The sequence below is a fragment of the Hyaena hyaena genome, unplaced genomic scaffold, assembly GCF_003009895.1.
Source record: "Hyaena hyaena isolate Hyena2069 unplaced genomic scaffold, ASM300989v1 scaffold_118, whole genome shotgun sequence".
Classification (NCBI taxonomy): Eukaryota; Metazoa; Chordata; class Mammalia; order Carnivora; family Hyaenidae; genus Hyaena; species Hyaena hyaena.
Window position 1 is genome coordinate 580,816 of NW_024080751.1, and position 65,564 is coordinate 646,379.

A 65,564-nucleotide genomic window follows, 5' to 3' on the forward strand; every position below is an offset into this window, starting at 1 on the left:
AGATCCCCAAGCAGGTGCACTTCTTCATCCAGCACATGACCATGGAGAAGGTTCCAGAAGAGGTGCTGAGGCCTGGCACCCGATTCACCATTGAGGTGCTGCCCAGGCAGCTTCCTGACATGTGAGTGGCTCCATGGGGAGAAGCGAGCGGATAGGGTGGGTGGAGCACTCCCTGGGTTCCCTCGTCTGGCAGGGGGTGGCTTGTGAGGCCGTGGCCCCTCCCCCGGTGCAGTCCCGTTGATGTTCCGGTGTCCCTCCTCACTGCCACCTGCCCCCAGCCGCAAGGAGGAAGCCGTGTATGGGCTGAAGAACGCGTCCCCGCTGGTCATCAGCATCGCCCTGGGCCAGGCCATCCCTCCGCGCTGCCCACAGGCCCTCTGCCGGGGTAGGTCCCTCCAGCTTGCCCGTGCCCGTCAGCGTGCCTGCGCTCTGCCCCGGGCCCCTGCTCAGGAAGGCCTACCTTTCTTTAGGGACCTACAGCAGGTTCCTGAAGAAGCAGACATTCGACCTGCCTGGAGGCCGCCACACGCTGAACCCCAGCCAGAACGAGGCTGTCCGGGCAGCTCTGAAGAAGCCGTTTACAGTGATCCAGGGCCCTCCAGGTGGGCTCACGCCGGTGCCGGTGCCGCCGTGGGCCGCCCGGGTGGGTGGGTGGGACCCCCCGTTCACGGCATCCTCTGCCCGCAGGCGCAGGGAAGACGGTGGTGGGCTTCCACATTGTGTTCTGGTTTCACAAGTCAAACGAGGAGCAGGTGCGGGCCTCCGGCCCCCCCAGTGGGGAGGAGCAGCCGGAGGGCCCCTGCATCCTGTACTGCGGCCCCTCTAACAAGTCGGTGGACGTGCTGGCAGGTGCGCCGGGTCGGTTGTGTGGGGGCTCTGCCCCGGGGTGCTGGCCCCGGGGGGACAGCCCCTCACGCCCTGCTGCCCCCAGGACTGCTCCTGAGCAGGAGAACGGAGCTGAAGCCCCTCCGAGTGTACAGTGAGCAGGTGGAGGCCGTGGAGCTCCCGATGCCGGGTGTGGGCGGCAGGGGCCTGCCCAAGAAGACCCCTCGGGAGGGGCGTCCCAACCAGGCCCTCAGGTGCCGTCTCTCCACTGTCTGTCTGTGGGTGGAGGCATAAGGCCCCCCGTCCTGTCTCGGACAGGGGCTCACACAGGCCTTCGTGTATGTCCCCCCCCCCCCCCGCACCCCAGGAGCATCACCCTGCACCACAGGATCCGGCAGTCTTCCAACCCCTATGCACCAAGCATCAGGGCGTTTGACGCCCGGCTGCAGAAAGGGGAGGTCTTTTCCAAGGAGGATCTCAGCTTGTAAGCAGTTAGGGCCGTGGAGCTGTCTTCTGCCATGGAGGTGGGGGGGGGGGGGGATGGTGTCCCTGGATGACCACACGGTGACCCCACGCAGGTACAGGATGGTCCTGGGGAAGGCACGGAAGTTCGAGCTGGACCGGCACACGGTCATCCTCTGCACCTGCTCGTGTGCAGCCCTAGCCAGTCTCAAGAAGCTGGATGTCCGGCAGATCCTCATCGATGAGGCGGGCATGGCCACGGAGCCCGAGACCCTCATCCCTCTGGTGAAGTTCTCGCAGGCCGAGAAGGTGCGTGAGGCGGGCGGGAGCTGGGAGCCCCAGGCAGGTGTCCCTGGGCCTGGTCTGTCACCTAGGAGGGCAGTGCTGCTGTTTCGGCCAAGCGGCGATGGCCATGGAGCTGGGTCCCTCTGGGTCCGGGGGTGTCGGGACCATGCCTGCCTCCCCCTCCAGGTGGTTCTCCTTGGGGACCACAAGCAGCTGCGGCCTGTGGTCAAGAATGAGCAGCTGCAAAATCTGGGGCTGGATCGGTCTCTCTTCGAGCGGCACCACGCGGAGGCCTACATGCTGGACATACAGTACCGCATGGTAAGCCGCCAGCTCCTCCTCCTCCTGCCCGAGGCGCGGTCTGAGGCCAGGGCGCCAGCAGTGCTGCTGCCCACGCCCCACCTCCTGTGTCAGCCCTGGCCTTGTCATGGGGCCGCGGCAGACCCCCAAGACCCCAGCTCTTGGCCCCAGGACAGGTGGACAGGTGACCTGCTCTGGCTTACGCCCTGCCTTGCAGCACAAGGGCATCTGTGCCTTCCCGTCCATGGAGTTCTACAAGGGGGCGCTGAAGACCTGGCAAGGCCTGAGGCGGCCGCCTAGCATCCTGGGCCACGTCGGCAAGGAGAGCTGCCCTGTCATTTTCGGCCACGTGCAAGGCCATGAACAGAGTCTACTGGTGTCCACAGATGAAGGGAATGAAAACTCCAAGGCCAACCTGGAGGAGGTAGCAGAGGTGGTGAGTGTCTTGGTCAGGGAGAGCTTCCTGGAGGAGGAGGCCGAGGAACAGGTGAGGCTCCGGTGCCCAGGGTTAGCTTTAACAACACCCTCTTGGCCCCTCAGGTCCGCATTGCCAAGCAGCTGACCCTGGGCAAGACAGTGGACCCCAAGGACATTGCAATCCTCACTCCCTACAACGCTCAGGTTGCGGAGATCAGCAAGAGTCTTGTGCGCCAGGGCGTCGCCGGAGTGACCGTGTGCTCCATCACCAAGAGCCAGGGTGAGGGTGGCTCTGGGGCGGGGGGCGCTGGGCCAGCGGGTCCCGAGGGTGGATGCAAGCGGCACGGTCAGCGACGGCTGACAGGGGCCTCAGCATGCCTGCCCAACCGCGCAGGAAGCGAGTGGCGCTACGTGCTGGTGAGCACAGTCCGCACGTGCCAGGAGAGTGACCTGGACCAGCGGCCGACTAAGAGCTGGCTTAAGAAGTTCCTGGGCTTTGTTGTGGACCCCAACCAAGTGAACGTGGCCATCACCCGGGCCCAAGAGGGGCTCTGCATCATCGGTGGGACAGGGGGCTGGAGGCGGGCTGGGGCGGGGCTCCTCCCGAGGGGCGTGGCTACCTGGCCCAGGGTGGGGGTGGGGTTGCTTGGCTGGGGCGGGGGCGGGGTGTACCATGGACTCCTCTCCTCTCTCCCCACCCGGGCAGGAGACCACCGCCTGCTGCGTTGCTGCCCTCTCTGGAGCAGATTCCTGGACTTCTGTGAGGCCCGGCAGAGCCTTGTGGCCGCCAACCAGGTGCGGGTTCGGCGGAGGCCGGCCGTGTGTCCCTGAAGAGGCGTGTCCACCTGCCCACTGTTCTCAGGCTGCCTCTCGGGCCCCACCCAGGGGCATCCGTGAGCCTTCAGTGGCCACTGCCGGCCACCCCGCCCACGGACTGGGTTTCCGAGGCCAACTTCTGAGCAATAATCTCCTTCCAGAGTCTTGGCCTCACCCCAGGGCGGAGAGCAGCCAGGCCCCACCCTGCAGTGGGGGGTAGAGTCCTCTCCCTGCTGAGCCTTTCTTCCGGAAATTTGGTGACAGGGCACATCTCAGGGGTCAGGGGCTGGGGGAGGTCCTCTGGGAAGGCTTGGGGTCAGAAGGAAATCCCGCTGAAGTTCCTCTTTGGTCTTTGAACACCATCCCTGAGCACACGGGGGCGCTGGCTGCGGAGCTCAGCTTTGTCCTTCTTCCCTTTTTGTCTTTCCTCCTTTGTCTTTCTTTTTCTTTCTTTCTTTTTCTTCCTCCCTCCCTCCCTCCCTTCCTCCCTTCCTTCCTTCCCTCCTCTCTCTCTCTCTCTGGCTCTGTACCCAGTGTGGGGGTTGAACTCATGACCCTGAGATTAAGAGTTGTGTGTTCCACCAACTGAGTCAGCCAGGTGCCACTATTTTCTATTTTTAAATAAACCAAAAGCCAGTGTCTCTGTTACTGGAACAGGGTCCTTAGCCCAAACCTAGGGCCAAGAGGCCTCCCTGGAAGAGAGGGCCTTTTCTCTATCATCCCTGCCCCACCTGACTGAGACTCACAGCCCTGCGTCCTGGCGGGAGGAAGGGCAGAGCCGACCAGATGCCCGCCAGCCCCGCCTGGACCAGGCAGTACTCCTGTGGCGTGGGGGTGGGGGCTGGGACTGAGGTGCCCCCCGGATGGGTGGCCTTGGGCCTTCACCCTGAGCTCTGCCTGCTCCCAGTCAGGGCCTTTGGGACAGCCTGTGCTCTGTGTCTACCTTTGCAAGGTTGAGGACCTTCACCTGCCCCTAGGGTGCATTTATGTCCTGCTTTCTCTGGAAACCCCTTGCCTCAACATCAGGCCTCACCTCAGGCCACCCCAGTCCCTACCCGCCCCCCCCCCCCACCATGCCAGCAGCTCTGCCTCAGAGCCTCTGCCCTTCCAGTGTCCCCACGGCCTGGGGGTTGCTGCAAACAAGCCGCTTCCTCTAGGGGGGCCTTGCCCACCTCTCTGCGGGCGGTGGGGGAAGGGGGATGTGTCTTTGTGTTCCGTTCTGATGTTTTCTACAAATCAAAGTCTACATTCCAATTTTTATATCTTTTCTTTGACTCTGTGTTATATGATTGAATAATAATTTTATTATAAAGACCAAGCTAAGAGTTCTCACTTCTGGGTGTTTGAGGTTTTACTGGGGGGTAAGGAGACGGCGGCCCCCTCGCGTCTTGGGTCACAGGGTGGTTCCCTGGTCTGTCAAGAGTCATGAACCCATTACATCCAGACACTGGACACGCGAGCTCGGAGGGGCTGGTGTCTCCGGTCACAGCTGACGACACAGCTTGCCGGGGGGCATCTGTGCCGGAACAAAGGAGGCTGGGTGGGGGGCTGACGTGGTGAAGATGGGCTACCGCCCTGGGCTGGTCCGGGTGATGCAGGCAGGCCCCCGGCAGGGCTGGCTTCAAGTCCAAGTCCAGAGTCTGCACGGCTGCCGGCGCTGCCGGGGTCCTGCCTGGTCCAGGTTCTGACCCTGGAACAGCACCCGCCTCCTCCGGGCCAACGGGGGCCACTCAGGACGCGGCACGCTTGTGGCAGAGCCCCCAGTGCCTCTGGCAGTGGCAGCCGCGCGCCAGGGCCCTGGCTTCCCCAAGTGCCGGCATGGGTGATCGGCCGGGATCGGGAGTCACAGAGAATCAGAGGAGCCGGTGAGGCCTGTGTGTGCCGTGTGGTCACCGTGAGGCTGCAAAGGGGCCGGACGGCCTTACCCGGAAGAGCAGCCGTGCAGGCTCCGGGAAGTTCTGCTCTCTGGTGAAAAGCAGTTGAAAGGGGGACCACAGGCACCCTGAGGCAGGAAGTCGGAACCTCTCAGCCTGGAGTCTGGGAGGGCTTCTCGGAGGAGGGGGCGTTGACAACCCGAGGGGGCAGGCTGCGGTGAAGCAGGGTGGTCAGACAGCTGTGCCCAGAGGTGGTGCTTGCAAGCCCAGGGGCTGGCAGGGGGCCGGCCTCAGCGCAAGGAGAGTCGCGGTTTCAAGTTAGGAGTGGTCTTGTTGGAAGCAGCGAACCAGGCGGGCCGAGCAGAGAAAAGACTCAGGAACCCCAGGCCGGCGGAGTGCGGAGGTCTCACAGTGGGGACCTGCCGCGGGGCGGGCCTCTGGGTAGCAGCCTTCCTTGGGGAGGGCTGGAGGCATCCCCCGCACCCCCAGCCTGCCCCTTCTCGTTCGGACGGTGCGACCCTGCGCAAACCCTGATCTCTGATCCCTGCCCCGCCCTCTCTACCCTGTGCCCTGCCTCTACCTCTGGCCATTTGCTAGCAGCACCCTGGCTCTGCCTGGGACACCCCTGAGACCCCACTCGGGATGACTAGACCCTGAGTAACCTCCAGGAGCGTCTGGCCCACAGCCACATGGTGCCACAGGGTGTGTGACAGTCTGACTTGACCCCCGAATGACATGGGTCAGCACAGCCATGCTGCGGGAGCACACGGTGGGCCAGCCGCTGCAGAGTCCTGGGGGGACCCTACCCCGCCTCTCAGAGAGCACGGTCTCTGGCTGGGGGTAGGTCCCGGGGCCCGTCCCACCGAGTCGGGGGCCTACTCTCTCTGTCCAAACCACTCCTCTGCCAGTGGGGGGGAGAGCCCCTATTCCTGGTCACCCTGCCCTATGTTCTCCGAGGGCCTGCTGTCCTCGTGACCCCCACGGTGTGCAGGGCAGTGCACGCGGTGTCAGGGTCCTGATAGTCCCGCCGGCGGTGACCCAGCCACCTGTCCCCAGCAGTGACCGGGAGGGAGCGGGCTGCTGGCCACTCTCAGATGACCACACCGGAGGGCGAGGACAGACTGTCGAGGCAACAATCTCATGCTTCGTGAGTTCGAGCCCCACATTGGGCTCCATACTGTCAGTGTGAAGCCTACTTGGGATTCTCTCTCCCTCTCTCTCTGCCTCCCCCATCTCAAAATAAATAAATAAAACTTAAAATATTTTTAATAATAAAATAAAATTTAAAAAATGTCCTCTTGGCCTTGATGCCCTGACTCCAGTCGAGCTAGGAGCTCATCGAGATTACAGTCCCCCCGGAGACCCCAGCCAAGGACACAGGAGAAGAGACGCAGGGCTAAGCCCGTGCCAACGCCACATGGCGGGCTGCTGTGACAGAACGGGAAGGAGGGATGTGGGAGCGGCTGGGGCCCACGCGGGAGAGCCCCTCGGAGAAGCTCTCTTCACTGCTAATGGCAGCCAGTTGCCAGGGCGATGCTCCTTTCTCCAGGGGTCCGCTCCCCTGGAAGGTCCAGCCCAGGGTTCCCCTGGGAAAGGCGGCCGGAGCCTGGGGGGCCCGGGGCTTGTGGGGAGACTGGGTGGAGTCGGAAGAAGCACTCACACAGCTGCTGCCGCCGCCCCTAAAACGTAAGCGGTGCGTGTGCTTATACTCCTCTTTATTAGTGGATAAATATTAGAAAATCATCTCTCGGAAAGTGTGGTCAGGGACAGGCCTGGCTTGCCCGGCCGACGGGGGGTGGGCCCTTCGGGGGGCCCCGGCCGGGTCTGCAGAGTGAGGCTGTCCCGCCAGGGCTCGTACACCAGCGTGTAGCTCTCGGCTCTCTTGATGGTGAACTTGTAGGAGCGGTTGGGCAGCAGGTTGTGGATGTCAAAGGTGCAGGCGGCCACGGGGACGACGCCACGCTGCAGGCTCTCCTGCTGGGTCTGTGGGTCCAGCAGCTTGAAGCGGAGCTCAAACTGCTCGGGCGCCACCGGCTGGGTGGTGACGCACCAGCGCAGGCTGACCCAGTCATGGTGGGCCACCGACTCCTTCCGGTCGAACATGACGGGCATCTTGGTGCTCAGCATGAGCCGGATGTGTGGGATCTTGGCGGCGCCGATGTCGGACACCAGGCGGTGCTTGACGTGCAGACGCCCAGGCACCATCATGGCCAGGAAGCTGTCCATGACAGCCGACAGGTCCGCCAGCCTCTGCTCCACCAGCCCCCAGCCCGCCAGGAAGGGCCGCGGGTCGGGCGACTCCAGCAGGGCGCCCAGCTCGGCGTGGCCGCGGCCCAGCTGCTGCAGCAGGTCCCCGAGCAGGAGCAGCTGGATCTTGGTCTGGGCCGCGCCCACCTTCTTCATGCGCTGGAACTTCCACGGGTCGATGAGCTGGAACATGGTGGTGGGCAGCACCAGCGGGTTCTGATCGCCCAGGGCCAGGTGCTTGGGGAGGACCTCGATGTAGTAGGAGCATTTCCTGAGCAGCTCCATGCGGGCGTGGTGGCGCTTGAGCAGGTGCGGGCTCAGGTCCGAGGTCAGGAACTCGCGCAGGGTGGTGCGGTGCTCCATGTAGGTCCTCCAGGCCTCCGGCTCCAGCAGCTGCTGATCGTCCGCCTCCTCCGCCTCCTCCTGGTCCAGGAAGGACTGGGGACTGTCCAGCTTCATCTTGTCCAGGCCCAGGCCTGTCACCTGGAAGTTCATTGTCTGGGAGCAGGGGTAGAGGGTGGGGTGTGAGCTGAAAGTCAGTTGGCCTTTGCCACCTGCCCAGGGGCTCGCTCAGGGCAGGGGGGTGGCTCCGGGTCCTCTGTCCTCCCCCCGGGGGAGGGGCTGGAGGGGGAGGGCATGGTCTCTCTGGAAAGAGGCTGCTGGAGGGAAGGCTGTGGATCTGCATAAAACTGGACACGGGGGGGGGGCGGGGGCAGCACTCCACTGACGGTGTCAGTTGTGTGACACAGGGAAGAGCTGATACAATGGGCGCTGGGGCAGGAACCCCAGCCTCTGACCAGCTGAGTGGCCCGGCCTAGGTCTCAGTTCCTCGTCTGGGTGGGGTGAGGGTGCTCTCTCGGGACAGTGCCGTGGAGAGGATTCGGCGTGACCCTGTGCGCACAGCACCAGACCCTCCTCGGGGACACCACCGCCCTGCAGACTTCCCGTGCCTGGCTGCAGGTGCGGAGCCGAGGGCAGGGCTCACCCAGAGACAAGGCCAGCTGGTGGCTGGAGGCCAGCGAGGGTGGCAGGGGGGCCCCAGCCTCAGCTCTGAGGGATAGTCGTGCCGGCTTCTAGTTACCAAGTCCACGCTCTCATCCTTAATGAGCTCACCGCACACCGGACCCCGTAGAGTGGTGAGGTCGCCTGACCTCATCTCACAGATGGGGGCCTGAGGCTAAAATGCTTCGTAGCTTGTTCTCAGTTCAGAGTTTGAGCGCAGCCGTCACCTCCAGAGCCCGACTGTCCTGAGCTATCCCTGCCTTGGTTCCCAGCTCTGGGCGGGGGTGGGGGGGGGTTGCGGCTGATTGCAGCCGCGGTTCCAGGACTGGACACGAGGGTTGGCCCCTGCAAGCTGGGGCTCCTTGGAGAAGGCGCCAGCAATCGGGGTCCCAGCCACCCCCAGGGCAGTGAGACAGCCGAGATCCCAGGTTGTCCCAGCAACACCAGGGCTGGATGAGCTACAAAGAAAGCTCGCAGGGTGAGCGACCTAAGGCCACACTGCTAAGGGACAGTGAGGTTGGGACCCAAGTCAGTCTCCCTCCACAAAGGCCACCTCCCTGGGGCGCAGAAACCGAGAAGGCCCTGGGCCCCACAGAAAGGGCACTGGGTGCAGTGAAGCGGGACTCCGGGGATCCCAGCCTTGTCCTGCTCTGGCCCCTGGGTCTGGGGGTACAGGGGTGCCCCCTAGTCCCTCGGGAGGAAAACCGCCGAGGCGCTGGTGTGAGCTCCGGGGAAGGGGCCGCTCTGCACCCGGACCGACACCCTCCTGGGCCTTCCAGAAGCCCCCAGGCCCACCCGCTCGCCCCCGCCCGCGCCCAGCCCACCTGCCCGGCCTCCGGAGCGGAGAGAGCCTCGCGGCGGACTGTGCGCCCAGCGCGCCACCGCCGCGTCCAGCGAGTTGCCATGGGGACCGCGGGCCTTTGTGACGCCCCGCCCATCTCACAGGGTGGGGCGGGAGCCCGGGACCCTGGGGTGCGGGGAGGGAGCTCTCTGGTCCCAACACTCCAAAAGGAGCCACTGGTGCCTCGGGCCCCGCCCCCACCCCGGCTCAGGCGCAGGGAGTTACGGGGGAGGGGGAGGGGGGGCGGGGCTTCGCTCCCTCCCGGAGGAAACTGCGGTGACGCCCCGCGCCCCGGCTTGGGGGAAAGCCAAGCCCAAAGGAGGGTTCCCCAGAGAGGAGTAAACTGAGCCGGCCGCCCCTCTGCAGGGAACCCGGCCCAGAGTCCTGTGGACACGCTGCCCACCCGGGGCTGGGGGTGCTTGTCCCAGCCTCAGCGCTGCCCCGGGGGGACCCGGGGGGACCCGGGGGGAGCAGTGGTGACCTCGTGAGTGAGCACTTGTCACCGCAGGGGGCGGTGTAGGGACAGCCCTCCCTGAGGCAGCATCCTGCCTGGGGGGGAGGGGGGTGCTGCCGCTGGTCACCTGTCTGGTCTGGACACATGGCATCTCCGCAGGTCCAGGGAGACTGTCAGAGGGCTTCTCGGCCCCTCGGTGACCCCCTCTGCGGCCCCCGCCGGGCTCAGGACCTCTGGGCTCTCTCAGCACGGCTGGGGCCTCCCGCAGGCACTAGTCAGCGTCAGACACCCAGGACACTAGCTGTCCCCGCTTGGGGAGGATGGGGAGGGAGGGGTGCTCTGCGCGTGTCTGTCCCCAGGGCAAGACAGCGGTGGGTCCTTTTCAGGACAGGGCACCTGCCCCCCAGCTCCCTGCCAGTCTGTTCTGTGTCCAGAGCCTCCCTCCACTGCACCCCTCCCCTCCGGGTGACCCCACTCTTGGGGTAGGCTTCCCTGGCTAGGCGCCCATCAGTGTACCCCCAGGTCCAGGCCTGGGCGGGGAGCCCCCGGGCGTGGGACCTGGAGAGGGAGCCGGTGGGTATGTTCCTGCCCACCTCTCTCTCTCCTGGGCTTTCGGTCAATGCGAGCTGTTGGTGTTGTTTTTCAGGGGTCTGAAGGTTGAGCGGGAGGCTGGCACTTGGAAAGGGGGGCGGGGGAGGAAGGCGCCCCACCCCCGCAGGCTGCCCCCCGAGAGGGACAGAGGCAACCCCGTCCCCACCCCGTTCTCTTTTGGGCCAGGCATGCTTGGGGCTTCTGCCACCTCCTTGGGCCCGGCCCCTTTTTTCTGTTTAACTTTAAAAAATTAACCTCTTTTTTTTCTTTTCAAATTTTTATTTAAATTCTAGTAAAAAAATTAAACTCTTAATTTTGAGAGAATTATAGATTCACATGCAACTGCAGAAATAACACAGGGCCCATGTATTCTTGCCCCGTTTCCCCCAGTGGAAACATCTTTCAGAACATCTTGTCACGAAAGGTCACCCAGGATAGTGACTGTGATGCAGAAAGACGCAGGACTGGTCCATCCCAGGGGCCTTCAGCAACCACCCCAAGCCCCCCTTTCCTCCAGCACCTGCTGACATCATCTCCATGTCTATAGCTGTGTCCTTCCCAAATGCACACCTTTGGGGACCAGCTCCTTCGCTGGACATCGCTGAGTGACAGTGCCTGGCATGGATGGACCAGTCTGCCCAGCCCTGTCTCCAGCCACCAGCCTGTGCTGCCCCTGGGCTGTAGGACCCATGAGGGTGGGGGGCCTGGTGGTGGAGGAGAGTTCGCCTCCGCCACAGGCCCCCACCTTGTGTCCTCCAGAAGATGAACCCGTGGTGTGGGGCTCTGGGCTGCCGGCCTCAGCCTGAGCACCCAGGAAGGCCCCTCCTCACCCCAGCAGGTCTGTTCTGAACCCTCACTCGGCCCCTGCAAGCGCAATGCTCTTCGAGACCAGGAAATGGAGGCAGAGAGGTCTAGCACCTTACCTGAGATCATAGGGCTAGTGAGTCTACAGCAGGGTTGGAACCCTGTCATCTGAGCGCATCCAGGGTTCGGGGTCCTCTCCCCCATTCACGCCCTCTACACCCCCAGCCCCATCCAGCACCGTCAGTGGTGAGGGCTGATAAAGGGGGTGAGTGACAGCGTCAGGACAGGGGCCATCCTGGGGGCCTGGACGCTGCTGCTCAGGTGGATGAGGGGAGGAAGGGAGCGGCGGGTCCCCGAACCTGGAGGCAGGCGGGTGGGCGGGCAGGCAGCCCTGAGGGCCGCCCACGGCAAGGTGGGCACAGGTGGCTCTCATCACTGGGTGCCTGATGCCGGGTGTGTGTGGTGCCAGGGCCGCAGGCAGTCTGGGGGTCTGTGGGGTGAGGGGACGGAGGAGGGCCCGGGCAGGGCTGGGGTGTTCTCTGCAGAGCCCACTGCATCGGGCGGACGAGGAGGACCGGTCCCTGGTCACCAGGAGGTGGGCCACGTGAGCCCGGTCCCCACCTCCCAGCACGGGTCCCTGCTCTGACTTGACGTGGTGGACAGAACCTCGTTTCCTCATCTGTAGGGTGCCCGGGGGGGTCTCTGTAGCAGGGGCAGGGTGGACAGCCCACTGGGCGCTTTCCTGTGGGCACCAGGCCAGGGGCTGCCTGCCCTCACGGCCAGACGGGATGTGCTGGGTCCAGGAGGCTGGGGCTCGGAGGGACTGGGAGTGCCCAGGAGGGATCTGTGTCCAGTGCTCTGAGTGTCTGACCCCCAGCACGGTCAGCACAAGCAGGACCCTCCCAGGCCCTGAAGAGGCCTCCCTGCGGCCAAATGGCTCAGAGACACGAAGCGTGGCTTCCCAGGAGGAGAGCGGCGTAGGCATAAAGGGTTTGGGAGGGTCCGTGTACAGACGCAGCCGTGCGTGGACGGGAGGGCACGGGTGTGGCGGCCGACTCACCAAGAGGCTGGTGGAGGAGAAGCTCAGGCCCTTCCAGGGCCTTCCCGAGTTGTGTAAGTAGCCTACCTTCTTCCCGTGACCACCGTCCAGCGCGACGAGTCTCAGTCCCACAGAGCCTGCCCCCAGGGCCCCAGGCCGCCCCCGGCTCCCTGCGCTCCTTCAGAAGACAGCGGGGCTGGTGGCCCAGGCAGCTCATGGTATCACCGCCCCTGACTGCAGCCTGTAAGCTGTTCATCCAGATCTGTGGCCCCAGGGTGGGCTCAGAGCAGTGTCTGCTGCAGGCCGGCCCGGGGAGGCGGCTTGGCTTCTCCGTGACCACTCATCACACCTGTTTGTCGGCCCTGTTCAACCACAGAACATGAACACCCAGGTGTCCATCCCGTGTGGGACCAGGGAGGGTCTGTGGCTATCACAAGAGAGGTGTGGGCTCAGTAATGACCACCGGGGGCTGCGCCGGGGAGAGGCCAGTCCGGCAGGGGTCGGGGGGAGCACGCAGCTGCCTGCGGCCAGGACTCCCCCCACCCCTCAGAAACAGAGGCCAGCCAGGGCAGTGGGCAGGGTGATTTGTGTGCAGGGAGCTGGGTAAGGGGGGAGGTGCAGGCCCTGGCCAGGCCTCTCTGTCACTGGCACCCCAGTTCACATCCCTGAGGTGGGGGGTCAGACGTTAGAGCCTCCCCCTCCCTGTGGTGGCCGTTGGGGTCTCCTGGCCCTGAGGGGCTCAAAAGATACATCACCCCATCATCTGGGCAGAACCTACTCTGCTCACTGAGCCCCTGAGGTCACCGCCAACTCCCACGTGAGGAGGGAGAAAAAGCACAGTGCAAGGAGACTGCCCCCTTGCCTGAGGTCCCAGGCTGCCCCCCAACCCGCCCAACGGACTCAGACTTGGCTGCAGACGCTACTGGCCAAGCACGTGAGGCTGCCCTGCGTTCGGTTTTTATGCTGAGATTTGGCCAACATGAACCAGGCAGTTGTTGACGCAAATCCAGGTCACTGCCAGGCGCTGTGCAGCGGCTGCCTCCTCTGAGGGCAAGGCTCGGTCCGGCACCGGCGTGTGCTCACTTGAGCGCGACCTCTGGGTGCCACCGCCCCGGCCCCGCCCCCCGCGGCCCCGCCCCAGCGCGGGAGAGCCTCCGTGAGCTGTTGGGCACGAGCAGTTGGGGAGCGGCCCTGTGTGGCGACCCTGACCGCCCCCCCCCCCCCCCCACCCCGGGTCTGAACCCCAGCCCGGGAGGCGGAGTCTTGTTGNGGCCATCCTGGGGGCCTGGACGCTGCTGCTCAGGTGGATGAGGGGAGGAAGGGAGCGGCGGGTCCCCGAACCTGGAGGCAGGCGGGTGGGCGGGCCCCGCCGGCCCTTCCAGTTTCTGTGGGTCGGAGCCCTAAGTCCTGCCTCTGCGGCCCCTTCGCTGCAGGGCCCCGGGTCCAGCGCGGGACGCCCTGGGAGCATGGAGCCCTTCCTCAGAAAGCGGCTGACCTTCCTGTCCTTCTTCTGGGACAAGACCTGGCCGGTGAGCGCGCCGGACGACGACAACGGCACCCCAGGGCTCCCCGGTCCTGGGGCCCGCGCGGAGCCAGCGCCCCCCGCCGCGGAGCCCTGCGGCTCCCCCGCGCCCGCGCAGCCCTTCAGGGCGCTCCACGACTTCACCGCGCGGTGCGCCGAGGAGCGGAGTGTCAGCCGTGGGGACAGGCTCTATGGCCTCAAGGAGGAGGGCGACGACATCTCTGCCCGCAGGCTCTCGGGCCGGCCCAGTGCTGCGCTGGTGCCCATCACCCACCTGGCCAAGGCCACCCCGGAGACGCTGTCCGACCAGCCGTGAGTATCACCCTGCTCTGCAGCGTCAGGATTGAGTCCTAGGATCACATGTCCCCATCACGTCAGGTGTGGGGCAGACATGACCCCAGCCTTTGGAATTGCTCCCAAAGAAGCTTGTTTTGAGAGGGGGACACAGGTGGAGGGGGGCTCACCCCCCAACCCCCCAGCATGCCCAAGGCCCCCAGGCCCAGGCAGGGATTGGCCCCCATGGACACCTGGCGGTTCACATGCCCATCTGCAATCGTGGAGGGAGGGAGACAGACAGTGGGGGCTTCCCCACTGGGCCTAGGGGAGGAGGTGACCTCTCAGCCCAGACTCAGGGTCTGAACGATAGGGTGGCCTCCAGACACAGCTGTGTGCCAGCTCTGACTGGGCCCCGCTTTGGTGCACATCGTGCATGGGCCTCAAACATTTTATCCAAAGTCTGGTTGTGGCCCCTGCCCGTTTTCCCCTTAATGCAGTGGGTCAGCCGGCGCAATGCCTGACGACGTCTAGACAGATGCGGCCCTGGCTAGGGGGGCGGAGACGCCACCCCCGGCCCCAGCATGCGTGGAGGTGATGTGCTGGGTGAGAAGAGGCCAGAGGCCAGCCGGTGAACAGGCCCGGCTGCCCAGACTCGCACGGACACTGGTTTCTTATCCTGTGCCCACCTGGGCTAGGGCTGCAAGCCAGCACGGGTCTCAGTTCCGCACAGGTCATCTCCAGTGTCCTGGGGGTCTTGCGTGTGGCATGGAAAGCCCGAGTCCTAGGAAGCCGTCCTCTGAGGCGACTCCCACCCAGTAACCAGCCTATTGAGAGCGATGGGAGGGACCCCGTTCTGATGGGGAGGGGGCCCACGGTCACTCCAGGTGTGGAGCACGGATCCCAGGAGCCAGGCGGCTGGCAGCGCTGGGAGGCCGGGGGGGCGGTGCCGGGAGGAAGCGGTAATGACTGTTTGCCTGGGCCCGGGATGAAAGGGCTGACCACACTCCTGGTGTCATTAGCCCCAGACACCTGGCGCTCTGTCCTCAGGGCCACACTGGCTGCGCAGGGGGAGGAGCCTCGTTCTCAGGGTTGAGGGTTGACCTGAGAACGAGGCTCCTCCAACCTTAGCTCAGCCACTGCCCGCCCCACCCCAGGGAGAGACTCCGGAGAACGTCCCTGACGCTCAGGGGTGCACAGGGCCTCAGCCTCCCCTCGGCCCTTGATGGGGGCTGGGGACTCTTCTGCGTCTCCTCTCCCCCATAGCCGTGCTGTCCTGCGAAGGGCCTCCTGGCTGGCGGGCCTCGGAAGGCAGGGTCTGGCTGCGGGAGGCCCTTGCTGAGGGTTCCGGCAGCCTCCGGAGGCTGTGCCTTCCGCTCCAAAATCGGTGTGTTGAAAAATGAGGCCGAAGGAGGGTTTGGTTGGCTTTCCCGGAGGCTGCTGCCCACTAAGTCTGGTCCCAGGGATCCGTGTCCAAGTGTCCTTGACCGTTCTCTGCCCTGTGTGTGATGGTCTTCCCCCCAGTATCTCTGGGGCCTCGGCCTCTGTCTGCCATCACCCCCGCTTCCTGTCTCCATCTGTTCCCTCTCACAGCCCCCAGCCCAGCCCCAGGGTAGGCTCTGGCCATGTTAGTTCCCAGCTCCCCTCCCGAAGCTCCCGGGTGCCCACAGCTCCTCTGTGCCAGGCGCAAGCCTGCCTCTGTCTCCCTCCTGCCAGGCTCTGGCCTCACCCTGGCCTCCAGCAGCATCTGCCTGTGCGGGATGGCACAACTTTGACCACCCAGGCCCCCTTTTCAGGCCACCCCCGACTGTGTCGACTCACTTCGAGTCATGCCTTGGGTCCCCTGGGTTAGCTGTGGGCCTGCATGCGCGGGTGGTCCCCCCACACTGGTGGGCGTTTTATGAGCAGGGCTGGGGGCCGGCCCCAGGGGTCCCCCTGTCCCCTCCCCAGCAGCTCCAGAGGCTGGGCACGGAGGGCTGGAGCAGATGCAGGCCCTGGGCCGGGTCCTGCACTGTGCCCTGGGCGCACCCTGTGCCCGAGAAGACGGTGGGAGTCGGGCATCGGGGCCCCTGACCGGTGTGGGGGCAGGGGCCGCTTGGCCTGGGCCCGCTGGTGACAGCCCTGCCTGCCTTCGCAGCTGGTTCTTCAGCGGCATCAGCCGCGCGCGGGCCCAGCAGATGCTCCTGTCTGCGGCCAACGCGCCGGGGGCCTTCCTCATCCGGCCGAGCGAGAGCAGCCGTGGCGACTACTCGCTATCAGGTAATGCGGTGGCCGCCTGCACCTCTGTCCCCGGGCTGAGGCTGCGCCAGAACGCCCCTGACCTTGGGACAGCTGCTCCCAGGCCTTGCTGGCCGCACATCGAGCTTGAAGGCACCCACAGCTGGTCATCTCGCAGCTCACCAAGCTGCTGGTTATCTTCCCTCCCGTGCTGCTGGCCTGCCCGGCCTGCACAGCCGCTCACCCGTCACTCGCCCTCCCCTCCTTCACCCACTCACTCTCAGACTCGTCCGTGTGTCCACTGAGCACCCCCCCGGGCTCTGTGCGCCCTGTGGCCAGAAGCCCCCCGGTCCCTCTTGCTGTGCCTCTGGCTTGCGGCTGCCCACACTCCCTCCTTTCCATGAGGCCCGTGAGGCCGGATCCGCGCCCGGCCTGGGAAGGTTTTGGCAGCCATCTGGTTGGGGTGGTGGGAGGCCGTGGGGCAGGCAGCAGGCAGAAGGCCTTCAGCTCTGCACACCCGCAGTCCGGTCCCAGGCCAGAGTGCGCCACTACCGCATCTCCGCCGCGGCCGACGGTCTCTACCTGCAGAAGGGCCGGCTCTTCCCCAGCCTGGAGTTGCTGCTCGCCTACTACAAGGCCAACTGGAAGCTGATCCACCACCCGCTGCTGCAGCCCTGTGTGCCCCAGGTGGGTGGGCTGCCCTGCACATGCAGGGGTGTGAGCCAGGCGCCAGGCCCGGGCCTGTCTCCGAGGGTGGCTGGGGGGCCTGACACGGCCTGGGGGCACTGGGTCTGCCCCTCCAAGCTCCGGCGGGGCCCTGCCTGGGGTCAGGTTTGCTCTCACACGTGTCGCATCTCTATCTCCAGGGGCTTCTGGCCGCCACCCCTCACCTGAACCCAGCTCTGCGGGTGGCAGGGGGCGAGGGGTGGGGGGTGAGGGCCGGGACAGGGGTGGGGGGCGTCTGGGGAAGATGCCCACCTGCAGGCCCCAGGCAGAAGCTGTAGGAGACGCCGGTCCCGGCCGAGCACGTCTGTGCCAGAAGCGGGAGCCCCCAGGCCACCACGCACGAGCCGTCCTGCCCAGGGGCCGCGCAGCCATCCAGTTGCTCTGGTTTCTAATGACAGTCTGTCCAGGCACTGTAATGAGTGCGTGTGGGAGGACATCCACCTCCAGCAAGGGGGCCACTTAGATCCCAGAGCAGCCGGGCCCGCATTCCGGAGCGCGACCAGGCGGGTGCTGGGCGTGTGCCGCAGCAGAGGTGCCGCAGGCCGGCGCTCCAGGAGGAACGGTCCCCTCTGTCCAGGCAGCAGCAGGCAGAGGCGCCGAGTGCCCCCCACCCCCGCAGCAGCACCCCCCGCTGGACGAGTGGGAGCGGCCTCGCTCCGGAGTTTGCCCTGCACAGGAAGCTGGGAGAAGGCCACTTCGGGGAGGTGTGGGAAGGCCTGTGGCTCGGCTCCACTCCGGTGGCAGTCAAGGTCATCAAGTCAGGTGGGTGAGGCCTGCCCCCGCCCCACCCTCTGACCCCTCGAGCCCCCCCCCCCCCCCCCCCCCGCCCCGGGTCAGGGTGGCTTGGGCGGGACCTGGAGCGGTGCCTCTCCCGCAGCCTACGTGCAGCTCACAGACCTCGCCAAGGAGATCCAGACCCTCAAGAGCCTGAGGCACGAGCGTCTCATCCGGCTGCACGCAGTGTGCTCGGCCGGCGAGCCCGTGTACATCGTCACCGAGCTCATGCGCAAGGGCAATCTGCAGGCCTTCCTGGGCAGTGAGTCCCTGCCCCCAACCCCCGGGGCCCGGCCATGACCGGCAGCCCCCTTTTTGGCTTGGGCCTTTCACGGTGCGCCGGTCGGGCCTGGGCTCTGGCCCACAGTGGGTTCGGGCTCGGCCCGTGCTGTGCCTGCTGGAGGGCACTCAGCATGTGGTTCCAGGCTGGGGGGTGTACGTGGGCGTGCGGCCTGTCCGCGTCAGCAGCCCCGAGCGCCTTCCCTGCCTTGGCCCCTCTCGGTGTCCGGTCTCTCCCTGGGGCCCAGGGGGGCCGCCTCGATGAGTGGTCCCGGCACAGCACCGTGACCCGACAGCCTTGGCGGGGGGCCCTGCTCTCAGCCCCTCTTAGGGGTAGGGACACCGAGGCACCGAGAGAAGTGAGCGGTGCAGACGCGTGCCCCCCTGACCGTCGGCCTTGCCCTGCAGGCCCCGAGGGGCGGGCCCTGGGCCTGCCTCTCCTTCTGAGCTTTGCCTGCCAGGTAGCCGAGGGCATGAGCTACCTGGAGGAGAGGCGCATTGTGCACCGCGGCCTGGCCGCCAGGAACGTGCTTGTGGGTGATGACCTGGCGTGCAAGGTGGCCGACTTTGGCCTGGCCCGGCTGCTCAAGGTCAGTTCAGCCTGGGACCACCGACCCCGCCGTGGCCGGGAGGGGAGGGCGCCCCACCCACCACCGGTCTCCCCTCACCCAGGAGGACATCTACTCCCCAGGCAGAGGCTCCAAGATCCCTGTCAAGTGGACGGCGCCCGAGGCAGCCAACTACCGTGTCTACTCCCAGAAGTCGGACGTCTGGTCCTTCGGAGTCCTGCTCTATGAGGTCCTCACCTACGGCCAGTGTCCCTACGAAGGTGGGCCCAGGGGGCCTGGGGGAGGGGTCAGGCACCAAGCTCGGCAGGGTCTTGCCGGGAGCCGGAGGGAGGCGCCCACACCGAGCCCTCGGCCTCGCCCAGCCCTCTCGTTGCCCCTCGCCGGGACTGAGCAACCACGAGACCCTGCAGCAGGTCACTCGGGGGTAGCGGCTGCCACGCCCGGCGCCCCGCCCGGCTGAGGTCTACGCCCTCATGCTGGGGTGCTGGGGGAGGGGCCCCGAGGAGCGGCCCGCCTTCGCCACGCTGCAAGAGCCGCTGAGTGCAGCCCGCAGGCGCCTCCACTCCGCCCTCACGTGACCTGGGGCACTGGATGGGGGGCTTGGGCCGCTCCTCCCTGCCCGGCGCGTCCCTGCAGGATGGCACTGGCCACCAACACACACAGGGGTGCCGGCGGCCTGGAACCACCTCTGGCCGAGCACCTCACGGCCTGACGCGCGCTGACCCGTCCCGTGCTGTGGGCGGCAGACCCGTGCAGGCACCTTCTCTGACAGGAGGGTGTGATGGCCTTGGCGCCGCGTGGCCTGGTGTCCCCGCCAAGGGAAGAACTCGGGATGGAAGTCCAGGTGGGGCGCTCGGCCGGACGGAGGAGCCGCGAGCCGGGCCCCTGCCCGTCCACGCTGCGCCGGACGCCTCCTCTCCCTCCCAGGGTCCAGAGCCAGAGGCCCGGCTCCCCAGTGTTCTGCAAGGTCCCCCTGTGGCCGACGGCTGGGCTCGCGGGCAGACCCCAGGCACTGGGCGCACATGGCACACGCACAGACCCGTGCACACGGGAAGGCAGCATCCACGCAATAAATACACGCTGACTGACTCAGATACACGCACAGACATGTGTCACCCGCGGGCCTCAGCTCCCAGACCCAGATCAGACCTGGATGGGATAGGATGGTCCACCAGCTGATTCATCGTGGCAGATAGAGAGCTGGCCCCCGTGCGGCCCAGGCACCCCCCCGCCCGGGGCATCCTAGGGCCCAGACTGGGGCCCCGGAGGAAGCGTGACTTTTGGGCCACGGGCATGACCCCGTGCCGGCCTGGGGAGCTGTGTGGTAGCCCATTCCATCTCCCTGGGGCTGGAATTGAAGGGCGGGAGGGAGGAGGGACAGGGTCAGGCCATGGGAAGGTCAGGCTGGCTCTTTCTGGGGGCAGGGCGAAGGTCAGGGAGGCAGAGGCTGGGCCTCAGTGGCTCAGGGTCCTAGGTGCTGACCTGCCCGTGCAGGGTCAGGCAGGGGTGGGTTGGATGCCACAGTGTTCAGACAACTGGGTCACAACGCAGTCTCTGGGGGAAAAGGAAGCAAGCGGTTTCCAGGGTGTGACTGCTCCCCCGGCGGCTGATTTCAAGTCACCGTTGTTGTCACTGAATGAGGAGCGGGGGTGGGGGGGAGCTTCTCAGTCTCCCTGCCCAGCTCCCGTCACCAGCGCCACCAGGAGACAGACAAATGGAGGGCAGGGGCCGGGCAGGGTGGTCTGTGCTCAGGGTCCTCATCTCCCACTCCTGTGACCCCCATGATGACAGCTGTGTCCCAATGGCCTGTGGGACAGAAGGACAGAGGCAAGCTGCTCCCTGCTTACCGTCCCCTGGAGAGAACAGCCTACATGCACAGCTTAGGGAGGGGCACGTGTGCACCTGCGGAGCCCAGCCGGCCCCGCCCCACTTGAGGTGGGTGGTGGTGGGGCTCGGAGCCAACGGCTAAGAAAGAATTCTTGAGATGTTTTTGGTGCAAAAAGGTGGTTTTATTAAAGAGTGAGGACAGGACCCGTGGGCAGAAAGTGCACTTGGGTCGTGAGGGGTGGCGGGTCATATAAGATGTTCTGTCCTATGGGGAGAAGGTGGTGTTGGGGCTTCAGGAAATGGAATCTGTAGGTTCCCGGGAGTTTGGCTATTGACAAAATTGCTCTTTTCCTTGTAAATCACGAAGACGGTTGTAGACTGATATTCGTGTCCTGCATGATGTGATCTCTACCAGTTAACCATTTGTTTTCCCCCTTTCCTTTGGTCTTGGGACACCAGGAGAGGGTGAGGAGGGTCACCCCCCCCCCGGGGGGAGGGCTCCGAGGCGGGGGAGGGGGCTGCTAGCTTGTGCTTGGCCCTCAGCTGGCCTCTGTTTCCCACATCACCACTGGTCACAGGCCCTGCCCACGGCTGTGCAGGGCTGAATGGGGGGGCGCTTCCCAGAGGGGAGGGTGCTGAGGTCACCAAGGCGAGGGCAGCACAGGGGGAGGCGGGAGGAAAGGGCAGGGCCTGAGCAGCCCGGGTGTGAGTCAGGGCCGAGCAGGGAGAGGCGGGGGACTCCTTGCATCGGGTGCCAGGCGTGGGCACCCCCGGGTGCCCCCGGGAACTCTGGGAGCCCACAGCTTTGGCTGCAGCCCCTGGCCCCCCTCGGTCCTGCCTGTGAGAGGGTGTGGCGTGGGGCCGGACGGCAGCCTCTGAGGGAAGGAAGGGAAGCAGTGTGCTGAGCTGGGGCCAGAGGCGGGCGTGCATGGGGGTCACCGGTGCATTCCTGGCGTGTGTCATCAGCCACAGGCCCAACAGGTTTGGTGCTCGGGGCCTCCAGGGGCTTCCTGCTGTGGCTTAGGCAGAACCGGGCGTCTGCGCCCAGGAGCGGACGGCGCGTGTGGCCCAGCAATGAGGGAGGGGCGGCGGGGGGCGCCTTAAGAGCCCTGGGTCCGGCAGAGGCTGCGCAGCCCCCGCCCAGCCGCGCCCCCCTCCACCCTGGTCTGCCAGTATGACTGTGACCTGCCGCGTAACCACATTCCTGCTCTTGACCTCACAAGGGAGGAGTCCTGCCTTTACTCCCTTTTCCAAAAGAGGGACGTGGCGAGAGGCCAGGCTTAGCATCAGGTTTCCCCTGGTCAGTGTCCGCCTGGACCCCCATCCAGGGGGCAGGGTCCCCGGCTCTCGTCTCGGTCGTGAGGCTGGGGCAGGCCGACACGGACACACAGCCCACCCTGAGCCTTCTCCCCGCCCTGGCCCCCAGCTCCCCTTCAGGGCTGGGCCTCCCCCACCCCCGCCCTGAGGCCCCCGTGCTGCTCCCTCTTTCAGGGTCCTGCCCACCCTTTCCCGTCTCTTGGAGGCCAGCGCAGGTCCCCCCGGGGCAGGGGTCTGGGGAAGGGAGTGTGTGGTAGCCCGAGGGGGACAGCCTCCAGGGAGGGGACAGAAGCCTGCACCCCCCCCCCGGGGCGTCCAGAGGAGACTCTGGGAAGAGACAGCCGGGAAGTGGGCGGGGCTGACTTGCCCACAGGCCTCCAGCCTTCCTGCTCCTCACTCCCACCCGGGGTCTACTTGCGCCTGAGCCCCAGCCACTAAACTGGACCCCAGGGAGGCCCTGTCTGATCCGTTACTTGTTCCCCCCCGGGGGGCTCAGGTCGGGCCACGTGGCTGGGCGGTGGGCACACTCCCTAGAGCAGGTGGGCGGGAGCCGTGCCCAGACTGCCCCGGCCCAGGTGGGCAGGAGGCCGGCGGGGGGGGGGCTGCTGGGCCCTCGGGGTTCAGCCCAGGGCAAAGGCCCGGGGGCACAGGTGTGGCCGGCCTGGCTTCGCCCCCGCAGCGCAGGGCAGTGGGCTGGCTCCTCGGCCCGTGGAGGCGGCCTGTCAGGGCCGGCCCCACCCGCCTGCTGCTGCCAGCCCCGGCTGGAGCGGCCGCCGCCCGGTGACAGGTGTCAAGGCCAGGAGGCCAGTCGTGCCGCCGCACCCGCCATGGTGTCCCGCGGCCAGCCTCAGCCAGGCCCCCGGTACGTGGGCCTGTGGGACTTCGAGGCCCGGACGGACAAGGAGCTGAGCTTCCGGGCAGGGGACCTGCTCCACGTGGCCCGGAAGGGGGAGGAGTGGTGCTGGGCTGTGCGGCTGGATGAGGCGGGCAGGGCCCTGGCCGAGGGCTACGTGCCGCACAACTACCTGGCCGAGAAGGAGACGGTGGAATCTGAGCCGTGAGTGTCCCCGTGGCCCTGTGGGTCACCCCGAGGCACCCCCCCCCCCACCAGGCCCTGTGGCCACCTACGGAGCTCGGGGCAGGGTGGCCCTCGGGACAGAGCTCCAGCACTGCTGTGGCCGGGCCCTGGGGCGGGCCAGGAGGGTAGGGTCACGTGACTCCGCCTCCCTGTGGCCCCTGGTTGTGGCCGGGCCCCGCCATCCTGGTCCCCGGAGAGGTGACGAGGCTTTCTCTGTGTGACATCTGGGGCTACGGAGCCGCACAGGCTGGTGGCCCCTTCCCTGGGCTCCCCCACGGTCACTTGGCGGTGCCAGGACCCAGACAGGACAGAAGGGGCCGCAGTGGGTCCCTGGGTGGCCGGCCAACAGGGATGTGGTCTGCAGAGGAGTCCCAGGCAGGGACTGGGCCTTTTGGGGAGCAAAGCTTCGCTCACCTTCCAAACAACCGAAACCAGATGCATGACCTAGTTAGAGGGAGCAGGAAGGTCATTGCGACATGCCTGTCTGGGCGTTGGCCACGGGCCTTCCCGTCACCGGCGGGGAGGCTCCTGGAGGTGGGGGTTGCTCCCAAGGGGCTCCCCAGGAAGCTTGGGCCACAAGGGCAGCCTGCAGTGGGCGTTCGCACAGCTCCCTGAGCTGGGTCTTTTGAGCTCTGGGCTCGGAGGGTGGGGCCCCAGACGCCCCAGGAGCCGCTGTGAGCTGGAGCTGCCGCACAGCGGATGGGAACGGGGTCTCCTCCTGCTGATGAGGGACAAGCAGTGGGGTCGTAATCGGCACAGTTTGGGAAGGCAGGGTCCAACCACAGGGATGGTGCAGAGGTGGGAGTGGCTCGTGCAAAGGTCCTGAGAACCTAGTGTATTTGTGAAGCGGGAAGGAAGCAGCGTGGTTGGAGGGCTGAGCCAATGAGAGGTTCACCTCCGTCAGGGCGGGGCGCGGCCCTCCTGTGGGGGCTTCCTGTTTAGGGACCCCTGAAGGAATGGGGGGAATCAAGGGCAGAGCAGCTGGTGGCAAAAGTCACCTGGGTGATTCTGCAGACCCCACCCCACAGCCCAGAGTCCGGGGCTCGCCTGTGCCCGGGCACTGGTGTGCGTGAGCAGGCACAAGCGTGGGCGTGCGTGTGTGAGGACACACGTGCAGAGCCTTGGCGCTCAGATGCCGACCCCAGGCCCCACAGTCCTACAGCAGAGCGTCTGTGGCCCGGCTCACAGAACAACGTGGTCCCACTCATGGGACGGGACAGTGTGTTTCTGGGACAGGAGTGGCTCTGACCCCGCAGATAGGGGACGCCCCGGGCGGGCCCTCCCTGGTGTCCCGACTGGCCATTTGGGGGCTGGGATTCGGGGTGGGCAGGCTGGGAGGAGGCAAGGTCAGAGAGGGCAGGGGACGAAGGTCAGTGCCCCGGCCCCCCCCCCCCCCCACAGGTGGTTTTTTGGCCACATCTCCCGCTCCGAAGCCCTGCACAGGCTGCAGGCGGAGGGCAACGCGGAAGGGGCCTTCCTGGTCAGGGTCAGCGAAAAGCCGGGCGCCGACTACGTTCTCTCAGGTATGGCCTCCCCGGCCCTTCTCCCCACTCTGTGGTCCCCATGCACTTGACTCTGGGGCTCCTTGCCCCCAAACCCAGCCCCACTGGACTGCGCCTCTCTGCCTGCCACGTCCAGGACCTCCCCCCGGTGGGCGGACACTCGGCCGTCCAGGGCGGCTTGTCCCTGCGGTCCTGGGGCGGGGTTTTCTCACGTCGCTGCTGGGAGTGCCGGGGCCAGGGTGCCCAGCCCGCGAGAGCCTCTGGGGAGGGGCCCGAGGTGGCGGGCGCTCGCTCACACGCGCCCCCGCCTGCGCCCGCCCTCCCCACGCCCCAGTGCGGGACGGCCAGGGGGTGCGACACTACCGGATCTGGAGCCGTGCTGGCCGGCTGCACCTCAGCGAGGCCGCGTCCTTCCCCAGCCTGTCCAAGCTCCTGGACCACCACAAAGCCCAGAGCCTGTCCCATGGCCTGCGGCTCACCGTGCCCTGCTGGAAGGTAGGGCTGCCCGCACCTGCCGCCCCCGCCCCCCGCCCTCTCTCCTCACTGACGTGCGTGGAGGGGGCGCAGAGGACCCGGCCCCAGGGACTCGCCTCTCAGAAGCCGCGTTCCTGCAGAGCAGCGTGTGGGGGCAGGGCCGTGCCTTCCTTTGCTGGGTCGCCCTCACCCCCAGGCCAGCGGGAGGCCTGTGCTCCTGAGAGCCTCTCTGGGCCCGTGGGAGCCTGGGGACAAGAGCTCTGTGTGACTGGCACTCAGGCCAACGTCACTGGCTTCGAGTGGGCAGGTGAGGGTGTCTGCAGCTCAGGGCGGGGGGCGACCACTCTGAGGACAGCTCCTGGGAAAGCCTGGCCACGTGCTGGGCCTTAGGGCATTGCCCTGTGTCCGAGGATAGATCAGGAGCTCCCCATCCTGGGGTCAGCGTTGGCGGATTAGGTGATGGGGACGCACCCCTGCCCGTCCCTCCAGCATGAGCCCAAGCCCCTGCCCCACTGCGACGACTGGGAGAGGCCACGGGAGGAGTTCACGCTCTGCAGGAAGCTGGGGTCCGGCTACTTCGGGGAGGTCTTCGAGGGGCTCTGGAAAGACCAGGTCCGCGTGGCTATGAAGGTGATTGCTCGAGGTGAGTGGGCCTCAGGCCAGGCCCCCAACAGGGAGTTCGGGCCTTGCTCCTGGGGGCGAATGGGACGGGAAAGCCAGCCGGCCTGTCACGTCCCCCCGAGGCCCCCGCGCTACCTGCTGCACCGCGTGTGCCGTCTCCACCAGCGTCCGTGTGGTAACTGTTTTCCTGTCTATGCATGTTTTTACCTAAGTGCGTTTTACGAGAAACTGTTTTTATGTACATTAGTTTTTGAGAAAAAGACAGAGACAGGGCACAGATAGGGGAGGGGCAGCGAGAGGGAGACAGAATCTGAAGCAGCCCCAGGTTCCAGCTGTCAGCACAGAGCACAACGCGGGGGTTGAACTTGTGAACCGCGAGATCATGACCTGAGCCAAAGTCAGACACTTGACTGACTGAGCCACCCAGGCGTCCCTAAAGGCATTTATTTTAAAAGAGAATTTTAAATTCTTTTTTTTTAAGTTTAATTTATTTTGATAGAGATCTAGAGAGCAAGCAGGGAGGTGCAGAGAGTGAGGGAGACTGAGAATCCCAAGCAGGCTCTGTGCTATCAGCGCAGGGCCCAATGCGGGGCTCAAACTCCTGAATCGTGAGATCATGACCTGAGCCAAAATCAAGAGTCAGACACTTAACCAACCGAGCCCCCCAGGGAATTTTAAATTCGTAACACACGTGGAAAGCCATTAAAATAAACAGATCACTAGAAATTTGAAAAGGTTCATCTAAAATCTCCTGTAAGCCCACTAGAGGTTTCCACCCCCCACTTCAGGACTCCGGGCCAGGGGCACGGGAGGACGCCTGGTGGGTGATCCACTCCACATCAGGCTGGGGACAGGGTGTAAACATGGAGCCTGGCGTGTGGCAAGCAGGTGGTGGGTACGACACAGCCTTCACTGGACGCCTGGGTGTGGTGCTGGGGCGCCCCGGGGAGGGCACCCAAATGTCCTGAGCAGCTGGTGGGGGGTGGGGCCGGCACTCACCCACGCCCATGGAGGCCACCTGCCCCCACAGATGACCTTCTGCACCAGCACGCCTTCCAGGCGGAGATTCGGGCCATGAAGCAGCTTCGGCACAAGCACATCCTGCCACTGTACGCGGTGGTGTCCGTGGGGGACCCCGTGTACATCATCACGGAGCTCATGCCCAAGGGGAGCCTGCTGGAGCTACTGCGCGGTGAGCAGGCCGCTGGCGGCATTGGGGCCCCTTCCTGGGGATAAACGTGACATGTGCTTGGGGGGCACGGGAAACTTGCACAGAAGAGAAAACCCAAGTGGCCTCAGTCCGTTGGGCGTCTGACTTCAGAACCATGATCTCATGGTTCATGGGTTCGAGCCCCACATCGGGCTCTGTGCTGACAGCTCAGAGCCTGGAGTCCGCTTCGGATTCTGTCTCTCTCTTTCTCTCTGCCCCTCCCCCCCTCATACTCTTCTTCCCTCCCTCTCTCTCTCTCCTTTAAAAATAAAACATTAACAAGAATTTTAATGAAAAGAAAAAAATAAAAGAAAACCCAAATTGCCCCCACACCAGAGACAGGACAGCCAGGGAGTTGTCAACCTCACCTGCTTAAGAAATGATTTAAAATATCCTGCGGTAAATGTACCATCGGGCAAGTACACGAGACAAGAACGGCGGCCCCTACGGCCTCCATCCAGTTAGCTGAGACCCCCGCGTCCAAATGCCGGCGTGGCTGGTCCACCCCTCCAGCTTCTGAACATGCAGGCCCGGTTCTCACTGCTTTTCCTTCTGTAAGGTGCTGACCCTTCCTCTGGTGCCCGAGTGTGCACGTACACTTGCACACACATGTACACAGCCTCACGCGCTACACACACACACACACCCTACACGACTGTCCCACGGACTCACACACCTCATCACCTGTAACAAGATGTTACCTCATTTAACACTCGAAGTGAACACGGCCCACTGGCTGCGGCGCCGTGGCAGGTGGCCTCCCCGGTCAGGAACCCTTCTCCAGGCTGGCGGCCCCGCTGGCGCACGACCGCACCGTTGAGCTGCGCCCGTTTCGCGAGTCCCCTTGTTGAAACTTTCGGAGGTTTTCCGTTGTGTGAATAACGTCACGATGAGCTCCTCTGCGCTGACCCGTCTGCGTTCCTATCCCTTTAGTGTAGATTCCCAGAAAGGAAACCGGGGAGTGGGGCAGAGGGTATGTGCGCAGCACATTTGGCCTTCCAGAAGGGCCGTGACAGGTGCACTGTTCCAGTTTCAAGTCAGGCAGCTGCCCTCTGTCCCAGCAGCTCGCAGGGCCCGTGGCAGGCAGGGCTTGGCCCCAGCCCTCTGACCATGGCCTCCCGTGGCCTCTGCAGACTCTGATGAGAAAACCCTGCCCATCTCGGAGCTGGTGGACCTTGCGTCACAAGTGGCCGAGGGCATGTGCTACCTGGAATCACAGAACTACATCCACCGGGACCTGGCCGCCAGGAACATCCTTGTGGGGGAAAACAACCTCTGCAAAGTCGGGGATTTTGGGCTAGCCAGGCTCATCAAGGTAGGGCCCGGGGGGCTGCAGGGCTCCCTCTGTGCGGAGCAGGCCGGGGGCAGGACGCTGGGGCCCAGAGCGGCGCCCTGATGGGCCGGGCAGGCGCCTCCAGGGGCTGGGAGCTGGAAGGGCAGGGAGAGACGCTGGTGAGAGCGCACGGGGGGCCCGGAGGGAAGAGAAGCCACACGGGGGGCCCGGGGGGGGGGCTCCTGAGTGGGTGGGCCACCTGCTCTTGTTCATGGTGTCGTGTTCAGCGAGGCGAGAGGCTGGGAGTGGTTTGTGAGCTCAGGGCCAGCACCTCCCCCACCTGCCCCCACACAGAAGACACGTTTATCGTGGAGGATTCTGGAGACAAATGTGGACAGGACGGTGTTAACGAGCCCCCGAAGCCTCCCCAGCCCCGTCGTGTCCCCTTCCACGTTTAGACCCAGGTCCACACACACACACACACAGCATCTCAACGGCTCCACACAGAAATAGACAGTCATGCTTCTGACAGTTAATGAGACTCCTTAAGGTGATCACATGCCCCCTCGGAGGTAAGTTTCCAAATTCCGGAAAGCCAAGAATTCACGTTTGCTCCCGGAGCGGACCCTACGTCACCACTGCTTGACTTTGGTCTGTGTCCCCTGCGGCTCCTTCTGTGCTGGGCCCGGCTCTCTGGCTCCCTTTGCCCAGAACCCCCGTTGTGGGGGGAGCCCTCTGCTCAGGGCGGGTCGAGCCTCAGTACCCCTGGCCTTGCGGAGCACTGATGGCCAGAGTTCAGGGCCCTTCACTCAGGGGACGATATCCTGATGCTGTAGTCCTTGATAGTGAGCTGGATGCTTCTAGAAAAGCATCTCCCTCATTCACTTGGTGGCCAGGTGGTCTGGGCTGTCTCTAGGAGCCCACGGTTTGAACATACCCACGGGCTCTGCGGTGACAGTCCCCGTCCCCGCATGGGCTCACGCTGGCCGACCTCTGGGACAGGGACACCACCCGGGAGGGCCACATGTATCCTGTCCCTTCCTGATCCCTCACCCACCCCTCATCCCCAGAATCTGGGGAAAAGCGGTGCTGCCGGTGGCCCAGGGCCTGCCTGTCTCCAAGCGTCAGCACCACCTCCCTCGAGCGGCAACCATGGCGGCGTCGGCGTCAGGACGGCCGTCCCCCGTGCCCAGTCTGCTCGGGCGCACCACGAGCCCTAGCACCCATGTCCGTGCTGCGGGGTCCGAAGGTGCAGGCAGCCCGGGACCCCAGCACATCTCTGCTTACAGGAGGACATCTACCTTTCCCACGACCGCAACATCCCCTACAAGTGGACCGCCCCCGAGGCCCTCTCGCGAGGGCTCTACTCCATCAAGTCGGACATCTGGTCCTTTGGGATTCTCCTCCACGAGATTTTCAGCAGGGGTCAGATACCCTATGCAGGTACTGGCCCCCAACAATGTCCCCAACTGTGGGCAGAGTGGGAGGCTGCCTCCCTGGAGCAGCCTCCAGACAGTGTCCGGAAGGTGCAGGGGATGCAGTCTTCTGGGAGGGTGGCTGCCAGGGGAGGGTGGGGGGGTGAGGGGTGAGGGGATAGCGCCTCCAGCCCCTCCTGCTGCTCCGCCACAGGCATGTCCAACCATGAGGCCTTCCTAAGGGTGGACTCGGGCTACCGCATGCCCTGTCCCCCCGAGAGCCCACCCACTGCCTACAAGCTGATGCTGTCGTGCTGGCACAGGGACCCCGAACAGAGGCCCTGCTTCAAAGCCTTGCGGGAGAAGCTCTCCAGCGTCACCAGGTACGAGAACCCGCTCTGAATGGGACACCCCCTCTGATGCTGCCTCTGAGGCCGCCAGACCAGGCCCTGTGAAGGGGGGCCTGCGTGCCATCCTGGACCTCAGATCATGGATACAGGCAGACCGAAGGTGCAGACAAGTTCCCAGAACTGGGCTGAACAGTTGGGGGATGGAACTCCCCAGCCAGGGGCCCACTGTGCCCTGGGGCGGGGGAAGCAGGCCCCCTGCAGTCTGGGCGCCAAGGCTGCCCACTCCTCCCGTCTGTTCCTTCTAAGACTCCCAGACCCTCCACGGCCAACTCCAACCCTCCAGCAGTCTGGCCATTCTCCTCTCTAAAGGGAGTGGGCCTGTCCCTGGTCCTGACCCAAAGCCCACCAGCTGAGCCAGGACCCGGGGCTCAGCTTCCCCGGGTGGGGCAAGGGCCTGGATTTTGGCTGGACTCACCCTGGGTCACCTGACCTGTGCGCAGCTCCTGACTTGGGGGACACGGCCTTCCTAGTACTCTGTGAAAACACGCTGTTTGGTGGTAGGGCACTGCTGTCTGCTACCCAGGGCTATGGCCGTCAGCAGCTGCCACGAGGAGCCCTCAGGGCCTCATCTGGACACTAGCCTCAGAGTCTGGGTAGCACTCAGGCTACCCTCTGGGACACCTCCCCCCACTCTGGGTCCGTCTAAGGAGGTGGGAACGAAGGCCTCCCCTACAGGCCACAGCACTGGCTGTGGGACGACAGGGGAGCCTGGGGAAGGCTGCCTGGACATGAGGGCAGACAGGACAGAGGCCCCAGAGAGCCATCAGCATCGCTGGATGTCCTGGATTCGACTGAACCATTTATAGCACAGAGCGGGGGCAGAGTGGCCAAAGAGGCAGGTGGGCTCCCTCAGAGGCCCGTGGAGCCCCTAACTTCATACTAAGCCCACATCCACGCCCTCACTAAGCTGCCCGCTCCTGACCAACAGACCTGGGCCAATCTCTGCTGGCCACTGACGGTGTGTGGACACACAGTTCACCAATCATGCCTGCCCACGGAGGCTGGCAGAGGATGACAAGCCACACCCTCCTAAGGTCCCGGGCTGGAGTTTATCCAAACCCTGGTTACCTGCGGTGGGAAGGCCCCTCGGAAATGCCCCCACACCACTTACGACTCAGTCTTGGTTTTGGGTTCCCGCCCCCAGAGCCGGGGGACCCTACCCAGGTGTCCTACAGGAAGAGACAACACCCTCACGGGAAGGCCCCTGGAGGCAGCAGGGCCCCATGAGCTGCACCACCCAGCTGGGACAGCTCTGCTACTGGCCCCTCACCGCCCTCCAGGGTGTCAGGGGCAGGGGGGCCTTGCCAAGTTCCTTCCAGGGGCACCAGGTCCCTCCAGCTGATGGCCCCCAAACCCACAGGCAGAGCCCGGACCCCAGTGGCTGCCCTGGAGGCTTCCTGTCCAAGTCCTGAACTGCCTGCTCTTCCAGGCACCCCGCCCCTTCTCAGGTCCAAGGTGCCACATTTGCTGTAGCGGCTTGCCCGTGTGAACCTGGGCCAGACCCGAGAGGTGGCTCCCCAGCGAGGGAACCCAGGAAGGCCCAGGGAACAGGCCCAACTCTCCACCCCTGCAGGAAGTGAGGTTGAGCAGTGTTCAGTGGCTTCTCCCACAGGCCCCAGGGGCACCCAGTTCACACACACCCTCAGGGTTACTGGCTGCTTGGAGTTTATTTTCCACTTGGTGCAAGGCACACTGTTACAGGGTGTCGGGAAGGCTTGCGTGTGGCTTGGATAGTAAAGAGTGGGGTTCTCTTAACTTCCTTTTTGGTGTTTTGTTATTTTGATATAAAAGAACCCAAGTGCTTCTGCTTGGCTGCAGCCTACCTAGTCTATAAGGGGAGAGGAGGGGTGAGGAGGAGAGAGAAGGGGAGGGGAGGAGAAGGGAGGGGGAGAGAAGAGAGAAGAGGAGGGGCTCTAATGAGCCCAGCGCCTCCTGAAGCCTGGCAGGGGCCACTCAGGACTGGGGCCCGGTGTTGGCTGTGCCAGGCTGGCCATCAGGCTGCTTCCTCATGGCTTCCAGAGCCGGGTCACAGGGGATCGAGCCGCTGGAGGCCTGGGGAGATTCCGAGCTGGGGGAGAGCTTGGGGTCAGAGGGGGGTTCCACCTGTCCCCGCCTCCCAAGCTGGCCCGCAGGAATGTGGACTCACCGTTCTGGGGACTCCAACACTGTAGCCATGAACGGGAGAATGGACTTCCCGAAAAAGAAGCTTGCCCACCAATGACCTGGGTCAGCCTTGGGGAGACCTGAGAGAAGCAAAGTAGGGTGGTGGTGCCCCTGCCTACTCCCGGTGGGATCCCTTCCGATGGGGTCCCCCACCGAAGGGGAGTGGCGCTGCGCTCAGCTCACCGGGGTGGTGAGGGATGGCTTCCCCAGGATACTCAGCACTTCCGCAGGAGCTGTTACTGGAAGTGGAACCCAGGCGGCCTGGAGAAGAGAGGCCTGGTCAGCTCTGCAGGGCACCGAGTCCCCTGCCCTGTCCACCAGGCCAAGCGCTGGCTTTGCGGGCCGCACAGCGGCCGAGCCAGAGCCCCGCCCCCCCGCCCCTCCCACCAGCAGGGCAGAGGGCGAGGGGGCTTACTCACGCCGGTAATAGTCGTGGGTGGCCACGAGCGAGCCGCTGGAGGGGATGGCTGCCATGCTGTCGCTTGTGGGCTGGTGGAAACCTGCGCACGCAGGGGTCGGGGAGCCCCCCTGGTCACCCACCGGCCTTCGGGAGGGGCCGGCCGGGCGGGGCCCACTGGGGAGACCCGCCCCCACACAGACTCCCGGGTCGGGGACGCAGAGTTTATTTACCGAGCGGAGGCGGGGCCCGGAACTCCCGACCGCCTTTCGCCGCGCAGGGCGCGGGCGGCTCCAACCGGCCCGAACCGGCCGCGCGGGAGCAGCAAAGGCGCTCTGTGCGCGAGGCCGCCGGCCCGGGGCTCCGGGCACCTGCCCAGCCCGCCAGGCCCCAGCCCACCCCGCGCCCCCGGCCGTCCGGCCCTCCGTCCGCCAGTCGGTCTGCCTCGCCGGCCGCGGCGCACGGGGGCCATCTCCCGCCGCCCACTCGGGCCGCCCGGGTCCTCACCTCGGCGGCAACCCCTCGCGGGCCTCGGCGCGCGATCGCGGGTGGCGGGGACGGGGACGCTAGGCGACGGAGCCCATTTGCAGAGCCGACCGCAAAAGGCCGCTCCGCGACCGAAACGCGCGCGGAGTGCGCACGCGCGGACGCGCCCGTCCGTACAGCGGAGCCGCGCTCGCGTCACGGGGGCGGTGCCAGTCGAGACCCCGCCCCCGAGTCTGGCCCCGCCCAGCTCGTCCAAGTCCCACCTCCCGCTCCCCTACCCCGCTTCTGCGAGGCCCCGCCCCGAGCTCGGCCCGGGGCCGCTCCAGCCCCGTTCGGCCCCGCCCACAGTGGCCTGGCGCGCGGCCTGGCCGAGGAGCGAGCGCGGGTCTGCGGCGGCGCCGGTGCAGTCTGGGCCCGCCTGGGAAGCCCGTTTCGGCCTGGCCTGGGACTGGAGCTGTTAAATGACCTCCGTGCCCCGTCCCGGAGCCGTGCGTGACTTGCCACCTCCCCTGCCCTAAAGAGACTCTCCCGTCCAAAGAGCAGAAACTCCGGGACCCCAGGTGCTCCAACCTGTCTCGACCTCTCCAGCCCTTCCAAGGCAGTGGGGGCGCTGGACGCGGACGCGCAGGCCCCGCCTCCGCGGTGCCTTTCTCCTCCAGCCTTCTCCCCTGGGGATGGGGCCGGTCCCACTGTCTCGGGACAGACCGCGGCCTCTGCTCCGTGTGTGCCCGCCCCTCCTACCAGACGGGGGCCCCAGCAGCCTCCGCTCCCTGCCGCCGGAGCCCTCCAGCTGGGCTCGTAGTAGACAAGGCCCTTCCGGGGCGTCCCCCTCGCAGTCTGGTGGTTCTGGGGCCCACACCCCAGGCCTCCAGCTTCAGCCAGCACCCCCAGCATCCCCCTGCTTGTGAGGCACAACTTGCAGGGGAGAGTGGGGGTGGGAGGGCAGCAGGGCCAGGGAAGGGGGCTTATTTGAGTGGGTGGAGGTAAAGAGCTGCCATCCAGAGATGTCTCCCAGAGCAGGAAGCACAGGCCCCCTGTTTGGGGCAACCCCAGAATGTTTCCCGAGCTGTCAAACTGTCTGGGGCCTTGCCACACCCTCGTTTGTCAATTGGGATGACAACTTCCTTTTCTGTCGTGGAAATCAGTCCTCCCCCAGCCCCTCAGCTCCTTCTCAAAGGCCCCAAGCCGCGACCTCCCTCTACAGGGAGAGGCAAACCCGGCTTCTTGCATTCTAGGCCCTGGCTGGGCAGTCTCTTCTCTTCCCTGATGGTTGGGAAGGTCTTGAGAAGTCTGTGGGGAACTTGGGGAGAAACCAGGAAGACCTCATAGCCCCTTCTGTCAGGCCTTCCACGTCTTCAGACCCCATCAAGGACCCCTCCAGGATTTCTGGACCTCAGTCCGACTTCTCACTCAGCAGACAGAAAGTCAAGCCCTCTGGAGGAGAGGGACCCGACAGACCCTGGATGTGATCCTTTATCTGGCTGGGTGGGGGTCGAGGCTTCGGACTTTCTGATCGGGACCTGGCTCGGGCAGCGGTGTGGCCCAGCGCACTGTAAGAGGAGCTGCAGTCTGGGTAATGCCCGCTCCTCCCCCTTCACCCTCTCTTCCCCGAGGGCCAGTCACCTGCTGGCAGTTCTGGGGGCTCTCACTCAAGGGATCAACGGGATCACACGTATGGAGGAGACACCTGGCACCTGTCAGCTTGCTCACATGTCACTGTAACCCCCAAGCCTGTCTCACAGCCAGTGACCTTCCCCTCTCATTGACTCCCAGTGCCTCCAGTTTGGTTTCCTCTCCCGGCTTCAGGCTAATTCTGGATCATAAACTAAGTGTGACTTTAGTGCAATTCAAATTTAATTGTTAAGGACGTATGGCATCCTCCACCTCACCCTCACACTCACCACACCTTGAGCCACACTGTCAGGTTAGCGGGTTAGTGGCTGTCTGGGGTCCATGCTGGGGCGCTGCCATAGGCTCCAGTGCCAGCCCCTGACCACATGCTGGCCTGGAACGGGCCACAGCACCCTCCTGCCTCAGTAGGCCCGCGTGCACCCCCTAACTTGCCGGGTGTCTGTGCCTTTGCCTCACTCATCCTTCCCTGAGAAGCACAACTGGGCACCGGCAGCATCCAGGCCCCCCCCAAGCTAGGGGCAGCTCCTGGTAGGTTTGAAGCCTGGTTAGATTTGGTGTTTTGTGGTTCACAAAGGTGGCTGAGGTGGCTGGGTGCCAGGTCTGTACTGGGTGCTGTGGGGCAAACCAACAGTGCCAGCATCCACTGCACAGTAAAGACACAGAGAGCCAGGCAGGGACGCTGGGGGTGGGGGTCTCTCGTGCCCCTAAGAATACAGAGATGGGGCCCGACTCAGACCATCCACTGTTCTGGCACTCAGCACATTGGTTTGTTGAATATCTACTATGAGCAAATGGCTGAGCCAGACAGGAGTGGAAAGGCCAGTCCGGAGGGCGGGGGGACCCAATGTGGTGAGGTGAGACAGCAGAGGGGTGTCAGGTTTAAGCTGGGGTCCGAGGAAGGTGGAGATGGAGGAGGGACCAGCGGGGACACCCTGGGACCCAGCTCAGTGCTGCCGGGCAGGAGCGGGGCGGCTGGTGGACCCTGGGAAGGGGAAGGGCCACAGCAGGGCCCCTGACTGGGGAGGCAGCCGGGCCTGCTCACTGGGGCCACCGAGGGTCACTCATAAGGCAGATTGGTCAGCGTACTGGATAGCAGGACGGAGGAACATTCTAGTAAGACCCAGGCTTGCCCAGAACCCTCAGTCACAGGGCTCTGCTCCTGCCCTAGACCCCTGTGTCCCTGAAACCTGTGGCTGAGTGTGTGACTGTCTTGTGGTGTGTCTCACACATGCCTCCGATAGGACTGTGGTTTCAGGACTTGAGGGGCCAGCTTGAGGGGCCTGCCCAGCACCTTGGACAGCTCATACGGCCAGAAAGTGGGGTCAAGACCTGGGGGGTCAGGCCACAGTCTCTGAGGCAGTGGATGCCTGCTCTGAATCCTGGACATGGTGGTCATTCAAAAGGGGCACGGCTGGGGTTGAGGGGCAGTGGCAGAGGCTGATACCACCCTGGGGTGCTGCAGGGGCTGAGGAGAAGTCACCAGGGTGGGGAGACAGCCGTGTGAGCAGGATGAAGACAGGCTGGGACCCCTGGGGCAGACCCATCCTGGGGGTTCTGATCAGAGAGCTGGAACTGGGGGCTGTCCGGAAGGAGAGGGCCAGCTTGGGGCTCCCGGGGGCAGAGGGGCCACCCGGGCCTCTGCAGGGAGGGCTTGGTGCTGGAGGCTGGTGCTGACCTCGCTGTTTGCTTTCCTGGCCGAGACGTCTGCCTGTTCCTCCAGAGCTTATGGGAAGCCTGCTGTGTGCGTGGTACTGCGAAGCCTATGTGTGCAGAGCTGGGTGAGTGGGAGCCCCTGCTCTCCCCAGGCTCCGTCCCCGAGCTTGAGAACCTGCTGTCACAGCCCCAGGGCAGGGAGGTGCACAGGCCCTGGACCCAGAACCCCTCGCACACTGGGCTAGAGCTGCGGGGAGGTGGGGGCTACGGCCTGCCTCCTGGTGGGAAACAGCGGGCCAGATGTCCTGCTGACTTCTCCCGAGTGGGCACACCAGGCCCTGCAGCCTGGGCGGCCCTGCCCCTGAGGCCTCGAAGCTCCTCCTTTGGCTGCGCTCATAAACAGTGCCCGGCCTCTGGGAGGGCCCTGATGCAGCTGCTCCCCAGGGAAGCCAGGCCTGTGTCTCTTGGGGGCACCTGGGGGCAGAGGGTCCTGGGAGAATTGTAGAGGGGCCAGGCAGTTGGGGTCCCGACCCCCTCCTCCAGACCCCCCCCCCCATCCCCAGGCAGGGCTGCCTCCATCACATGGACAGAAGCTCCGGACTCTCACAGGAGAGGCCTGGAGCAATGCTCAGGTGGGGCCTCTGTGGCCTGGAGCTGCGACCTCCTGACACTGTCTGCCACTTTCCCGCGTGAGGCCTGTCATACAACCACACAGTCACAGTGCATTTGGTGCTCTTCACTTCGATTTATTAGATTTGGTTCTGTTCATACTGACCCTCTAGCTCCAGCCAGCCAGGCCCTTCCTCAGGCCACATAACTCCCCTCCTCCTGGCTGGGTGCAGACATGTGCCGGGTGTGGATGCCGGGCAGAGCCAGTGAGCCCCCTCCAGGGCTGAGGGCAATCCCAGCCGTGCCCGAGGGTCACTCTAAGATAGGCCGTGTCTGGGGCCTGGGCAGGCAGGGCACTTGGCCCCCACCTGGCTGTGGCCGCCTCCCCTCTGGGCTCCCTCTTGTAGGAGTGTCTTAGGCCAGGCTCTCGGGAGCAGAAACGAGATGGAGACTGAGATGCAGGCTGCATGTTGGGTGGGGACCTGAGGGGCAGCGAGGTCAGTGCGGAGCCTTGGAGTGAGAAGGGACAGGGGTGACCCGCACTGGCCCCCACCCTACTCAGACCCGGTGCAGAGGCCTGGGGAGGATCCCGAGGAAGGCGGCTCTGTGGCCTGCGGTGGAGACCAGCCCTGCGGGAGCCAGCAGTGGAGGCTGTGTGCTGACCACCCCAGCGAGGCCTTCCCAGGAGGGGTGCATCTCCCATGTCCCCAGGCCACCCTCCAGCTGCACGCTGGGCCAGCCCGACACATCCCCAACCTCACCATCATCTTCGAGAACAGAAAGTCTGAAAGGAGATGTGTCTTATCTTTAAAGTGTAAACATAGAAACTGCATTTACTAAGCCAGGAGGGTGGGGGCTCGGCCAGTCCGTCCCCTTAGTAAGTGTCAGGGACCCAGAAGGGGGGTGGTGGGGCATCCGGGTTAGCGTGAGGACCCACCGCCACTGGCACATGCCCAGCCTGTGCGCGGACTGCGTGGGATGGCCTGAGGCGGGCTGTGCAGCCAGCTGGTGTCCTCCGAGGCACTGAGAGGAGGAGTAAGGGTCACTGTCCTGCAGGCCAGCCCCCAGGCATGGCTCCAACATGGGGGAGACCCCAGCTCTGGGGTGTGAGCTGGGGGTGGAATCTGCCTCCACCTGCTGCTGGCAGCAGGACCCCACCCAGCTGGCTGCTCAGTATCTGGGATGCGGGGCCCGAGCTTGGGCAGGTCACCCTTCCCTTCCGTGGGCACTGAGGGGACGGTGGGGGATTGTCATGTGCTCCAGGTGTGCAGGGCTGAGTTCCGTGTTGGGACATAGCACCTGAGCCTCCGGCCATTGGGGAAATGGCAACAGGAACATCATTCAGTGGGGCAGAGACGTGCGTGCTGTGCAGGCTGGTCACACAGGGGGGACGTCTCTGGACACCAGGCTCCACCAGGCTCCTGCAGGGTGGCAGGGAAAGGCGCGGGCCCTGGAGCTGCTGGGAGGGGGGCTGGAGTCCCAACTTTGTAGCAGCCACGTGACCTTCTGGAGCCTCTACTCCCTTCCGGGTAGAGTGGGAGGTAAGAGTGATGACGTGCCACCCCGACAGGTGTTCCGTGGGGACCGGCTGCTAACTGGGCACTGTGGCTGTTCCAGTGCATGGATTGTCCCTCTGGCCGCAGGTGTTTGCACTGACACAAGACTTGTACGGAAGCTGGAGGCCAGGGCTGGGGCCCTCCAGGCTCCGCCGACTCCTGGGGAGTGAGGGTCCCCTGGGAGCACAGCAGCCCAGCCCCAGCCTCTCGTGTCCCAGGCGGCTTCTCCAGCACGCGCTGGCACCTCTGTAGGCGACGTCACCACTTGCAGCAGAAAATAAAACTATTGACTGATATTTGATGAACACCTGCTATGCGGGGGCACTTTGTGTGGCCGGACGATGTCCTGGGGAGCAGCAAGCCCCACCGCTACTCCCGTTTTCTTACCTGTGAGATGGGGAGAGCCTGACTCATAGAGCTATTTTGAGGTCAAGACGCATCATGTAAACACTTAGACCAGCACTGAGCACATAGCGGTGAAAGTTAGACATGATCTTTAATGGTTATTCATTTTTTAAAAAATTTTTAATGTTTTATTTATTTCTAGGAGAGAGAGAGACAGCGTGAGCAGGGGAGGATCAGAGAGAGAGGGAGTCACAGAATCCAAGACAGGCTCCAGGCTCCGAGCTGTCAGCACAGAGCCCGACGTGGGGCTCGAACCCATGAATTGTGAGATCATGACTTGAGTTGAAGTTGGATGCTTAACCGACTGAGCCACCCAGGTGCGCCCCCACCCCGTCCATTATTAAATTGAGTTGTAAGAGTTCCTTATATATCCTGATACTAGACCCTTATCTAACATGATCTGTAAATATTTTCTCCTATTTTGTAGGTTGTATTTTTCCCTTTCTTAATAGTGTCCTTTTTTTTGCACAGAAGCTAAAAATTTTGAAGTCTGGTTTACTTACTGTTTTGTTGCCCATGTATTTGGAGCCACATCTAAGAAAACACTGCCCAATCCCAAGGTCATGAAGATTTACCCCTGTGTTTTCTTCTAACAGTTTTATAGTTTTATCAGGCCTTTGATCCATTTTGAATTAATTTTTGTATACGGCACGAGGTAGGGGTCCAAATTCATTCCTTCATGTGTGTTTATCCAGTTATCACAGTGCCATTTGTTGAAGAGCCCGTGCTTTCCACACGCTGCCCGAGGTTAGCAGTTGCTCTAAGACTATAATAATCGGGTCGTGTGGCCTTGGTAAAGACATGGACATAAATCAATGTGACGGAAGAGAGTCCAGAAACAGCTCTCCCACGCACATGCCCAACTGTGTTTTGAGAAGATGCAAAAGCAATTCGACAGAGAAAGTGTAATTTTTTCAATAGGTGCTGCTGGGAGAACAGGACATCCTTATGCAAGAAAAATAACACTGACCTAAATCTCACCCCTTCTATAAAAATGAACTCAAAATGGGTAATATCTCTGAGTGTGACATGTAGAACCACACAGCTCTGGAGGAAAATATGGGAGAAAACCTTTGTGATCTGGGGTTAGCCAGTGTCAAAAGCACAAAAAGTATGATCCATATAAGAAAATTACTGATGAACTGGATTTTATCAAAATGGAAAATTTTGTGTTGTGGAATGATGCACGAACAACAGCACAAGCCACCCACAGGGAGGGAATATTTGCAAATTGAATATCTAACAAAGAATTTAAAAACTTTTTGTAACATTTATCTATCTATTTTTTGGTTTGTATTTTATTTTGTAACATTTATTTATTTTTGATAGAGACAGAGCGTGAGCAGGGGAGGGGCAGAAAGAGAGGGAGACACAGAATCTGAAGCAGCTCCAGGCTCCGAGCTGTCAGCACCGAGCCCGAGGTGGGGCTCCATCTCACGAACCACGTGATCATGATCTGAGCTGAAGTTGGACACTCAGCTGACTGAGCCCCCAGGTGCCCCTAGTCTGGCAGTTTCTTAAAAGGTTAAACAAACACCTGTCACATGACCCAGCAGCCCCTACTCCCGGCATTTGTCCCAGAGAAACCCAAACATGTTCACACAAAAACTTGTGTACAAATGTCGACGGCAGATTTATTCATAACTGCCTGAACTGCAGGCAACCCAGATGTGATTCAGGGGAGGAGCGGACAGGTAGCCTGTGGTCTCCCCATACGCGGACAAGTACCCATCCATAAAAAGGAATGAACCTGGGTGAACTTCCAAGGTCCCCGCCCAAAAGGGACACAGTGTATACTTCCGTTCATCGGCCTTCCCGAGACAAAGCCACCGTGATGGGGAGCAGGTCAGCGGCTGCCGGGCGCAAGCACCATCTGAGCACAAAGGGAGAACGTGGAGGAGAGTTCTGGGGGATGGGACAGTCTGCGTCCTGACCCACGTGGCTGCAGTCGTCTGTGCGTGTGCTAACAGTCATCCAACTCTCCCCAGAGAGGCCATTTTCTGTGTGACAACTTAAAAAGATCAAAACAAACAATAATTAAAAAAGCACAGCCTCCATCGGAAAACTTGATTTGGGTAAGAGTCCTCAATGAGCGCTGGGTTGGGAGAAGATTTCAATGAGAAACAGGGTATCTACACAATGCAAGGTGCACCCTCATTATTAGCTCATACTTACAAGGGAAAATTAACTTTGCTATAGGAAAAGCTAGCAGCCACGACGCTGAGTGGTCAGGGATGACGTCACTGGCAACGACGCCAAGCAGCGCCCCTTCGGATGCGTTGGGGGGGAATTTGTGCTGCTCGGCGGGTGTTCCCACCAGAAAAATAAAACTTGAATTCATTCATGCAGAGACATCATAAGCTCCAGAAGAGGGAACTCTTCAAAGCAACTGGCCTCAACTCATGTCAGTGTCATAAAAGACACAAATGGTAGAGGAACTATTTCCAATTAAAGGGGGTCGGGACACCCGACTTGGGAAACTGGCGAGCCGTCTGGGACCTGGAAGAGCCACTGGAGTAGCTGGGCCATCGGAACAAGGGTTGTAGACTGAAGTGCTGTGTCATTCGGAAGTACACACTCGGTACTGAGGCCTACAGGTGGCAGTTTATGCAACCTCTTCACACGTGCCTGGGAAAAAACAATATGCATAGACACACATGGAGCATAATAATGCAGATGGGCGGGCGTCAACCATCGGCTGCGCCCGACGCTTGGGCACCACTCTTGCAACGTTTCTCTAAGTTTGCAGTGATTTCAGAATCAAAAGTGGACACGTGCAGAACCTACTTCTGATTCCGACCGCAGCAAAGCAGCAGGTGGTAGGCCAGCCCTGTTTCCATGAGCAAGTGTGGCACCAGACCAGCCGTGGCGCAGCTGCCCAGGGCGGGGGGGCCAGGGAGCTGGGCTGCGGGTGGAGGAAAGCGGGCTCAGTGGACTCATGCTCACAGGGTCATCCAAGTGGGCTCAGGGGCCAAGCCTGGAGCGCAGGCCGGCTGAAGCGTGGGGAGCGGCTCAGGGTCTATGGAAGCACACGTGCTGTGGCTCAGGTCTGTGGCTTCGGGCTGGGGAGGCCCCTGGGGGGCTTACAGAGAGCGGACACTATGGTCTGTGTACTAGTTATCTATTGCTGCATAACAAATGATCACAGGATTAGTGGGTTTAAAAAACATGCGTTTATTGGGGCACCTGGGTGGCTCAGTCGGCTATGCACCAACCTCGGCTCAGGTCGTGATCTTGCAGTTTGTGAGTTTGAGCCCCGCTTCGGGCTCTGTGCTGACAGCTCAGAGCCTGGAGCTGCTTCAGAGTCTGTGTCTCCCTCTCTCTCTGCCCCTCCCCTGTTCATGCTCTGTCTCCCTCTCTCAAACACAAACAAACTTTTAAAAAACTGTTAAACAAACAAACATGCATTTATTATAGATGCCCAGCATCCTGGGCAGGAGACCAGGCCCAGCTCCCCTGGGCCCTCCGCTCAGGGCTTCAGAGGTGTGCAGTCAAGCTGTCAGTTTCCTTACGAGTCTCGGGGTCCTCTTCTAAGGTCACACGGCTGCTTTCTTTTGCTGGACAGTTGGAGGCCACTCACAGCTCTTAGGGGCTGCCAGTTCCTTGACCTGTGGCCCCTTACAGGCCTTCTCACATCCTGGTAGCTCACTTGTTCAAGGCCAGGAAGAGAATCCCTCGATCCCATCCATCTGTCAAGACAGAGTCTTAAATAACGTAGGCCAAGTAAGAGAGTTATAGCTCGCCACCTTTACGGTGTTCTGTTGGCTGGGTGCAAGCCACAGCTCTTTCTGCACTCAAGGGGGGAAGAAGCTATTCCAGGGTCTGAATCCTGGGGGGATGAGTTGGCAATGGAGCCAAAATATCAGAAGACAAGCCATGCTGGGCAGCACTGGCATCTGGACCTGGCCGGGGCAAAGTAACCTTCTGACCTATTTCTTTAAGAGAAAAGACTACAGGGGCATCCAGCTGGCTCAGTTGGAGGAGCACACAACTCCTGATCTAATGGTCATGAGTTCGAGCCTTATGTTGGGTATAGAGATTACTTAAATGAATAAAACTTAAGAGAGAGAGAGAGAGAGATGGGGTTCCTGGGTGACTCAGTCAGCTATGGCTCAGATCATGATCTTGCAGTTCTTGAGGTCAAGCCCTGTGCTGGGCTCTGTGCCGACAGCTCAGAGACTGGAGCCTGGTCCGGATTCTGTGTCTCCGTCTCTCTCTCGGCCCCTTCCCGCTCATGCTCTGTCCCTCTCAAAAATAAACATTAAAAGAGAGAGAGGGGGGAAGAGTAGCACCTACAGTAATGTCTACTCTAGGACCATCTAAGAAAAGTTAAAGCTGACCCTCATGAAGAGCTGGAAGACCAAGATTGAAAGTTGAATCTTATCAGTCTGAGGGAAGTCATGTTGGGTGTTCCACAGATCAACACCAAAAAGCATGAAAACAAGCCCATGGAGGTCCATTGACTGAATGGCTGCAAAAATAAGAACTAACACTCTTCAGAGGAAGATAACAGAATCCAGAGTCTTTACGGAATGTTCAGTATTCAGCAAAAAATTACTAGATGTGCAAAGAAATAGAATTTCCTCGGGGCGCCTGGGTGGCTTAGTCGGCTAAGCGTCCGACTTTCGCTCAGGTCATGATCTCGCGGTTCGTGGGTTCGAGCCCCACGTTGGGCTCTGTGCTGACTGCCAGCTCGGAGCCTGGAGCTTCTTTCGGTCTGTGACTCCCTCTCTCTCTGACCCTCCCCTGCTCACGCTGTCTCTCTCTCTCTCCTAGAAATAAATAAAAAAAACATAAAAAAATTAAAAAAAAAAAAAGAAATAGAATTTCCTCATACCAGCAAAGAAAAAAAGCCAGCTATCAATTAATTTTTTTTTCAGCTGTGAATTTATCCTCATCACCTGCCCTACAGAATGATCTGCTCACTGTAAAGCAGAAATACTTTGAGTAATTCTGTCCGTCATCACAGAGCAGGTATTGAAGTGGGAGTTTAGAGCCAAGAGGTGGTGAACAAATGACTGGACACACCTGTGGCTCAGAACCTCAGTGGTGTCCTTGCACAAATTCACATACAGCAGCACACAGTGACTTTGTCCCGGTGCGACACTGGATGCAGAACCCTGAACAGCAGTGAGAAGAAACAACTACCGTGTAGACCATGTATGTGAAGTCTGAGAGCAGACAACGTGATCTCTGGTCTAAGAAGTCAGGACAGTGGTCCCCTCTGAGGGCATGAGGGAGTGTTCTGTTTCTCCATCTGGGTGGCCAGGTACATTTGTAATTTGTGCACTTGTCTCTAAGTATTTCCAGGGACAGCCCCCCCCAGTCTTTGCCCTGGCCAAGGACCAGCCTCCTCGGTCTTGGTGATATGGAGGTGGGGTCTCCCCTGGGGTAGGGGAGGCTCTGGGCCTCCACCGCTGGTGGGGAGGATGATGCCACGGCAGCCGCCTGTGCCGGTCACCTCTCGACCCCCACGGGGCCTCCTGCTCTGGGGGTGGGTATTCCCAATTGCCTGCCCCCAGGGGTTGCTTTACTGTGAGGTGAAAACACAGGCGCAGAGTTGCCAAGGAGCTTCGGGGTCCCCAGGGCAGTCCACCTGGAGATGCTCCTCCTTGAACTGAGCACCGCCAAGGGGTGCGCAGTGGGCCTGCAGACCCTCTCCAGGGGCTCCCTCTTCTCTGGGCCCCAGCAGCGGGCCTGCCTCTTCTTGGCCAGAGAGGCTGCCCTGTCCCCTGGGCTCTCCCAAACTGCCATGGACCAAATGGGGGGCGGCTGGGCCCCCTTCTCCTGGTGCCAGGCTGGAGCCCTGGACTCTGGGGGGCTCAGAGGGCAAAGGCTGGCAGACCCTTTCCCCAGCGGTGGCAGGAAGCTGCCCTCCCAAGCACCGGTGACACTAAGGGCTCGGGGAGCTGCCTGCTCCTTCGCCATGGCAACAGCGCCCAGCTGCGCCGCTGGGGGCCCGGGGCCCCAGGGAGCTCGCGGGCCGCGGGCGGCGGGTAGGGCAGGCCCGGCTGAACTTCCCTTCTCTGAGGGGCTGCGCCCCCCCTCCCCCTCGGGGCTTCCCTGGCTGACTGATGGCCTCACACCCTCCAGGCACGCTGGGTTCTTTAAGGTGGATTGTTAGGGCGTCTGGATTGCCTAGTAGGTCACCCCCGGCCCCGTTGCACACGGCCCGGGGGCCCAGCACAGGGCTGGCCGTCCGGTGGGGCCCCTACCTAGCCCTGGGGTCTCACTGGGGTGCAAGCAGCCCGCCCGCCGCCGCCCCTCCAGCCCCGCCCAGGCCCCGCCCCCAGGCCCCGCGGTCCCGGCTCCCAGGCCCCTCCCCCCGCCCCCTCCGGCCCCTACTTCTCTGACTTGGGGCCACCATCTCGCTTTTCTGAGGAGAGCTCCGCAGTCGAGAGTTGTCCTCGCCAAGGACACCACCTAATGTGCGGCCTCAGGGGCAGCTCAGCCCCGGTTTCCAGCCTTGGGCGCGGGGGGCGGGCGGATCTTGACCCCAACGCTGTCCAGGGTCCTGCTGCCCAGGGAGGCTGGGAGAGAGATGCCCGTGACCCCGCACGTGAGGGTGAGCACCGGAAGTCCCGGGTCCGACCGAAGCCTGTGGCCCAATGCCAGGAGTTGAGGTCATTCTGGAGGGTGCGCTCAGCCCTGACCCCCATCCTGCCCCAAAGCCACTGCCTGGGCACCAGCTACCAGGGTGACCACCGGCCTTGGCGCCGCAGGAAGGCACATGCACAGGTGGTCAGTTATGCATTCGCAGGTTATTATTAACCCAGCAGTGACATCACCGGCAGCCAATAGGAGGAGGGTTTATTTCCAGGCCGACAGCTTGATAACGGTTAATTTTAGCTGGATCCTCTTTCCCCAGGCTCATGAGGCCTCAGCCAGCCAAAGTGGGGGCTGCCTGTGTCTCCCCAAACAGCCCACGACTGGGGGCGGCTGGGGGCCACGGGAGGGGACGGAGATGCGCTGTGAGGCTGCGCCAGGCTGGTGGCCTCTTCTTTGCTCCTCCTCCCCGCCCCCCCCAAACCAACCCCTGGGCTGTTACGGGGGCCATGGTGACTAGAGGCTGGATTTGGGGGGAGGTGGCGGAGGCACGGCAAGCCCGACGAGGGGGAGGGGGAGCTCCAGTGGGAACCAGCTGGCTGGCTCTGCCCAGAAGTAACACCGGCCGGACCCAGGCCTTCCCGGCTGACCGCAGGCCCTGCTCTCCTTGCTGTGTGACCTTGGGCACTGTGGCTTGCCTGTCTGTGCCCAGCTGACTCTTGGTCAACGGGTGCTCTGCTGCCTGGCGGCCCCGCCCAGCACTTGATGAACTCACAAGGCTGGCGCCTGGGTGCCTGGGCCTATTTAGTAGTTAGTATTCAGTCCTGTTCGAAGATCTGTAGTTATTAAATACTATGCAACAGCGGGTAGTTGTTAGTTGCGGGGACTCTGCAGTGGAATGGACTCATCCAGCACTGCTGGTGTGTTATGGAGTCTCACTGTCAGAGAGAACTCGAGTGTTGCCTCCTCGCCCAGGGTGCCCAGCTGCAGGTGCATGGGGTACATCCTGGGGACACAGAAGCACTTTGGAAAAGCCACCTGAGACCCCCCTGGGGTCAGCATGTAGGGCCTTCAGGGAGGATGCACTGCCTCCTGCCAGCAGTAGCCACCGCCCCCGCAGCATGGCCTCCCGGCACAGGCACGGGGCTCCTGCTGTGATTCGGTTCCCGCCAGGCTGACAGCGCCGGGTGAGTCAGGAGTAGGTGCGCAGCTCAGACCTGGTGAGGGAGCCCGGGGTCCTGGGTGCCGGCGGCCCCCCCGGGGAAGTGGGGGTGGGCATCTCCAGGGACCTGGGCCTCCTGCAGCCTTGGCTTGGCCCGTCCCTGTTTCCGCCAATCCCGATGTCTCCCAAACCCCTGCTAACCTTCAGGCGGACGGACGCATTAAATATAGAGGGCAGCTGGGCAGGGGTGGGGTGGGTCTCCATTTCTCGCCAGGAGTTTATTTTTAATTCCTGGCTCCTGCTTGATGGTATCAGCAGCACTTGGAGGTGCCCGGAGTCATCTGTGAGGCCCACCCCCCCCCCGCCTGAAAGGGCCGGTCTGCCTGTCTGTGGGTCTGTCTGTGGGTGCAGACCTTGGCCCTGTGGGGCGGGTCCCCCTCCCCACAGCCCAGTGGGAGGGCCTGTTCCCTCCCTAAGAGACTTCCCCCATCAGTTGGGGAGCTCTGCTTTGCCCCCAACCACCGCGCTGGGCCCCCTTTAACCTCCTGACCTCTGAGGGTCCTATCTCCGAGGGCTCTCTCAGCCACTGCCCCTGTGCAAGGAGCTTGGCACTAGGCCCCTGCTCTCACCCACTCAACACATGTTTCTTAAGACCTTGCTTGACCTTCTCCCAGACCTTGCAGTTATTAAGATGAGTAAGACAGGAGTGGTGGCCGGAAGAGGGAAGACAAGGCCTTGGGTATAGGTACTAAGGGGCGGAGAGGCTTGGTTTTCACACAACACATGGCTTCCCCATCTCTCCCCTTAAAACCCATTTTGGCTGTTGCCCTAGTCTTCCCAGGACACTCAGAGGTCCCCCGTCTGTGGCCTGGGGCTCTGACCCCACTGGGGCCCTGAGCGAGGGTAAGCTACAGGGGCCACAGCCGGGAGCTCTGCTCCCCTGGGGGCTCCTGCCCACTCGTGCACGCCAGGGCACCTGGAAGGTGCTGGTGGGCTCTGGGAACAGGCCTGGAGCGTTCCCTGCATGGAGAGAGGCCCAGGGTGGAAAACAGTCCTTTCCAGAAGCCTCGGAGGGATGGTGGTAGAGGTGGATCTGCTTAAGAGCCTCAGGCCAGTCAGCTGAGCTGGGGGGACCCCGGACACACCATTTTCAGCCCGTACCATGGGGCCAGACTGGGGGCACACAGGGTGAGCCCATGTGGCAGACACCCAGGCACGGGAGGCCTGGAAGCAAGCAGACTCCCCGGTCTCAAGGGGGAAGGAAGGCCCTGGTCTGCGAGGCCGCACCGAGGAGGCACAGCAGGCTGGTTACTTCATCAGGCACCAACCACATGTAGGGCCAGGCCTGGCCCTGGGAGATGCAGGCCAGGACTACGGTCCAGACCCTGACCTCAGTCCCTGCCCCCTCCTGGATGAGGCCTTACCTGCTCCTACCCTGTCCCCACCTGCGTTTTCCGGTACCTGGGGCCGGCCCCATGGCCAGAGACCTCCCTCCGCATCGGGAGTGCCTTTCTGTCTTGCTCTCTGTCCACCTCTCCTCTGTCCAGGGGTGCCTGAGCCTGGCCACTGAGCTTCACCTGCCCTCCGTCGCTGGCTGTTTCTCTCCCGTCGCCGCCCTTCTCTCCGTCTCCCTCCCCTGCCCCCCTCGCTGCTCTCCGCGCCTCCCTGCCTGCTGCGCGCCCTCCGGGTGCGTCCGCGCCTTTGTCGTTCGCTCCCCGCCGCATCTTCCTGTCGCGTCCCTGCCGCGCCCGCGCGCGCCCGCGGCCCGCCGTCCCCGCATCCCCGCGTCCCCGCGTCCCCGCGTCCGCGCCCGGCCCCGCCCGCCCCCGCCCCCGCCCCCGCCGGTACCGCATTGCCGTACTGCAGGGGCGCGGTGCACTGCGCCGGCTCCGTCAATAGGTGGACCCCCTCCCGGAGAGATAAAACCGCCGGCGCCGGCGCCGCCAGTCCCTCTGGCTGAGACCTCGCTCTGGGTAAGGACGCTCGGCCGCCGGGTCTCGCCTCCGTCCCCGGCTTTCCGCAGCGGGTCCTCTCTCTGGGGAGCGGACCTGGGAGCAGGAGGGGCCGGGGAGGCGCCCGGCGAGGCTGCGCCGCTCGCCCAGGGCTTTGGCCCGCCACCGCACGCCCCGGACCCGGCGTCGGGGTTCGGTCCTGCGGGCGACCGGGGCTGGGGTGGGGGCACCGCGGTGGCGCTTGTTTATACGGGGGCGGCGGCTGGGGACTGGTCTCTGGGCTGCGCGATCGCCCTGCTGCTGTGACCTTGGGACCGGCTGGGGCCCTGTGGGGTTGGAGCGGGGTCGTGCTTGCTGGCGGCTGCTGGAGATGCCCCATGCGGGGGAGGCAGTGAGAGCCGGGAGGCACTTGCCACCCTGCCCCCACCGGGTGGGCCTAGGGGTGTCTGCACCCTGGGGCGCACTGTTGGTGCCCGCTTTCCCTCCGCCAGACAGCTGTCTCCTCCTGGGCTGCCTGGATTTCTTCCCTGACTTCCAGGATGAGGCAGGGGCTGTGACAGGGCTTGTGACCAGAGGGAAAGGGGGGTGCCCCTTCTCCCCCCCGCCCCCCCAGCAGGCATCCCTGTCTGGCACTTGCTGAGCTTGGCTACTAGGGCCAGATTCTTCTCTCCTCTTTCAGAGCCGGGACCCCACTTCCCTGCCCCGCTGTCTGCCCCCTGCCCGATCCGGGGAGGGCCCAAGCTATTCTAGGCCCCTGATCTGGGCACCACCACCTTTAGGGAGCTCTGGCCCAGCCTGTCTTCCTTGGTGCCAGTCTGCCTGGCAGGGATGAGGGGAAGAGGGGAAGATGGCGCGCTCCCTGCTGGAGGAGAGGAGTGGGGAGCACTGACCGCTTCTCCACCGCAGCCGCTCTGCTGGTGGGGGTGGGGCAGGCGAGGGCCCAGGGCTCCTGCTAGGGAGCAAGCGTCAGGGACAGAGCCCTGGAGAGCGGGACAGGGTGACTCATCACCAGGCTCCTGACTGGTCATGGGGTTCGCCCGGTGTGGTGCTTCTCCATCTCTTCAGAGGGGGGTTAACCTTCTTCATGGGGGACGGGCTGCGTGGGCACGGCACCCAGGTATTTACCGCAGATTGAACCGTTGGGGCTCGCCACCTGACCCGAATGGGCCGGGCACAGGCTTGGGGGTGGTCTTCCCTCCCCACTAAGTGTGGGAACGTGCCTGGGCTGTGTGTGTAGGCAGGATGTGCTCGAAAGCTGTGTAGGACAGGGTCTTTGCCGGCCTCTGTCTGAGGCTCTCCGTCGTCTGTTCCCCGCCCCCCACCCACAGAGTCACTGCCCGGCAGCCCCCTCATCCTGAGCCACAGCACCCCAGGTCGTTCCAGCCCCTCCCCCCAGCCCAGGCAGCATGGGCAAGGAGAAGACCCACATCAACATCGTGGTCATTGGCCACGTGGACTCGGGCAAGTCCACCACGACGGGCCACCTCATCTACAAGTGCGGAGGCATCGACAAGAGGACCATCGAGAAGTTTGAGAAGGAGGCGGCGGAGGTGAGTGGGGGCCCCTGTCTCTTTCCCCACTGAGACGACAGGTCCCACGTGGAGGCCAGGCTGGCGCGGCCGTGGCTCATCTCTAGGGGAAGAGGGCGTGAGCCCTCAAGGATCCTACGTGAGGGCCACATATCAGAGAGTCCAGGTGGAGTGGTGGTGGGGGGGGGATGTGCTCGGTGTTGGGGGGAGGGGTGGCCTGCGGGCTCTGTCCCCCAGGGCAGGGGAGATGGCCTGGATGCAGCATTTCTGCTTCCCCGGGGCCACAGCAGGCTCTGGAGCTCTCTACTACACTGGACTCGAGGACCTGGGGCAGGGTGGGGTTCCCGTGTCCCCAGGGCTGAGGTCTGGGGCTGTATGCACTGCTGCCCTCACTTGTCCCACGGCTGGGCCACACGACTCAGGGTGGCTATTAATAGCTCATTGATGGGCACCCGGCCCATCAGCTCCATTTTCTCATGCTTGGGCAGGGGAGGGTTGCTTGTACAGGGTGGCATTTTTTTTTGGGGGGGTGCCCTGGTTGCCCGGTGAGGATGAGAGGGGCCCCGGTGATTGACCTCCTTTCTCTCAAGTGGCTGAGACCCATGAGTGGGAAGTGGCCACGGAGTGGGAGTCTGCTCTTTGTGACCCCTACCCCCACCCCTGGGCTCTGGGAGAAGACAGGCCCCGTTTTGGGGGGCTGTTAGGGTCCTCTCCTGGATGGCAGAGGGGCTGGGGCCAGGGCCCGGGAGGAGTCAGTTGCTGGCCTGGGCTGACCTCGCTGAGTGGGGGGCGGGGGCCTTGTGCTGGGCTGCCTCCTTCCGTGCCTGGGCCCAAAAGCTGCGTCACTCTCTCCTCCCCTGCGGGTTTGGCACTGGGGGGAGGCTGTGGGTGTTTGCAGGATGTCTGATTGGGGTCTAGCTGGGTCCCCTCTGGGTCCTGGCTGGGCAGCCTCCCTGGGGGCAGAGCCCTGTCCATGCTCAGCCCAGCAGGGCAGCAGTAACTGCAGCTCTGACCCCCATCGGGTCTGGCTGGGCTGGGCACAGGTATTTGCAGGTGGGACAAGGACGGGGAGGAGGGGTCCAGAGCTGCTTGGAAGTCTTGCCTGTCTGTAGAAAGAGCTGGAAAGCCAGGTCCTTCGATGCAACCACATCCAATTTCCTTTTTATTTTTTTGTCTTAAAAAAAAATCACAGAGGGATTTTTGGCTTGACACTTTCACTGTTGGTGTTGCAGGCCTGCGGCTGACGCAGCGATCTGCGACTGCGGGTGTGGGGGTCGCCAGCTTCAGATAAAGGGGAGCCCTCAGCCAGGGGAGGGGTTGAAATCGCCAGGGGGCTTCTCTGCAGGCCTGACTCCCAGGCCCTTGCGCCACCTACTGGTGGACATTCAAACGGCAAGCATCGAGGTGGCAGAGGCCAGACCCGGGGACATAGGATGGCAGGGCTGAGGTCTGGGTGTTTACTCAGAGGTCCGTGCATCTGGCTCCCTCATCGCAGAGATGGGCTCAGAGTCCTAGGGTCCCAGTGGGAGCGAGGGAGGCTGTCACCCAGGCCTCTCTGCTGTGACATCTGCCATGGTCCAGGGGGCCCCTCTGACCAGCTGGCTGAGTCCCAGGCCCCTCCCTGAGCCATGCCACACCCCTCCAGATGGGGAAGGGCTCCTTCAAGTACGCCTGGGTGCTGGACAAACTGAAGGCAGAGCGGGAGCGTGGCATCACCATCGACATCTCCCTCTGGAAGTTCGAGACCACCAAGTACTACATCACCATCATTGATGCCCCCGGCCACCGGGACTTCATCAAGAACATGATCACCGGCACGTCCCAGGTGGGCAGGGCCACAGAGGGCCAAGGGGGCACCAGAGGTGGACAGGAGCACCCATTCAGTAGATACCTGGGGTCCCTGGGGGCCTTGAGGGGTAGTTGGGTTTCCTCTGCTTCCTTGCCAGGGCATAATAGCCTCACACACACCTGGCACAGAATCCCTCAAAGAACTGATTAAGTGCCTCATCATCTCAGCTAGGCAGAGGTGCCCATAAGGACTGCTAGCCACTGTCAGGGCCACCTTTGCAGACAGACTTGGACAACCAGACACTGCCAGGCCATTTGCACAGATGGGCGAGCCCCTGTGCCGCCCCTGAGGTCTGGACCCCCCAGGGCCCATCGGGGCCTGACTGCCTGGGTCCCTCTAGCACTGCTTGGCGGGCCCGGTGCGAGGCGGGGCCTGGGCTTACTGCGCCTGACCTGCTGGGCAGGCGGACTGCGCGGTGCTGATTGTGGCTGCAGGAGTGGGCGAGTTCGAGGCGGGCATCTCCAAGAACGGGCAGACCCGCGAGCACGCGCTGCTGGCCTACACGCTGGGCGTGAAGCAGCTCATCGTGGGGGTCAACAAGATGGACTCCACGGAGCCTGCCTACAGCGAGAAGCGCTATGACGAGATCGTCAAGGAGGTCAGCGCCTACATCAAGAAGATTGGATACAACCCCGCCACGGTGCCCTTCGTGCCCATCTCTGGCTGGCATGGCGACAACATGCTGGAGCCCTCCCCCAACGTAAGTGCCCACAGCAGGGTGGTGGGCGGGGATGCTCAGACCCCTGCCTGAGAGCCCAGGGCACTGGGTCAGAGGGCCTGACCGCAGGCTCCCCTCGGCTCTGCGTGTTCCCTTAACCTGCATGGCCCTGGGCACCCGGCCCTGAGGGTGTCTGCCTGGTGGGCTGTGGCCTCCTGGGGGCCCATGAGGCCAGCAGAGGCGCCTTCTCTGGCCAGGGGTACTCGCTCTGGGTGGACAGTGCGGGAGCAGTGGCCACCACGGCCTAGGCCCAAGAGCTCTGTTTCTGGAGGACTATATCGTGGAGTTAGTTTTCGTCTCCCCTGGGAGTCTCCCCAGGGTGTGGAGTGGGCTGGGCTCTGGGAATGGCTGAGGCCTGGCCCTCACTGGCCAGTTGGGAAGCTTATGGCTGGGGCAGCCAGCATCTCAGGGACTCTGACTTGGCGGGAGGTGATGACATGGGGCCTGAGGTGGAGTTTTCAGAACCTGAGAACAAGGGCTTAGACACAGTGGAAGCGGGGGGCAGCGCCGGTGGGTGGCCATTTGCTCTGGCCAGTGCTGCAGCCACCCACACGGAGGGGCAGGCGTGGAGAAGACCCTGGGGAGAAGCGGGGAGACTGCCCTGGAGCCCAGTGGGCCGGGTACGGGGCTGTGGACCCTGCCCCCGTCTTGCTGGCCGCATGCTTGCATGTTGTGCGTCCCGCACAGGACGTCACGTAGCAATGGGTGAGCTGACTGCACTCCCCACCTGCGCTGCGGGGCCGGCCGAACACCCTAGCCCTGAACTTCCCGCTCCTGACCTGCTGCTCGGGAGCCATCTGTTGATCTGTGCCATGTGGGGGACGCAGTCCCGGGCAGCACTGCCGGCCCCTCCCCTTCTCCCTGCCCGTGGCCAGCGTGCCTGTGGCTCCACGCAGGAGGGCGCTGGGTGTGCTGGTGGGAGAAGCCCTGGGCGATGCCGGCTCAGCCGTGCCTGGGGACGGCTGGCACGGTGGCTGGGGGCCGAGGCTGGACGCTCTGCTTCCAGCCTGGCCGCTGGCTGGACTCCGGGCCCTCCTGCTCTGGTGCTGGCCCTGCCCAGGGATCTGCAAGAAAGCGGGGCTGAGCTGGGCTGGGCTCTGTGCTGGACGCCTATTCAGAGGTGCCAGAACCCTCCTCTGTCTGAGCACAGTCTGACCAGTCTGGGCTGGTTCCGGAAGGGGCTCCGCACCTTTTTTTTTTTTTTTTTTTTTTTTGCCAGATCTCCTTTCTCAAGGCTTCTGTGATGCTGGGAGTGTGAACTGGGGTTGGGGAGGCTGCAGGGCTATGCAGCGTCTCGATGGCATGAACTGGCTTAGGGTGAGCCGTTGGCCATTAGGCAGTGGCGAGTCCATGCTCCCCTGCCCCCCAAGGCCCCCTCAGGTTACATGCCTCCGCCCGGGTTCCTGGAAAGTCCTGGGGAGGCCCTGGGGCTGCTGTACAGGGTGGGGCAGGTGGAGGTGGTCTCTACCTCCAGTGGGCCCCTTCTTTTTGTACAGATGCCGTGGTTCAAGGGCTGGAAAGTGGAGCGTAAGGAGGGGAACGCCAGCGGCGTGTCCCTGCTGGAAGCCCTGGACACCATCCTGCCCCCCACGCGCCCCACAGATAAGCCTCTGCGCCTGCCATTACAGGATGTGTACAAGATCGGCGGTGAGTGAGTCTTCAGTGCTTGACACTTGCCGCCCCACCGCAGGCCTGGCCAGCTCTGCCCCATACGCCCTGCTCCTAAGACCAGGGCCCCTGACGAGGAGGGTTCAAGACCAAGTTATCTGCCTCTTCCTCAGTGCTGTACGCTTTCTCAGGGACCATCCATCCACCTGTCCATCTCCATGCTCCATCCATCCATCCATCCATCTGGCTATCTGTCCATCTACACATCCATCCATCCCTATCCATCTGTCCACCCACCCATCTATCACTATCCAGACAATGGTACCCTACACATCCATCCGTCCATCCATCCATCCACCCACCCACCCCTACCCATTCATCTATCTGTCCAGGGTCTTTCCCCCTTCGAGTAAGCACTGAGTCCTGTGCCACTTGGCGGCACAAGTGTAACTCACAGTCCCCTTCCCCATGACTGTTACAGTCCTGCGGGAGACACGACCTTCCCCAGGCATGAGAAATGCTATTCGTGAGGCGACAGAGAAGCCATAAGCATGAGGCTCACAAGGGGCACTGTGGGGACCCCAGGGGGCTCGTGCAGAAGGGAGGCGTCACACATCCGGCACAGAGAACAGCCACCAGCCTCAATGTCTGTCACACCACAGCCAGGGATATCGGAGTAGGGCCTCCTCTGCACACTCGCTGGGGGAGACCACACAGCCACTGGGTGGCCACACAGGCGTCAGCGGACCCATGAGAAGTACTGGCGCCCCAGTGTCCCTCCGGGAGTGGCGCAGCCCCCTGAGATCGGCGACATCAGAGCCAGGCCAGGCGGTCCTTGACCTGTGCTGGTGCTGCTGTCTTGCCAGGCAGGGCTTCAGAGAAAGGGGTCCCTGCAGTGCCTCCCCCCGGCCCAGACAGGCCTCCCTCCCCCCACACTCCCCCCACTTTGCTGGGGCAGGCCCAGCATCACGGGGGTTCTTTCTGTTCAGTCCTTTCTGTTCCCAACAGACAGGCCAGGGGAGCCCCTGCTTCCGTCTGAACCTCAGTGTCTGCCTTGTCTGGGGTCTCCCCCCGCCTTGCACTCCACCCATGTGGCTACACACACCCCTCACCCCTCACAGTGTCCTTCCCCTCCACCCAGGCATTGGCACCGTGCCCGTGGGCCGAGTGGAGACGGGCATTCTTCGGCCGGGCATGGTGGTGACCTTTGCGCCTGTGAACATCACCACGGAGGTGAAGTCAGTGGAGATGCACCATGAGGCCCTGAGTGAGGCCCTGCCTGGTGACAACGTCGGCTTCAATGTGAAGAACGTGTCGGTCAAGGACATCCGCCGAGGCAACGTGTGTGGGGACAGCAAGTCTGACCCACCCCAGGAGGCTGCGCAGTTTACCTCCCAGGTGCACGGCCACAGGGGGGCCAGTGCGGCCCATTCCCTCAAGGGTGGTGGGCTGTCCTTAGCGAAGCGGCTGCCTGGTATTAGCACAGGGCGTGACACCCCCTTAGCGCTTGGGAAAACTTAGACCCTCGCTTTAGAAACAGGGCCACCCAGGCCTGGAGTGGCTGGAGGGCTGAGGGCACTCACAGGAAGAGCAGACACTGGGTGGCCCGGGCCTCGTCGCTCTGAATCTCACTGAGGTCCTGCTTGAGTCCTGAACATGTTTTTGTTAGTTTATTGCCGGAGACATCTCTGTAATACTTCCACTCTCTACATTTTCACGGCACCCTCTTTGATCAGCTCTCTGGGTGACGACAGTTGTAAACAGTGGCCTCCACGACACAGAACTGAGGTTTTCTCGTCCCCTGCCTCAGCTCTGGCCAGTGCGGATGGTACAAGCGCAGCCCACTCACTGGGTGTTCATCTCTCGTGGTTTGCCAAATGCTTAACGAGGACCCTGGGGCCCACGTCAGGGAGCGGGTGTCCCGTAGCCTGACCTTTCCCCGCGGCCAGCACCGGGGCTCCTGGGCCTAAAGCCTCGCCCTGATGCCATGTCGCCCGCTGTGGGCACCCCTGACCGCCTCGTGCGCCTCTCCCGCAGGTCATCATTCTGAACCACCCAGGGCAGATCAGTGCCGGCTACTCACCGGTCATCGACTGCCACACAGCACACATTGCCTGCAAGTTTGCGGAGCTGAAGGAGAAGATCGACCGGCGCTCAGGCAAGAAGCTGGAGGACAACCCCAAAGCTCTCAAGTCTGGCGACGCGGCCATCGTGGAGATGGTCCCTGGGAAGCCCATGTGCGTGGAGAGCTTCTCCCAGTACCCGCCTCTTGGTGAGCTGGTGGGGGGACGTGCGGCCTGGGTGGGGCAGACCCTGGGGGCCCAGGGGCCACCCGGGCTGGGGGTGGGGTCCTTCCGCTGGCTGCGGTTAGAGCCAGCAGACCCGGGGCCTCGGGCCCATGAAGCAGCCCCGCCGGTCAGCGCTGGGATGGTGTCCTTCTCCGGGGAGGCCCCGGACCCACGGCTACTCTGGTAGAATCGGGGCGACGGCTGGACAGCAGCTGTCTGGCCGCGCACCGGGCCCGGGGACGCCCCGCCGGCCTCGCCAGGCGCTCTCTGAGAGCGTCCGCGCGTCCTGGGACCCCCACCACATCCGGGGGGTCCTGCAGCCGTTCCTGCCGCCAAAGAACCTGGTAGCGTTAGCGGCCCGCGGTCCTCCAGCGGCGCGGCCCCGCCCGGACCCCGGCCGGCGGAGCGGGGGGCAGCGAGCGCGAGGGCGCCTGCGCTCCGCGGGCCGGCCGGGGCGGGGCGGGGCCGGGGCGGGGCCGGGGCGGGGCCGGGGCGGGGCCGGGGCGGGGCCGGGGAGGCGCCTGGCCCCGCCCCCTCACGCTCCCTCCCCGCAGGCCGCTTCGCGGTGCGCGACATGCGGCAGACGGTGGCCGTGGGCGTTATCAAGAACGTGGAGAAGAAGAGCGGCGGCGCCGGCAAGGTCACCAAGTCCGCGCAGAAGGCTCAGAAGGCGGGCAAGTGAAGCACGGGCGCCCGCGGCGCGACCCTCCCCGGCGGCGCCGCGTCCCGGCCCCGCCCCCGCCCCCGCCCCCGGCCCGGCGCCCCGCCCCCCCGCCAGGCGCATGTCTGCACCTCCGCTTGTAAGAGGCTCTCGGTCAGCGACTGGATGCTCGCCATCAAGGTCCAGTGGAAGTTCTTTAAGAGGAAAAGCGCCCCCGCCGCCCCTGCTTCCGCGCCCAGACTTCGCCGCGCTCAGTGCCCGTTTTACCAATAAACTGAGCGACCCCAGAGCCGCGTGCGCCTGCTTCTGGGTGTGGTCGGGCGGGGCGGGGCGGGGCCGCTCTGCGCTCTCCCCGACCCCCTTCCTGCCGGCCCGGGGGCGCCCCGCGCAACCCAGCGTGGGTGGTGGGGCGGGGGTCCGCACACACGCCGTGGCCCAGCACTGGAGGCCCGGTCCGAAGTGCAGCTGGTCCGGATGGCCGCGGGGGGGGGGGGGCAGTTTTGGGAATGCCCTTCCCGGGGGCGTCCCGGACGAAGAATCCGTCACTTCGGATCCACAGAAGGGCCTGAATGTGTCGAGGGTCTCTCTGAGAGCTGAGGGCTCCTCCCCCACCAGTGACTGTCACACACACTGGCTCCCACGTCTCACCCCCTCCCCAGCCAGTCACCTGTGGCTGGAGGGGCACCATCACCTGCATCCGCTCAGCTGAGCCTCAGCAAGCCCGGGAGCGCCAGCTCCCAACACCCTAGAGAAAGCCCCGACTTTGGTCATCAAGCCTGGGGGCGGGGGGATGGCAGGCCCCTGCCCAGCCGTCTGTGCTCCGGGAAAGCAGCTCCCAGCCGGTGCCAGGGGTCGGTGCTGGAGGAGCCCGGGCTGTGGTGGGGGCGGGCAGACTGGCCAACCAGCCTCTCAGTACAGACTCTGCTGCCTGTGGTGGGGACTGGGCTGGGGGCCTCCCCTCCAGGGTGAGCAGCAGGCCAACCACATGAGTCTCCCAGGGTTGCTGCAACAAATGACCTCAAACTAGTGGCTTAAAATGACGGAGGTGTCCCCTCTCACTGGCCAAAGTCATCACCAGTGGGACAAAGTTCAGGCATTGGCAAGGCCGAGCTCCCCCAGAGGCTCTAAGGGAGGGTCTGTTTCTCGCCTCTTGCAGCTTCCAGTGGCTCCCAATGTGCCTTGGCTTGTGGCTGTGTCCCTCCACTGTCTGCCCCACGGTCACACGGCGTCCCTTCCGTGTGTCAAATCTCCCTCCACTTCCTCTTATAAAGATGCATGTGGTCGGCCTACATGATAGTCCAGGATAGTGTCCCCATCCTGAGATCCAGAATTTAGTCACTCCCGCAGGCCCCTTTCTTGCCGCACAGGCCACATCAAGGTTCCAAGGATTGGGGCCTGAAATCTGTGGGCGCACATGCGGGCCACCACACTGGGTGAGGCTGCCAGCCAGGGGAGATGGGCGCACATGGTTCCAAGGTGTCCATGGAGGGGCTGCTGTGTGTCCCCCCCGTCCCAAAGTGGGCATGGGTCTCAGGAAGGTGCATGAACAGGGTGTGGTGAGAAGGAAGGGCTGAGTAGCCGGGCGGAGTGCGGTTTCTGGGCTGCGTCCCGGGAAGTGGCACTGGTGGTACAGACCCCGGTGCAGGAAGGCTCTGGATTGATCCATGGAGACCACCAAGGGGGGTGTCCTGAGCAGGTGGATACAGACACAGGAAACCCAGTCACATTTGGATTTCAGATAAACAGTGGATAATTCTTTAATATAATATGTGGTATACAGTATTCACACCAGGAAAAGTATTTGTTCTTTATCTGAGATTCAAACTGGACAGTGTATTTTGCCTGTGACCTTAGAACAGTTGCCTCCTGCTGCTCTCCTGGCCTCACCCAGGCTACCGCCACCGGCTTGGGGAGGACCTGGTGACCCTGCAATCTGTTTGCCCCAGGAGATTGTCGAGTCAAAGAAAGCTGTGAGCCAGGGACAGAGTAAGAGTGAAAGGAAACCGCACTGGGGTGAACAGCCTCTGTGGTCTGGGGTGGCCCCCTGCTCTCCTGTCCCGAGCTGTTGCCGACTCCGGCTCCCTCTGGGAGTCCTGGTCACTCAGACGCTGCAGGTGGGCTGATGGCGGGTCCTGCCACCAGAGGTCTGTGCTCAAGGCCCCTCTGCCGGCCCCGGGTGAGGTGATGAAGGCTGGCCCAGGAAGGTCCAAGCGCCTGGGTCTGGAGCCCGGCAGGGTTCTGGGGCTCGATGCACCCCTGGTACCAGGCTCAGAGTGCGCCCACGGGATGGGCAGGGGACTGTGACCAGAGGAGGCAGGAACCTGGGGCCTCAGCCTGGTGGGGGTGCGGTGGCTCTAGGCATCCACAGGGGCAGCACGCCTCCCCAGGATTTGCCCCATCGTCCAGCGAGGGGCTCCCCTGCCTTCAGCACTCTGCCGGGGGACGGCGGGCAGACCCCTAGCTGTTCCTGGAGCCGCCCACACTCAGAAGGTGGGCTTCTGGGGGCCGGTGGGCACGGGCCACACCTTAAGCTTGAGACACTGTGAGGAGGTGAGCCCCCTTCCCAAGGGGAGGATTGGGGTGGGGGGACCTACACAGCCTCTCGTGTGACACTCTAGCCCTTGGTTGTCACACTGTCACACAGTGGCAGACATGTGCGGTGTCATCACACATCATGGCCTCTGGAAAACTCCATGTATAAGAGACAACAGTAGTGACAAAGATAAGGCCTTTGTATGATTATGGAAGCAGTTCTGACCTCTAGGGCCTTCTAGAAGGTTCTTGGGACCGGAGGTGCCTGGACTGAACTTTGACAGCCCCTGAGCGCAGCAGCAGTGTGGGTGGCAAGGCACCAGTGGCAGAGCAGGGGCTTAGCTGAGCGCACCAAGTGCGCGCTCACAGGTGCGGCCCAGTGGGCTCCCCTCCTATCTCTGCCGCTGTCCAGGTCCGGAGTGGCCCCTGGAGCTGGGGTGATGCCTGCCAGGGTGCCCGGTGGAGGTGCACACTTGGGGCATGGACGGAGCTGGGGGGCCTTTCCTCCTACAAGCAGGGGCTGCAGAGCAGGGTAGGGGGCAGGGTCCACCAGGTTTGGGGGGCAGGCTGTCAGCTCGAGGAGCCCCGTGGGCAGCTGGGCAGGGTGGTGGGTGGGTGAAGGGGAGCACCACAGCCAGCCCGACAGTGCCACCTGGTGGGGGGGACCAAGCTGGGGACACAGAGTGGCACTTACCATAAAGGGCTCGCATGCCTGGGCTGCCGAGGAGGATGTGGAGGCCCAGAGAGGCACCCTGCCTGCCCCAGGCTCCGTGAGGCTGCGCCTGAAGCCAAGGCCTTAGGGCCAGATGCTACCACCCTCTGCTCGGCTGTGAATAATTAAAGCAGGGTCCCCCAGGACCCCATTGGCAGCTTCACTCTTCACTTTGGGTGCCTCTGAAAAATTCATGAGTCACAGAGTCTGTGGGGTCCTGCTGAGCTGGCCAGATCTGATCTGTCTCCTGCCCTTGTCTGCCCAGGGCTCCTGGCGCCCTCCCCTCCGGGCAGAAAGCATGTTCTCACCATCCCCCGGGGTCCAGGGTGGCCCTGGCATGACAGTTCTGTGTCTGAACAGGAGTTTCAGACCCCAACAATGGGATTTGGGGGCTTCTCACAAGAGAGACCATCTTGCGGGTAGCTGTGGATGTCCCCTCCTGGGTGCCCTAGTGTGGCTCAGAGTGGGACCGTGGGAGTGCCAGATCAAATTTGTGCCTCTGGTGTGTACCCAGTGTGGGCGCTGCATAGCTGTGTGAGTGTGGCCTGGCTGTGGAACTCTGCACACCTGTGTGTGGCCACCTGGGTGCGTGGAGAGCTAGGTGGGCCGCCCCGGAGCTCCCGGGAGCCGGTGCAGTCTGTGTGTGCACAAGTGTATACAAGTGCCTGCAGGTGTGTTTCTGCGTGTGCGTGACATGTGCACACATGTCCATGTGGATGTGTGTTTGTGTGTCCTCGAGAGAGCGCACACATGCACGTGCATATGTGCATGAGTGTATATGTGGTGTGTATGTGTACACGAGCATGTGTCCGGGCCCCTCCTGTGCCGCTGGCTGGCTGCCTAGAGCCGGAGCTGAGCTCCTGGGAGCGTCTGCGGGAGGCGGGAGCCAGGCCTCGCTGGGCAGCCTTGCAGGGAGGAGCCAGCCAGGCAGGTGGACGGTCAGGGGTGCCCCCAACACCGCAGGGGTGAGTCAGTGGGAATGGAGAGTGGTGTCAGTAAGAGATTCAGGGTGTTGGCTCCTTTCCTGGCTTCGCTTGCTGCTCCTGGTGTCTCATGGTTGGGGTCATCTGGGGAGGAGGTGAAAGAGGGCGGGGGGGGGGTGACCTCCAGTCAAGAGCAACTCAGACACGGGCTCTCGGGAGGCAGCCAGCATGGAGGCTCAATCAGCCTCTTCACAGGAGGGTCTGGGCCTGGACTGTGGTCTGAGTGGGGGCCCAAGGCAGGGGTGGGGGAGGTGAGAGGGCATCTGGGTCCTACTTATCCTGTGTCCACCTTGGGCAGGGTGGTGGCCTGGAGGGGTCAGTGAGGGCAGGTGCCAAATCAGTCTCTGGGCTGTCTCCCCGAAGACACTTGTAGACGCTGGCAGCTCTGCACCTGTGCGTTCCATGGAGGAGGCTGGGGCTGTGGGGCTGGACTCGCGCCAGCCCTCAGTGCCTGATGGCCCTGGTGGGATGCCCGGGCCCAGAGAGCCCACCCCGGGATCTGGTGACTACCGGCTGCCATTTGAAGCTGAGCTTGTCAGTCAGGCCCGGGTCCCTGGGCTCCAGGGCTCAGCTGCCCGGAAAGTGGAGGGCGACACTGAACCAAACAGGGAGCTGAGGGTGACACAGAGGGAGGGAAGAGATGGAGAAGAGGGGACCATGCCCTGAACCCCATGGTGGAGAGCTGTAAAATTTCTCCTCTCATCTCCAGGTCTTTGAGCAAACCTCTTGCCCCCCAGAGTGGGTGGGGCCTGGACAGCTGTTCTCTGCACCCAGGGCTGAGGTCTGGGTAAAACTGTGGCTTTCCCGGCTTCCCCGTGTCCCCAGCTCTCTTGGGAGGCTGTCTCTGCTGGGGGGGGGGTGCTCCCGGGATGTTGGGTGCTTTTGGTGCCCTCTCTCCTCCCTGTCTTTACTCTGTGTGTCTCCCAACACCCACAGTCTTCATCTTGGACGAGGAAGGCAGTACATGTTGGAGATGCAATGCACCCAGAGCCGGCCCTGGAATGGATTCATTTATTTTTACTTGAATGCTTAGATAAGTCTCATTCGTGCCAGGCATGGTCTCGATGCTTTACAAACCTTAACTCCTCATGCTGTCGTAACAACCCTGTGATGTATGGACTATTATTAACCCCCGTTTACAGGCTAAGAAACCATGGTACAGAGAGGTTCAGCAACTTGCCGAAGTCACACATGTAAATTAAGCCTGTAAACTGTGAAACAGCAAAGACTGCATTGTTCTGTGAGGGGGCAAGAGTAGTGTTTTGTCATCATGCTAGAAAACAGCATTGTGGAAGGTGCGGGGGCTCCTCTGCCACACTCTGACGATGAGCTGATGATGAGTGTGACCTGTGGCGGCTTGGCCAGTGTGGACCCTCATGCAGATGCTTGCCTGCGAAGCCCTGGGCGGGGGGCATTTGCCCTCCTTCCTGACCCTTCCAGATTCCTGCCTCCTTTCCCATGAAAATCCCCATCCCTTGGCTTGAATATTGTTAGGAGCTTCAGGGAGAAAAACCCATGTATTTGCACTATTTTATGCTAAGGTGTGGATGGTTAACTTACCAGAAATATTTGCATTTTAATAGAAGACCACCACCTAAATCGTGGTGTCTTACCCTCCGCACTGTTGACATCTGGGGATAGAGAATTCTCTGTTGTGGGGGTGGGAGGGCTTTCCTGTGCCCTGTAGAGGCCTCCACCCACTACATGCCAGTACCACCTGCCACAGCGATGACAAACAAAGATGTCTCCAGACATTACCAGATGTCGCCCGGGGAATAAGACTGCCCCTAGGTGAGAGTGATTGGCCTAATTGGGTCTCCCTCTGTGGGCAGGACGTCAGGAAGGGATGGGGTCAGCACATCTGAGCTGGGAGGAGGGCGGCTCGGTCTGGAGGCCTGTAAGAAATGAGGGGAGAGGGTGTCTCCCAGCGGGGACCTGGGGTTGCCGGGGCCCCTCCCCCCACCCCGGACACCACTCAGCAGATGCTGCTCAGGACACTTTGCTGCCCTGCTCCATCCAGTGCCAGGGCAGCCCCACGAGGTGGGAGCCATTTCTCTCCACTTGAGCAGTGAGGGCCCTGCCAGCTTGGTTACCTGGTCCCCAAGGTCTCAGCCCTCGGACCAGCTCACGGGGCCACCTCAGTGCTGCTGCAGAGACGACACCCTGTCTCTGGTGATGCCGTGGGGTGCAGCCTGGTGTCGGGGTGCAGCTCGGTGTTGGGGTGCAGCCTGGTGATGCTGGCAGGGTGGGTCACCCGGGGGCCATCCCAGCCAAGCCCTTGGTGCTGGCTGAGGACCCCGGCTCTGTCTGGGCTGATGTGTCACTGGTCTGCGGGCCAGAGAGCCCAGCCTTTCTGTCCCATCCGCCTAGCTTAGCTTGGTGGTGACCTTGTGCTGGGTGAAGGGGTGAGTGGGGGCCTCTGGCAGCCCATGGGCTCTGCCTCAGGTTAGACGGCCCTGTCCAAAGCCTACTGGACATCTGGCCAAGCAAGCAGAGCACTCAAGCGAGCCCAGGCCAGCAGTGGGCGGGCAGCCAGGGCCCAGATGCTGACAGCCTGTGTGTGGGCAGGCAGCTGACCGCCCTGCTGGCAGGGAGCCAGTCTCCGTGGCACTGAGTTCCAGCTGCCCATGCCTTCCCATGGCCCACCCCAGCCCCTGAGCCACCTAAGCCCCAGGCCGCAGTCATCAAGGGCACATCCTGGCTCAAGGCTCTCAGTGATGTCTAGCCCTAGGACAAAGTGACTGTCATTCACAGAATGATGATGAACAGCTTCTGTGGGCTGTGAGTGTGTGCAGGGGGCTGTGAGTGTGTGCAGGGGATTTGAGTGTGTGCAGGGGGTGTGAGTGTGTGCAGGGGGTGTGAGTATGTGCGTGGGGCTGCCTGTGTGCATGGGGCTGTGTGTATAGGGGGCTCTGAGTGTGTACATGGGGCTGTGAGTGTGTACATGGGAGTGTGAGTGTGTGCAGGGGGCTGAGTGTGTGCACCGCCTGTCCAGTGGGGAGATGAACAAGAGGCAGTAACGGCAAATATATGTAACAGTTTCATATCCTGCTGAGGCCGCAGAGCTGAGAGGGGGGTGGGGGTCCACTTCAGGGAAGACCCTCTAGCAGGGCCTCCCAGGGAAGACACACGAGACCTCCCTGTGCTGGTGGAGGGACAGGCATTCCTGGCAGAGGAAACAGCACGTACAAAGAATCCTTCACTGGCTTGAGGGTCACTGGGGCTGTTGTGGGCCTGGGGGAGGCGGGGGTGGGGGTGGGAGTTGAGAGGTGGGGAGATCGGGGGTGGAGCATTGGGAGTGGGCAGGCGGAGTGATCTGAGGGCCGAGGGAGGGCTGGATTACAGAGGTGAAGAAGGCATCGGATATTGTCAAAGTGCTGTGGGAGCGTGAGCATTAGGGGACCCTCGGTGGGGCCTGGCTCACACCGGGCATCACAGTGTATGAGCATGGTCCTGTCTGTTCCCCGAATTTTATTGCCACAGAACATGGATGGTTGTCACAGGAATTTCATCTGCCCAGAGGGGTGCTTTCCATGGGGACCAGCCCAGACACCACCCTGCGTGTTCCCTCCAGGAGACGGGGCAGGGGAGTCGGGGGATGTGGGGTTCCCTCCAAGGCCCAGAACCTGCACCAGATCCACCTTCACTCCGCAGCCCGTCTCCACCGTCACAGGCGACCACGGGCTCCTGGTGCCACGGAAGCATCTGTAGCTGATACACACGAACCAGCCCCCTCATATGATTATCTGTTTTGCCAGGGGCTGAGGAAGCTTGTTGGGAGCTCTGATCCTTAAAAAAAAACTATAAATTAAATTTTTATTGACTTTAGTGTGAGATTTAAAAAAAAAAAATCAATGCTTTCATATTGAATCTTTTCCTTATTGTCCTGCTCCCCCACGAACTGGATAAATCCAGCCCTTCCTCCTCCTAATAATGGAAAATTTCCCAGAGGGGCGGGCCGGGCCTTTCTGTCGGGTAGGCACTTCCTGTTGTCCAAATTACAGAATTAAGACAACAGCAGCTCTGACCCAGGTTAGGAGATTGAGAGCCTGTCTCTTCTCATTTCCCCAAATTAAGTCTTGTTTCTCCGCCTGATGGAGTGTCCTCTCTGGGCTTCAGCCAGGGTCATCTGTTTTCCTGAAGGCGCCGCGACTGGGGAAGGAGCTTGGTCCTTTTCTACTGGGACGATGCGGGGGGGGGGGGGTGGACAGGGAAGTCTGATTTCCAGTCTGTCCCCAGTGTCCCCATGGTCACCGGCCCACGGAACGGAACCTGAGTGTGGCCGGATACCTGGACATAACTATCTTCTCTGTCAGCGGAGCATCAGGCTGGGGCTGTACTAGAAGGGGTCCCACAGGCAGGGGGACAGAGCAGCCCCTCCTCTACCACAAATGGCCAGGGCAACGTCACCGCTGACCTCCCTCGGCCAGGACAAGCAGCCAGCGGAAGCTGTTTCTTCTAGACCCACTTCCCCTGCACTCCGGTGTCTTCCCTCCCGGACCCGCCGTCCTATGTTGTCTGTGAGACTAGAGTAGTGGCTTCTCAGGGCTGCATCAGGGGAGGCCAAGCCCACTCTCTGTCCTGACCACCGTGGGAAGACTCACCCTGTAGCTCCCCCAGAGACGGAATCATCCAGACGTGCTTTGATTTGGCCTGCATCAGCCCCAGCTGGGACATCT

At 63.0% G+C, this 65,564-nt stretch overlaps 6 protein-coding genes and 1 long non-coding RNA gene across 11 annotated transcripts in view; 4 read left to right on the forward strand and 3 right to left on the reverse strand.

Annotated features, from left to right (window-relative positions):
• The window catches only part of HELZ2 (helicase with zinc finger 2), a 13,769-nt gene extending 10,195 nt beyond the window's left edge, over positions 1-3,574 (forward strand). Inside the window, exons 9-20 of one of the 3 annotated variants that reach the window (XM_039237065.1) lie at positions 1-121; positions 279-385; positions 471-602; positions 688-849; positions 932-1,079; positions 1,193-1,309; positions 1,404-1,596; positions 1,759-1,893; positions 2,090-2,308; positions 2,413-2,569; positions 2,684-2,851; positions 2,996-3,574. The exon at positions 1-121 is cut by the window's left edge and continues 3,636 nt beyond it. In XM_039237065.1, the coding sequence (XP_039092996.1) occupies positions 1-121; positions 279-385; positions 471-602; positions 688-849; positions 932-1,079; positions 1,193-1,309; positions 1,404-1,596; positions 1,759-1,893; positions 2,090-2,308; positions 2,413-2,569; positions 2,684-2,851; positions 2,996-3,120 (1,784 nt within the window). In that variant the 3' untranslated portion in view covers positions 3,121-3,574. Of the gene's footprint in view, positions 122-278; positions 386-470; positions 603-687; positions 850-931; positions 1,080-1,192; positions 1,310-1,403; positions 1,894-2,089; positions 2,309-2,412; positions 2,570-2,683; positions 2,852-2,995 lie in introns of those variants that run through there. The other 2 variants (XM_039237063.1, XM_039237066.1) reach the window with 2 other exon arrangements.
• A 3,099-nt stretch (positions 3,575-6,673) lies between these two features.
• FNDC11 (fibronectin type III domain containing 11) lies at positions 6,674-9,125 on the reverse strand. The gene is made up of 2 exons (XM_039237057.1): positions 9,053-9,125; positions 6,674-7,724 (listed from the first exon to the last, which is right to left on the reverse strand). Exon 2 carries the CDS (start codon positions 7,719-7,721, stop codon positions 6,720-6,722), a length of 1,002 nt encoding a protein of 333 aa, XP_039092988.1. The 5' UTR covers positions 7,722-7,724; positions 9,053-9,125; the 3' UTR covers positions 6,674-6,719.
• A 4,206-nt stretch (positions 9,126-13,331) lies between these two features.
• Positions 13,332-19,409, forward strand: SRMS (src-related kinase lacking C-terminal regulatory tyrosine and N-terminal myristylation sites). Its single transcript, XM_039236924.1, is given in 9 exon segments — positions 13,332-13,791; positions 15,890-16,011; positions 16,493-16,656; positions 17,273-17,353; positions 17,355-17,457; positions 17,573-17,731; positions 18,157-18,338; positions 18,421-18,577; positions 18,702-19,409. Coding segments are annotated over 9 exon segments (1,380 nt in total). The 5' UTR covers positions 13,332-13,423; the 3' UTR covers positions 18,746-19,409.
• A 1,461-nt stretch (positions 19,410-20,870) lies between these two features.
• Positions 20,871-31,199, forward strand: PTK6 (protein tyrosine kinase 6). 2 transcript variants are annotated; one of them, XM_039237002.1, is made up of 8 exons: positions 20,871-21,125; positions 23,941-24,062; positions 24,376-24,536; positions 25,005-25,158; positions 26,167-26,328; positions 27,480-27,661; positions 28,909-29,062; positions 29,249-31,199. In XM_039237002.1, the coding sequence occupies exons 1-8, from the start codon at positions 21,073-21,075 to the stop codon at positions 29,434-29,436; spliced, it is 1,176 nt and encodes a 391-aa protein (XP_039092933.1). In that variant the 5' UTR covers positions 20,871-21,072; the 3' UTR covers positions 29,437-31,199. The 2 variants fall into 2 exon arrangements, with proteins under 2 accessions (XP_039092933.1, XP_039092932.1); XM_039237001.1 differs by lacking the exon at positions 20,871-21,125 and adding an exon at positions 22,266-22,518.
• PPDPF (pancreatic progenitor cell differentiation and proliferation factor) lies at positions 31,093-32,654 on the reverse strand. The gene is made up of 5 exons (XM_039237003.1): positions 32,512-32,654; positions 32,027-32,107; positions 31,791-31,868; positions 31,591-31,687; positions 31,093-31,512 (listed from the first exon to the last, which is right to left on the reverse strand). Exons 2-5 carry the CDS (start codon positions 32,079-32,081, stop codon positions 31,398-31,400), a joined length of 345 nt encoding a protein of 114 aa, XP_039092934.1. The 5' UTR covers positions 32,082-32,107; positions 32,512-32,654; the 3' UTR covers positions 31,093-31,397.
• Positions 32,655-39,959: 7,305 nt separating this feature from the next.
• Positions 39,960-45,019, reverse strand: LOC120234976. 2 transcript variants are annotated; one of them, XR_005529255.1, is made up of 5 exons: positions 44,691-45,019; positions 43,374-43,465; positions 41,858-42,034; positions 40,521-40,973; positions 39,960-40,356 (listed from the first exon to the last, which is right to left on the reverse strand). It is a non-coding gene; the product is annotated as an uncharacterized LOC120234976 (long non-coding RNA). The 2 variants fall into 2 exon arrangements; XR_005529256.1 differs by lacking the exon at positions 43,374-43,465.
• A 2,923-nt stretch (positions 45,020-47,942) lies between these two features.
• EEF1A2 (eukaryotic translation elongation factor 1 alpha 2) lies at positions 47,943-56,947 on the forward strand. Its single transcript, XM_039236923.1, has 8 exons — positions 47,943-48,026; positions 49,334-49,555; positions 51,180-51,359; positions 51,787-52,083; positions 53,598-53,748; positions 54,851-55,107; positions 55,747-55,981; positions 56,552-56,947. Exons 2-8 carry the CDS (start codon positions 49,412-49,414, stop codon positions 56,677-56,679), a joined length of 1,392 nt encoding a protein of 463 aa, XP_039092854.1. The 5' UTR covers positions 47,943-48,026; positions 49,334-49,411; the 3' UTR covers positions 56,680-56,947.
• Positions 56,948-65,564: the final 8,617 nt, after the last annotated feature.

What these genes read in the sequence shown, in the direction of transcription:
- FNDC11 (XM_039237057.1), bottom strand. Translation starts at nt 7,721, where the DNA reads ATGAACTTCCAGGTGACAGGCCTGGGCCTGGACAAGATGAAGCTGGAC.
- PTK6 (XM_039237001.1), top strand. Translation starts at nt 22,289, where the DNA reads ATGGTGTCCCGCGGCCAGCCTCAGCCAGGCCCCCGGTACGTGGGCCTG. An exon ending in GAGACGGTGGAATCTGAGCC is followed by an intron (nt 22,519 to 23,940) that starts GTGAGTGTCCCC and finishes CCCCCCCCACAG; the next exon opens with GTGGTTTTTTGGCCACATCT. An exon ending in GGCTAGCCAGGCTCATCAAG is followed by an intron (nt 27,662 to 28,908) that starts GTAGGGCCCGGG and finishes CTCTGCTTACAG; the next exon opens with GAGGACATCTACCTTTCCCA.
- PPDPF (XM_039237003.1), bottom strand. Translation starts at nt 32,081, where the DNA reads ATGGCAGCCATCCCCTCCAGCGGCTCGCTCGTGGCCACCCACGACTAT. An exon ending in AGCCATCCCTCACCACCCCG is followed by an intron (nt 31,688 to 31,790) that starts GTGAGCTGAGCG and finishes TGCTTCTCTCAG; the next exon opens with GTCTCCCCAAGGCTGACCCA. An exon ending in GTGTTGGAGTCCCCAGAACG is followed by an intron (nt 31,513 to 31,590) that starts GTGAGTCCACAT and finishes GCTCTCCCCCAG; the next exon opens with CTCGGAATCTCCCCAGGCCT.
- EEF1A2 (XM_039236923.1), top strand. Translation starts at nt 49,412, where the DNA reads ATGGGCAAGGAGAAGACCCACATCAACATCGTGGTCATTGGCCACGTG. An exon ending in GGATGTGTACAAGATCGGCG is followed by an intron (nt 53,749 to 54,850) that starts GTGAGTGAGTCT and finishes CCCTCCACCCAG; the next exon opens with GCATTGGCACCGTGCCCGTG. An exon ending in CTCCCAGTACCCGCCTCTTG is followed by an intron (nt 55,982 to 56,551) that starts GTGAGCTGGTGG and finishes CCCTCCCCGCAG; the next exon opens with GCCGCTTCGCGGTGCGCGAC.